The sequence below is a fragment of the Agelaius phoeniceus genome, chromosome 22 (genome assembly GCF_051311805.1).
Source record: "Agelaius phoeniceus isolate bAgePho1 chromosome 22, bAgePho1.hap1, whole genome shotgun sequence".
Classification (NCBI taxonomy): Eukaryota; Metazoa; Chordata; class Aves; order Passeriformes; family Icteridae; genus Agelaius; species Agelaius phoeniceus.
Window position 1 is genome coordinate 3,173,875 of NC_135286.1, and position 57,836 is coordinate 3,231,710.

A 57,836-nucleotide genomic window follows, 5' to 3' on the forward strand; every position below is an offset into this window, starting at 1 on the left:
AAAAACTAGTATTTGCATTGGTAGGATGGTTAGTATTTTTCTTGAACTGTTTTTAAAGCTCAAAACCCTTGGTCAGAGTTGGTTTTGTGTTGAATTATTTAATCAAAGCAAGCCCTGAATTACTTGTGAATTAGAACTACCCAGAGAGGAGAAGCTTTTAAAATAAGTGGTTTCTGGAGAGTAATGTCATCAAATAAATCTACTTCCTGGTAGACTTGCAATTTTTTAAAATAAAATTTAACCTTGATATGTTTATCTAATGAGAATCATTAATTCTGCCTTTATTTGAATGTTGCCTGTCCAGTGATGTCCTCGCTCTTTACTGTGCTCCTGCAGCTTTCCATACACTCCATTTTCTCTCCCCTCCCCACCCATTTGGAGGTTGCAGGGACATGGGGAATGTTGTCCAGTGAATGTTGGGGAGCAGTGCAAAGCTTTGCTCAGTGGGGACGTGGAGGTGAGGATTAAATGTCACAGATAAGTTCAGAAAGCAGTTTGCCAGCAGCAGGGGTGGCAATGTCTGGGGACAGAATCGTGTGGCCACCTGGGTGTGGAAAGAGGAACAATCCCCCATCCTCTGGCACCAGTTGTAGACACTGCACTGTGCAGAAGTAAGCACATGTGTGTGCTTAGATGCCAGTTTGGGCTTTAAGCTGCTAAAAAAAGCTGATTTTCAGACCAAAATGGAAGAGCTTTTCCAACAGGTTCTATTTGAAGCTGTTTTGAGACACTGGCAAGTTGTCCAGCCAGGAGCTCTGGAACCAGCTGGCTCTGAAGCAGGTTCCCTTCCTGACCTGGGGGAAATGATTCTGCCTCATTTTTCATCTAGAAAATGCTTGTGATGATTCACATCGCCTTAGGAGAGTGAGTTACCGGGTGATCTGAGGGTGAACCATGTCGTGACAGTGGTAACCTCGTGACACAAACCCATGCACTTCTTGCACATTTGTATCTTCCAGTGATTCCAGTTGTTTGGAGCCCATCCCTGCTGGGAGCTGGAGCTCTTCCCTCCCATCCCATTGCAGCTCTGCCCGAGGCTGAAGCCCCTTGGGGTCAGTCTCCTGTGTTTGCCATCTTGCTTTCTTTAAACCAACCCATTTGTTGTGAAACAGATGCTCAGAGGGCAAGTTTATTTAAATGAAAGGGGTTTTTTTCATTGCTGAGAATTACACAGGTCTTTCAAATGCATTTGGCAGTTGGAAAATTAATGCTACAACGCTATCTAGCAACACAAAAATATGGCTGTATGTTGAGTTTAGGGCCATGCTTGCCCATAAATCATAGATCCACAACCCATTTCAGTACAGGTGTGCAAAAGTTAGCTTTTAAAATAGTTACTAATAAACTTTCATTTTGCTTACACTTGCAAATCTCTTAAATATCTTCAAAACCAGTTTCTTTGATAGAAAATACGTGTCTTGGTAGGTAGTGTCCACTCAGATGTAATAGCAAAGTGGTGCCCACTGGAGCAATGCTGAATTTAAAGAACTTCTGGAAGTTTTGGAACCTGATGGTGTGCCAGCGAAGTGAAAACTTGAGTATTGCTCCTGAAGTAGTGAGGATAATTGAACACCAACAAAACTTGGTGAGAGGAAGAATGCCAGAGATGGAGTTTAGCTTCTGGCAGCTTTGCAGTGCAGAATGGCTTCTTCTGGGTACTCGCTTTTGTGCATCACTTCTCTCCTGTGGCTGTAGTGTTTACTTTTTTTTGAACTTGATTTCTGTTTTTCAGTGAAATCTTCTCATTTTTGCAGTTTTTCAGTGTTGAATCTCTCCTTGAGACAACTACACGTTGTTTTCCTGTAGAAAAACCTGCTTCTAGCTCATTGTGTTTGGTGTCTGTTTGCAGGCAGGTGTGAAAAGTGAGCTGCAGCACAGCAGTGGGGCGGGCAGAGCGAGTTTTGGGTCAGAAATGTTGGTTTTACAGGCACTGGTGCACAGATCAGCGTTCCAGGGGAGCAATGACACTTTGGACTCACAGGGTACAAACCCTCCTTCCTGTTATTGTCTCTTCCCTTGATATGAGCAGTTCAGCTCCCCAGGTAGCCTCATGGTGGATAAATGGTGCTTGGTGGGGAAAAAGTGGGCTGTTCACCTGGCTGGAGGAGTGTGATCATGGACAAGGACATTGTCTGTCAGCAGGTGTTACTCCAGAGCTTTCACAGTAATTGGTAGCATTTGGTTACAAGCTAATATTAAAGGATTTTGGGAAGAAGGTGGCTCAGGTGGCATCGTGTGTGCTCACTGGCCAGTGAGCTCTGTTAGTTTTGGAGACTGCTGGAAGCAATGTCACACATAGAAATTTTGCATATTTAATACCATGGGTTTATATTGTTCAATAAAAGAAAAAGTCATGCTGTTTGGGATTCCTTTTCTGAATAAAATTCTAATAAACCAGTCTGGTGGATTGATCCTGTCCCATGTGTCTGCTCTTTCTCATATGCTGGTAACTGCTCCCCTGTTTTGGTGTCCCATTGCTTTGGCAGGAGCGTGAATGTGTTCCCACCGTAAAGGTCCTGGGGGCTTTCGAAGCAAAAGGGAAATGTTTCAAGAGTAAAGTAGAGCTGTGACTTGAGACGTTGCACAAATAGATTGTAGATGGATGGCAAACAAACTGGTAAAAGCCTTTATTTTTACTTAACCATCTTGACCATGTGTGCCTCTTTGTACCGTGGGCTGCAGCTGTGCGGGGTGGGAGGGAACGTGTTGGTGTTTGAGATGTACTTGCTAAGCAGAAGCCGTGTCCTCTGCCCCTTCTCCCTTTCTGGACAAATTGTTCTTGCCAAAATTTTCTACCTGTTGCAAGAGTTGCTTTCCTTCCAGCACAGTAAAATGTCGACTTCTTTCACTGTTCCTTCCCTCTCGTAGGCATCTGTAACCTCTGTACGACTGTGTATAGGACACAGCAGTCATCGATCTCTGCTGGCTATAGATACCATCAACTTGAGTGTATTGTAAACGAACTGTATTCATTTGAAAAATAAATTTTTTTTGAAATGCACGTGTGTGAGGCTTTATTTATACTTGCATCATTTGGATTTAATCCCAAAGAACGGAGCTGATATTGGTTTGGGTGGGGGTTGTGGAGGGAGGCACCAGGCATAGCCAAGGAGAGAAAACTATTTACTTTCGGTCCTTTTTTTTGTATTTTAATGTATTATTTTAAAATTTTAAAGTTTAAAAAAATAATTTTAAAAATGCAAGAGCTTGTTGAAGTGCCCATAGTCATCCTGGGGCAGGATGGCTGCTGTGGAAATGGGAAACGGCTCTAGAAGTGGACACCCCCGGCTCCCTCCTGCTTTATGGGGCATTTTTTTTTAACAGTATTATTTGTCGCTGATTTGGGCGCTGCTTTGCTGCGGTTTGCGGTGTCCCTGTCACCGATACCGCCCAGGAGCCGCCGCCGGGGCCGCCCCGCAACGGCCCCGCGCGAGCCCGGGGCGAGAGCGGGGAACGGTGAGGGGAGGAGAGGGGGGAATCGGCCGGGAACGGTGAGGGGAGAGGGCGGAATCGGCCGGGAACGGTGAGGGGAGAGAGGGGGATCGGCCGGGAACGGTGAGGGGAGAGAGGGGGAATCGGCCGGGAACGGTGAGGGGAGGATCGGCCGGGAACGGTGAAGGGAGTGGGGGGTTCGGCCGGGAACGGTGAGGGGAGAGAGGGGAATCGGCCGGTAACGGTGAGGGGAGAGGGGGGGATCGGCCGGGAACGGTGAGGGGACAGCGAGGTTCGGCCGGGAACGGTGAGGGGAGAGGGGAAATCGGCCGGTAACGGTGAGAGAGCGGCCCGGCCCGGCCCTGCGGCGGGACGGGAGCATGGTCGGGCCGGAGGAGCTCAGTGCCCTCATAGCAGCCGGGGTGAGGCCCCTTGCGAGCCGGCGGCTGAGCCCTTTCCCTCTTTCTCCCTTTCCTGTCTTTCCCCTCCACCTACGGCCGGGCCCCTGTGTCCCGCGGCCCTTTGTGCTCTCTCTCCTTCCCTTCAGGAACTCCTGGGTCAGCCTTGGGGTCGGTGCTCGAGGGGCTCCGGCGCAGCGCTCTGTTCCCGGGGGGGCTGGGGCAGACATGGGATAGATGTCCCGCTGCCAAGGGATTCTGCCCCAGAACTGCCCCCGACCGTAGATTTGGGCACCTGCAGCCCCCTCGGGAGCTCCTCGGACCTTGTGGAATGAGGTCTGCAGTTTCTGCCCGTTGTGCAGGGTGTGCTGGCTAAAAAAGGAGACTAAAAACTCTGCTATTCCTTGAAAGCCTTGGAGTCCCGGGGGTCCAGCCCTGGGCTAAGCCTTCAGCAGTAGCACAACAGAATCAGTCGCATCCTCAGCCGTTTTTGTCCAAGCTCAGTAAATATCAGTAAATGGTGCTGTGTCCTTGCAGTTACATTCCTAGGGAGGGACAGATGGGACAGGGCTTTTCCCCCTGGCCTGGGGCAGAGGATAGCTCCCATCTCCTGCCCTTGTGCTCCCCCATTTTAAGGACATGTATCTGCATTAGGCCAGGCGCCAAGTTGCAGCTTGCTGCTGCCTTTCTCCTGAAGAGCTCTGTAGTTTTTGGCTGCAGCTCCATTTCAGGTGTATTTCCATGAATAAACACACAAATCTTCCGCTCCCTTTCAGTCACCTGTTCAGCAAGATGGCCTCGCTGAGTGTAAAGCCAGGCCAGCGCTTCACCTTGCCGGACTGGAAGAACAACTCCCTCCTCATCTCGGCGGACGCCGAACAGCAGCGTTTTAATTCCCATCACATCCGGCAGGAAGGACGAGTTCTCCGCAATGACACCGGCAACCAGGTGAGCTCTCTGCCAGGAGGGCTGCTCACAGCTTTGTCAGGATAGTGGGCTGAGGAGCTGGGGAGCGTGTCTAGATTTGGGTGTATGGATGGGGAAATAAAAGGCTTTACCTGTACATTTACTCCCTGTAAACCCACCTGCAATGATGTATCTGTACTGACACTAAATCCCCGCGTGTGTTTCTCACATTCACTGCCACTGATGTTGTTCTCTGTGCTCTCCATTTGTGTAAATGACTGTGAATCCAAATGGCAACGTGTTGTATTCCTGTGAGAGGCTCAGTCAGTCCTGAAAACAGGGAAAGGCTTCAGCAAGATTCACAACTACAATTTTAAAATGAGTAACGGCATTTCTCTCTAATTGCAGGCAAAATGGGATGAGCACAACAGCCGAACCCACCTAAAGGATCGTATCACCACCGTGGACAAATGGAGAGAGGCCCTGGCCAAATGCCTCAAAGACCTAGACTCGGAAATTGATGCCTTAAGCAAAGTATGTTGGGAAGGCAGATGGCTGGAAATGAACTTTCACTCTCAACATGGGATGTGAAATAATTGAGACTTGTCTTGTGCAATGGGCAAGCTCTATATATATTTATGTCTATTTTATACTGAGATCCATACTTGATGGAATGACTTCCCGGAAAACAAACCACTGTGTTCTTGGCTGGGCCAAGCCATACCATGCAGCTGTGTATTACACGCTCCTGTTTGGATTTCTGGGTGGATTTTGTTGTTTGGACTTTTTATAAAGATCTGAAGGATAATAAGAAATATGTTAACACCATCCTCCAAAAATGTTTGGGTTTATATAGGGAATAGTGGTGGGAGATCTCTGATACCGTGAGTTTTAAACCCAGAAGCTGATGCTGCTTCTGGAATTGTTAACCCCTAGCAAGATGTGATTCCCAATGCAAGTGGCAGGTGTAGAGGACTAAGGTGTTTGGCTCTGGCAATTTTTGTTCCAGACTTGATAAAAGTTTCAGAACTGCAAAGACAATGAGAGTCCCTCTTAATGATGGTATGGGTGGGTTCCCCTTCCTTTCTCTCTCCCATGTCTAAAAGATCCCCCACAGACCTGATTGATTGCTTCTTCCAGGTGAAGGAAGCAGCAGAAAATGCCATCCAGGCAAAGAACTTGTGTTTGGATGTTGCCATTGAGTGCCTGACATTCCGTGAGAGCCGTCGTGACATCGATGTGGTGAGGGATCCTGTGGAAGAGGAATTACACAAAGAGGTGAAGGTGATTGAGAAAACCAAGAAAGAGCTGCAGCAGCGAGTGGATGATGCCTTCAGACAGCTCTGGTGAGGAGTTAGAGCTGTTGGTTGATGACTCTGCTCTCCTTGCTTGGTCCCAGATACTTAATGTGCCTCTAATGCCATGCTGAGATGAGCAGGGAACCACACAGAACCCCTGGGGATTTTCAGGGTCAGGGATTTGGCAGGGAAGGGTGTGTCAAAGGCAACTTCACAAGCACCATTTGGAAATTTTGTCCCAGACCTCTTGTGCCACCTGCCTTGGTTTAGGAATCAGTGGCCACGAGGTGTCAAAGCTCCCATGCCCTGATACTCTGTGGGAATCCTTCACAGCTCCATTCTCCAGGGTGATACCAGGCAGTGCTGGGCAGGTCAGGCCCAGTTCCCAGGAAGGGTGGGAGCTCATCATTCATTTCACTAAGATGACTGATGTGTGTTGAAGGCTTTGGGAGTTGTGAGCTGCCCCTGCCCTGGGCCTGCTCCCTGCTGACCCCAGCCTGGCTCTCCACAGCCTCTTAAAGGAAGCTCGTCAGCAGCTGAGCTGCGACCACCGGCACAAGGTGGAAGCGTTGGAGCTCGATCGGCAGTGCATGTCCTTCAACCCCACCTCTGGCAACATCTCCTTCAAGGTCAACCCAACACGGATCCCAGATGGGTAAGGAAAGACTCTGTCCTTGTGTGATCAAATCTGCCCCGAGCCCTGGGTTGCCTTTTCTTTCCATGCTGTGTCCAGGCTTGATGGGTAGGTACAGTTTTGGAGAGAGCTCAGAACAGAAATTGGCTGTGGCATGGGGAAGCCACAGGTTTTTGGGAGATACCTAAATTGTCACCACAAACCCAGTGCCCTGCCTCCCTCCTGCCTGGCTGTAAGTGACACTCAGCAGTGTGGTGTCACCTCTGGCACAGCTCAGGGGGACCTGCTGCACATTTTCACTTGCCTGGCATTCCTTTCCATGGCTTGGATGTGTCCCTGGTGGAGCAGATGTTGGGCCTGGTGGGGTTTAGTCTCTGAGGAGATCAGGGAAGATGTGACCTCCAGCTTTCCAGAATCATTTTGTGCTGCCACCCTGGCCTCAAGCAGGTGGTTCCTTTAAAATGTCTTGCAATTTATTTTCGTAACTGATTTGTTCACAGAACAACTGCACTTAGTGAGTGGGAGCTGAACAGCCGGTGCAACAAGGAGCGTGCTGAGGCAGAAATGAGAGCCTCAGTTGATCTCCGAGGAGCAATCACACTTACCATTGCCCAGGTAAACTGCTCCCTTGGCCTGGAATCTGTGGTGCCATTCTGGATCTGGTGTGGGAGAGTGGCAGGCATGTCTCTGGATCTGTCTGGGAGCAGCTGCCCTCCTGGTTTAAGTAGGAGCTTGGTTATGCTGCAGAGCTTGCAGCAGTCACTGGAGGCATGTCCCTGTCCATCTATCCCCACCTTCTGGCTACTGGGGAAGTGTGACATGCACACGTGGCAGCAGCCAAACCTGGTTGGTTTTGCTCCTGGGTTTGTCCCAACCTTCCAGGCACAGCTTGGGGGTGACACAGACACCTTGCAGCCATGTGTGACTGGGGCTGTTCTCTCCTCAGACAAACAATGAGCTGGATGCTCAGCGTATAGCTACAGAGTTTGCACTGAGGAAGAGGATGAGAGACATGGAAGCAGCCCTTAGTGAGCTGAGATGGCAGGAGAAGAATGTAAGTGTTGTTTCTTTGGTCATGGACTACAACCCTGGCTGGAAACAGAGTCCCAAAGGCTCTTGGTTACATGGAAAGTGACTCAGCCTGAGTGTAGTTTCCACATGTTTGCTGTTCAGTGGCACACATGATCCCAGCAATATCCCACCACTCACAGGTGCTTCTCTGGCACTGCTTGGCCGCACTGCCAGGTTTCAGCCTCTTTATTGTACCCCTTGTCTCAGCAGCACCATCCTGGTCCATGTAAAAGCAGAGGATTCAGTCCTCAGAAGCCCTTGAGTAAAATCTATCCCCAGCACAGCAAAATTCCCAGAGACACGGGGCCAGTTTCCCAGTCTGCATCCCGGGCTGTCCCTCATGACACATGTCTGTCCTCAGACCTTGGAGGAGATTGCTGAGATGGAGGAGGAGATCCGACAGCTGGAGGAAGATATCAAGAAGAGAACCCTGGATCTGAAAGTGGCTCACACGCGCCTGGAGACGCGCACGTACCGGCCCCACATCGAGCTGTGCCGGGACCAGGTACCCCAGCTGCCATGGTCCCCGCAGGGAGCTGAGGGGAAGGGGGCTCTGGAAAACATGGATGAGTGGTGGAGCAGCTGAGAAATTCATCCTACAGTGACATAGCAGAGCAAGGGAATAATGGCAGAGCTGGGGGAGAGGGGAAGGAGGGAACTGTGGCCTTTGTCAAAGCCCTCTTAAGTGCTGTCCCCTCCTCCCTGCAGGCTCAGTTTGGACTGACAGACGAGGTCCAGCAGCTGGAGGGGATGATCCGTGCACTCCAGCAGAAGAGGACAGAGTCACAGTGAGTGTCCTGCTGTCCAGGAACAGCAGTGCCCAGCACTGCCCTGAGGGGATGTGGCTCTGAGTGTCTCTGCTCTGGGCATACCTCCAGCACCTGCCTTTTGGGACTTGGGCTCATGAAGGGCAGCAGTGTTTGGGCTTGGTGGATGTGGGGTACAGAGGGGCTGTGCTGGGAGGGGAATGGGGCTCCCACAGCCCCTGCTTGACTCTGAATTCATCCAGGCCCTGACTGTTCCAAAAGGGACAAAAGAAGAGTGACAAGGAAGGAACAGAAGTGCTGCTGTGGGCTGGCAGCTCCCCGGGTGCACATCTCTTGCTGCCCTCCCAGAGCAGTGTGTGGGCTGGCTATTCACTGCCCCAAACAATGAGTATCTGATGAGTTCACTCCTTGTACAGGGCCAAATGCTGCCACAAAGTGGGAAGTTGGGTGCTTCCTGTCCAGTTTAAAATCATGGAATATCCTGAGTTGGGAGAGACATGAAAGAGTCACTGAGACCAACTCCTGGCCCTGCATGGGACACCCAACAATCCCCCCCTGTGCTTGAGAGCATTTTCCAAATGTTCCTTGAGCTGTGGCAGGGTTAGGGCTGGGACCATTCCCTGGGGAGTCTGTTCCCATTTGATCTCAACTCCTGTCCCTTCTGCTCATTCCCAGGGATGCCTTGGACGCTCTTTACAGACAACTCCACCGCATTCAGACCGATATTGGCTACAAAACCAATTCTCTGCAGCTAGACAACAAGTGCATGGACACCCGGAGAAAACTCGTGGTCCCTGTGGAGAAGTTTGACCCAGAGGTCGACGCTGTCAGCCGCACCAGGAACCTGCCGAGGGAAAGTCAGCTGGAGCTGGCTTAGCGCGCCGGGAATTGTGCAAGCGCGGGGGGAATGGAAAACTCCCGGTGATTCAGTTCCGCAGCGAGGAAAAGCGACATCTGCGTCGTGTTTGGGGAGAATGGAATTCTTCTCCTAGTTTGTTTTATAACTGTCTGGCCCTTGGATGATGTTTACAGCCTCCCGCGCTCCGAGGAGATTTATAAACAATAAAGGGCCTGTCCCCAGTTGTCATCCGCGGCGATTAAATCCAGCTGGATTCCAGGAGGGATTTGAGGGAGCAGGCGGGTGTGCTGTCGGCACCTCGGTCCTCCGGGCCGCCAGGGGGCGCCACTGTGCGCGGCAGCGACTTCGGCCCACGCTGCCCCCTGGCTGCCCGGGGGAAGAGGGCGCCGCGCGCAGCAAGATGGCGGCTGCGGGTCCGGCCTCAGGCGCCGGGCGGCTCCCGGCTCGTCCCCGGCCCGGCCTCGCTCGGTTCCGGGGCTGCTTGGCCGGGGCGTTGTTAGGGGATTGCCTGGGAGCTGTTTTCGAAGGCAGGAGCGTCGTGAAGCTGCCGGAACTGCTGAGTTTCCTCAAAGGGCTGGAACCGGCGCCGCCTGAGGAGGGAGGGGAGGCGGCGGGGAGCGCACGTGGAGGTGCGTGGGGGGGAGCGCGGCGGGGAGCGGGGGATGTCCCCCGGTGCCCCCTTCACACACCCCGCTGTGCACGGCACTCCGCACCCCAGAGATTCGGGTTAGACCCCAGCACTCCCCAGGACTGGCCTTTGGGGTCCAGTTTGTGTTCCACTCCCTCAGCACCCTCAGGACTGGGCTTTGAGGTGCCCAACCTGCAGAATCCCCAACCCCTCAGCTCCCCCGAATTGTGGGTGCCCCCAGTGCTTACCCCTCACCTGGTGTGGGGCATCTCTGCTGTGACTGCCCTGGCTGTTCCCTGCCCTGCTCTGTCCTGTGCCCATTCCTGATTCCCTAGGGATTCCTTAGGGACACGGCTGATGCAGAAGGCCCCGTGGTTTGCTCTGCTCGGCCCGAGCTGCTCCTGTTCCAGGGAGCTGAGGTGGAGTGTGCTGGGGTGGCAGTGTGAATGGGTGTGGCAGTGCTGGGCTGTCAGCAGGGAGCAGAGGTACCAAAACTTGAGGAGGAGAAGAGTGAGAGAAGCACAGAGTTTTTATTTAACTCGTAGAAAATTATTGCAGCCTTACAGTGCCTGAGGGGAGTCTGCAGGAAAGATGGATGCTATTGACAAACCTTGGAGTGACACGGGGAATGGCCACCCATTGCCAGAGAGCAGGGTTAGATGGGATGTTGGGAAGGAATTGTTCCCCATGAGGGTGGGGAGGCCCTAGCACAGGTTGCCTGGAGAAGCTGTGGCTGCTCCATCCCTGGAAGTGTCCAAGGCCAGGTTGGACAAGGCTTGGAGCAACCTGGGATAGTGGAAGATGTCCCTGCCCACGGCAGGGAGTGGAACAGGATGGGTTTTAAGGTTCCTTCAAACCTAAACTATCCTGGAAATCTGTGATTCTGTGTTGGCCTGGCTCTTGTCCATATATACCTCTGGATGTCATACATCTTCTCCTGGCTCTTACTAATCTTGCAGTATATTCTTTGTCATTATAGCTGTGGATGCAGCTCCCTGGCTGTGTGTCCTGACTCTGACAACCACAGCAGTGTCAACCTCAGAGTGCCAGGGAACTTAAATTCCAGACAGGTTTGGGTTGGAAGGGCACCTTAAAAATCACCCAGTGCTACCCTCTGCCATGGCAGGGACACCTTCCACTATCCCAGGTTGCTCCAAGCCCTGTCCAGCCTGGCCTGGGACACTTCGGGGATCCATGGGCAGCCACAGCTGTCCCTGGCAACTTGTGGCAGTCAGGCCCTGGAGATGAGGGTGGTGCTGGCAGAGGGCAGGAACAGTTTGTCCCTGGCTGCTGGTGTGACTCTTTGCCCTCCCGTTGCAGAGTCGCTGCCCTACACGGACGACACGGCCATGAGCAGGTCGGTGGTGCAGTCACTGCTGGCCAAGCAGGAGTTTGATGAGGTTGACATGGCCAAGAGGTGAGCATGAGGCTTCCTGAAGGTGTAACCATCACTGTGACTGTCTGTGGAAGGGGGGACAGGGGCTGAGGCAGACTAATGCTAATTACTAATTTTTGGAGGGGAAAAAGTTAGGAAATAGGTGGTTAATCCTTTACTTTGTTAATCCTTTTGCTTTGCCATATCTTGGACCATGCAGCAGGATCAGCTGCAGTGTGGAGTCTGAAGCTGCCTTGACAGGGCAGCACTGCTGTGTATCAGCCTTGTGTGTGTTCACCTTTGGGGAGAAGAATGCCTGGAGACTCCAGAAACATTTTGTTTCATGTTTATTTGTTGCTATTTATGTTTGCACTGCCCTTAATTTAGTGAGGGAATAGGAGTGAGCTCAGCTTGACTCTGTTTATGATCCGTTTCCCTGTTGAATCCCTGGCCCTGAGAGCATTTGGTTCCACTTAAGGGAAAGCATTTCTTTGTTTAGAAAACTCTTCCATTGAACTTGAACAAAAGACTTTCCTTGTGGTTGTGACCCACGGAAATGTTTCTAGTTTGCTTCTATTTTGAGGCAGAGCTGAGAGGGAAACAAGTGGGTTATGGAAGGTGATGTTTATACATCCTTCTTTCACACTGTTCTTTGGGAATTGTTTCCTGCAGAACTGTATCTCTGAGCCCTGACTGTCCTTGATTTAGGTGTGTGTTATTAATTCACTTTAGCAAGAGCCTTCATCCAATCACAAACCCCAGTAACAGACCAAACCCCTGGGGTGTTTTCCCCCCTGCCCACACCAGGTTTGCTGAGGAGTACAAGAAGGAACCCAACAGGGGCTATGGGATGGCCGTGGTCAATGTCTTCAAGAAGCTCCTGAGCCCCAAGTGCAGCGACGTGTTTGAGCCCGCGAGAGCTCAGTTCAATGGGAAGGGCTCCTACGGGAACGGCGGCGCCATGAGGGTGGCCGGCATCCCCCTCGTCTACTCCGACATCCAGGATGTCAAGAAGGTAACGGAACATTCTGGGCTTCTCTGGGTGTCCCTGCTGCCAGGGGAGCGTCCCAGGAAGCTTTGCTGACACCGGCGTTTCTGTGGCAGTTTGCGAAGCTGAGCGCGGAGCTGACCCACGCCAACTCCCTGGGCTACAACGGGGCCATCCTGCAGGCCCTGGCTGTGCACCTGGCACTGCAGGAAGGGCTCAGCAGGGAAACCTTCCTGGAGCAGCTCATCAGCCACATGGAGCACGTGGAGGCAGATGACAAGTCTCTCAGTGATGCCCGAGCGTGAGTAGCTTGGGGAAAGCCCCAACCCTGCTTTGGTGGTTTGTTCTGGCTCTTCACATTCTCTCCTCTTCACTGCTCTCTCTGTTTGCAGGCTGGGATTTGAGGATTTACCATTTTCCAGGCGTCTCAAGAAAATCAAGGAATTTTTGGAGCTCAGCAGTGTTCCCAAAGCAGATGTATTGTTTGAGTTGGGTGAGTACCTTTCTTAGTACAAGCATTAGGAAAGCTGGAAGCAAGACTAACTTAGCAAGCCTGGTAAATGTATGTCCCCCTAGATTCCTCTTCAGCCTGTCAGGCACAGACTATGCTGGAAAAGCAGCCTGTGCTCACCAGTCAGGAATTGTGAGTCTCAACCCAGTGATTTCCTCTGTGTATTGATAGGAAAAAAATTTCTTGCTAAGAGAAATTTACCTTGCATAATATTTCTTAATATTCCAAGACTCTTAAGGGCTATTGAGCCATCATGTTGAGTGGGAATGAGTAGATGTGTATGGCCAGGCTATACTGGGGTAACTGGGAATTGCTCTGCAGATGTGAGTGGTACTGGGGAACTGGGGGGTTTCTGAGGGACAAACTTTTGCACCTTTTCCTGGTAAAATCCATGATACTGTTATGGAAAGTCACCAGTAGGAAGGGAAAAGGCAGGGAGGCCAGAGGGTGCTGACGGGGTGTGTTCCAGGCAATGGCATCGCTGCGCTGCGCTCCGTCCCCACTGCCATTTACTCCTTCCTGCGCTGCATGGACGCTGATCCTGACATTCCTGAGCACTACAACGCCCTGCAGAGAACCATCATCTACTGCATCTCCCTGGGGGGGGACACGGACACCATCGCCACCATGGCGGGGGCCATCGCCGGCGCCTACTACGGGGAGGAGCAGGTGCCCCCGAGCTGGGAGCAGAGCTGTGAGGCTTTCCAGGAGACCCAGAGGATGGCCAAGAGCCTCTATGAACTCTACTGCCAGCGGCTCTGAGCTCCAGGACAGCCCCAGGGCTTTCCTGAAGGCAAAGGGATGGTCAGCTCTGCTTCCCCGGTCAGACCCAGCCGTGGATCCGCGCCATCTGCCGACGCCAGCGAGCCTCACCTGGGAAGGGGGAGCCTGCTGCTGTCAGCTGGGAGCTGGGAGCAGGAGCCAGCCTGGAGAAGAGGGGACATCCCCTCCAGTCAAGGGTCAGCTGGGAAGTGGCTGCACTTGGACAGTGGCTGCAGCTCCCTGAGTGTACACAAGTGTCTCATTTTCCATGGATTTCTGCTGCTTGCTTTGTCCACCATTGTGCCATTTGTCATTGCAGTTACTGGTGGGTGTCTGAATCCATGGACTTTCTCCCTGTTTTCATCTGCTCCTGTGTCCATGGGCTGTGTTTTGGTGGTCAGTGGCTTGTCCAGTCTCCACACCCCTGGTACAGCAGCAGGTCATTGTCAGCTGGCCAGATTAGGGATGTCACAGGAGTCACCAGAGTGTCACCTGTGCTGAGTTAGGATAATGGAGTGCAAATTTCTGGGGACATTTGTTGCCTTAAAGGCAGAATGAGAAGGGCCAGAGAAGGGATTTCTTTGCATTGCTGATGGCTCTGTGAGAGACCTTTGATGCCTGCAGACAATCCCAGCTGGCTCATTGTCCCTGCTGGGAGAGGGTGTCACTAATTGCTGCTCCTCCTGTGTCCTTGGCCCTGTGATCCAACAGGCACCTGCTGTACTTTGTGCCCCTTGCACAGCTGCTGTCACACTGCTGCAGCCACTCTGGCTGCTCCTGTGTTCCTAATCTATGTATTCTGTATTTTTAAAGTCCTGTATATGCCCAGAGCACCAAGTGAGATTCCTGTTTAAATCACAGAATACCCCAAATTGAAAGGGACCCACAAGGATCATGAGAGTCCAGCTCCTGTGGAGTGCAGATCTGGGAGTGGAAGTAGTACAGGGGTAGAATGCCTGGTTCTGCTGCAGTCAGTCACAAAAGTGACTTGAGCAGGATGCAGGAGTTAATTTATCACAGTCTCAGCCTTTGTACTTGGTAAAATTTGCCCCAGAATTAAAGGGAAAGGTGGGTTAATTGGGGACATCAATATTGAAAAGAAGCTGGTGCTGGTGGCCAAGAACATTCTAGCACAGCTGTGTTCCAGAACTTCACATTTAAAACCTTTTCCTAGTGGAGCTGGTCAAAAAGGGAAAAACAGCTTGGGAATGGCACATCTAGAAAGGGTTGGAAGCTTTTTAATAATTGAAAACAAAAAGTCATCACATGGAAATGTTTATAAGCTTAAATGTGACAGTGTAACTCTTGTTATTTCTCCAGCATGTCTTGTGACACTGGGAAGTGGCTGTGGTGCTCCCCAGTGGTGTCAGCACGTGGTGGCTGTGTCAGGCTGCATGCACATGTGGGAATCTGGCTGCCACAGGTCCTTCCAGTTTTCCCCGTTGTCTGCTTCCTTCAAGTGCCAGTCTTTTGTGTGATGCTATAATGGGTTTTCCTTGTATAAATGGATTCTTGTCCTGGGAACGTGTGGAATTTTGGTCTGTTGTATATTTTTGTATTGTGCTGCAGATCTGAGCTGTAAAATACCAGGTTTTCCACATTATTCTGCCAGAGGACCAACCAGATTCATTTAATTATTTAAAAGAAGATATTTTTCTTTTAAAGCAGCTTTATAATTTTAAATGTTTGGAACTCCTGACAAGCAAAGAGCTCCTGTTTAAAGACCGGAGCTCTTTGGGCCTGAATTTAGATGTGTACTAAACCCTTCACTTTCCTTGGAAAGAAGTAAAATCCCTCAGTTATCTTTGTTAAGTAGCCAGTGCTCTCTGTTTTCACTCAAGTCATGAAGTTGTGCATCCTCAGTGCCAAGAGGACCAGGAGTGGTTCTTGGTACAAGGGTGAGTTGACACTGGGCATTGCAGGGAGGGCCTTTGGAAAGGCCCCTTTTCCTTCTCAGCCTGTGGAAGGAGTTCAGGTGCTGGAATCCAGCACGTGAGGATGGTGCAGAGAGCAGGGAATTCACTGGGAGCCTCGTGCATGGCAGCAGGAGGATGGCTTCTCCTTGGAATGGGCTGGGTGGCAGCCAGGCTTCCCTGGAAATGTTTCACCCCTTAAGGTGAGATCAGGTGGGAAAACACATTTTCTTCTCTTTGGACTGTGAACCTGTGAAGGTGCAAGTGATTCACCAGTCCTGAGTGTTCCTGACTCTCTCAGGATTGAGGCTGGCTATGCACAAGGTGTGTGATGTAGAATAAAAAAATAATGGAAAAAAAACCACACAGAAGGGAAAGGGAATCCCTAAGACTTCATCTTGAATCCCTGAAATTAATAATCACCAGGCTGGAAGGATCTGGGTTTCAGCCTTTTCTAAAACTGAATTTCTGGAGGCAGGAGTCTTTTCCTTAATCACAAGAAACATGCAGTAACTTTTTGCATAAGGATATCAGTTAGGGAATCTGCTGGGAATGAGCAAGATCTCTTACAATAGAGTGTAAGAGAACTGTATGAGGCAGAGCAAGACCCAGGACAAAGCACAGGTGAGCCCACCTCTATACAATAAGTTTTATTGATGTTTGTCAATACAATCAAGTACTGCAGTTTTAGTTGTGAAGAGCAGGTCAGTTTTGGGTCACAAAGAGTGCATTTTAAACCAACTTTTACTAGGACAGTGCATGTAGTAAGTATTTACAAAACTAAAAACCTCTATATACTAGGTTAGAAATGAAGATACTAGAGGCAAATTTAAAAAAAAAATAGTAAGAATTTGTATATAAAAATGCACATTGTAATGCAGTTTTCAGCATTAAAAATAGACATACCTCATCCAACCCAACCTTTTTTATTCTTGTGATTGAAACCAAAATCCCACGCGCTCACACACACGACAGAAAATAATCCTTTCTGCTGGCTAATATGTACTCAATATTCCAGAAAAAAAAAAATCCTTCTGGAGAGTGAACAGCCTCCCTCATCCTGTGCATCGTTTTTTTTTTTTTAGCCTAACTATGTGCGTGTAATATCTTTGCTTTCCATTAGTGTGTAAATGTAAGAGGTTAAATAGCTGCTAGGGGTGATTATGGGTTTGCTCTGCACGTGATAGGAAAGTGGAATTACAAAACTGTATCTACAGCACAAACTTAATCTGGGGGTGGCTACGGTGAGGAGTTTGGTCGTTGCTTTTTGCCAGCTCGAACGAGAAGTTTGGAATGAAGCAGAACAGAACAAGAAGAGATGGGCTGTAGATTAGGCACAGTATAAATAAGTTGCTTTGAGGAGCAGGATGAAGCTCCCACCAGGCGTGGCAGCTCCTGGCCCTGCACGAGGCTGGACCAGCTCAAATCCCTCTATTCTCCAGAGAAAAGGAGCCAAATCCCCTCCCAGCATCCTCTCCTACCAAACCTGGGTCTGGAAAAATCATCTGAGCTTCCACTTTTTATTTAAGGGACTGTTCCTGCTGGGATATAACCTGTTAGGATCACAACCCAAATGGTCCTGACCATGCCCTCAGGAGTTAAAAACGTCCAGTGGGATCAGACAGCTTCCAGCTTGGAGGTTCATCTCTGCATGAAACTTGCAGCTTTAAGGAGAGAAATTCACAGGGAAAAGATCCCAGGGAGGGGACACACAGCCCCAACAGGCAGTGCCCACAGCACTGGCCGTCCAACTGCAAATTTCCTTCTTGTGTTTCTTAATTTCAGGGTAGGTGAGTTTTTAAAAGGAAGGCCTGAATGGCAAGAGGCAGAAACACAGGACAGGCTTGAGGAGAAAACAAACAAGCAAAACAGAAATAGGAAAAGAAAAGTTGTTTAAATATCTCATCGAGTCCATCTGGAAAACAAGCCCAGTCCCAGTCTTGCTACGTTTCTTTGGCCATCAAACAGGCTTTGGGAAAATGCAAAGGTCAGAGCTGGTGACCAAATTGTTGCTGTTTCTCAGGGATGTGCCTTTGCAGAAGGACATGCAGTGGGATATGCACATGGATTGACTTCAGCAGCATGCTCCTGGCCTGGGATGAGCAGCATCCCTGTCCTGGAAGTGGCAGTGACTGTTCTACTGTGAGAAAACCTGCAAAGCCACAGGATCTGTGTGGGGCAGTGCCATCGTGCCTGGCCCAGAGCCCTGCAGCTCATGCTCAGGTCAGAAATGCTCCAAGCATTAGAGAGACAAAGTGGTAACAACAGGCAAATGTTGATTTCTTTAACCTAAGTCACAGAGTGGCCCCTGGGCTGGTGCCCTGTCACAGGTATTGCACTACACTTGTAAGTGATGTTCTTCAATGGGTCATAGCACCGTGGTGAAATCACTGTGTGGAAAGTTAGAACCAGCACTGTTTTTTCTTAATTCCAAGATCCCCAGAGGAAGGGGGGACACCAATGCAAGAGTTCACACATCCCAAAATAGTGAGACAGGAAAAGCAAGTTGTCCATCAGTGGCACTTCCTTATGTCACACCAGCTGGCAGCACCGTGAGCTAGGCTTGCACTGCCATCCTTGTGTGGGCAGAGATGCTCCTGAGGCCAAGCAAGTCTTTGGGCTGCAGAGACAGACGGGACAGGACCAGCCCTTGGACTTCCCAGCAGGTGAAAGGAGAGAGCAGATCGTTGTTCATCACGGGGTCCCAGCTTCCCTCACTGCCTTTGGAACCGGTCATGGCATCCTCCCAGGTACCAGTGCCTGGATGATTTTATTCCTAAAGGTGCTGGGGGGGGAGGGTTAAAAATAATATTTACTTCTTAGAAGAAGGTGCTTATGCAAAGTGTTCCACTCTTTAGGATTATAAATCCAACCACACTGAATCTGGAGTGAATCGGAGAGACTGCCCCAAAGCACAGTCTGGAAAAACAGGCGTCAGCAAGCCTGGAACTTGGGCATCTGATGGTTTGGAAGGAAATTTCTCAATCCAGCGTGGATCCCTGCTGCTCTATGGGTTTGTGTAAGTGCCTGGGACCCTGCGTTGGTTACCAACACATTAGCCATGACACAGCTGGATTTATTTATCTAGCATTCCAAATGGGAAATGAGGGCACTTGATACAGGCCATGGGGGTCTGGTCTTCCTCTCTGGATGGCCAGATCCTTGCCATCCCAAGTGTGTTCCTGTGTTTGATGTCCAGTCACTGGGGTACTTATTCCAAATATGCTTTGTTGAAGAAGTCACTCCCCTCCCTCCCTTCTCCCTCCCCCAAAAAAAGAAAGATAGATGGATAGATGTCTCCTTCCCGATTACCCTCTTGACTCATGGATCAAACAGTGTGAAGCAAGGTCCCATGACAATGTCTTGCGCGTTCTTCCCAGTGATTTTTCTTTTTTGTATTAATTTTAAAACACTTTTTTATAAAAAAAAAAAAAGAAGTTTATGGCTAAAGTGGGTGAAAAGGAAACGTGCCCAACAGCTGTTATGTGGGGCAGAGCAGGAACCCGGAGAAGGAGGAGTGGATGTATTCCGTGGAGTACAGCCCATTGGCCTGGTCCGAGGGCATCTGTACCCAGACCTGGTCGTTCTCCTTGAGTTCAAGCACGGCACTGCCCGAGGCCTGGTCCAGGTACCCCTTTTTGTACTCATCGTAGGTGTAGGTGGCCGGCACGTTGTTCTTATACAGAGCCACCCAAACGTTGGTCCCTTTGACGTGCACGTGGTAGGCAAAGTAGTAGATTCCGGATACGGGGCAGGTGAAGATCCCGGTGACCGGGTTGTAGCCGTTGTGCCCGTTGTACAAGGTCCGGTCAAACTTGACGGGCATGCCGGATGCGGGGAAGGGGGAGGTGAGGATGGCAGTGAAGGCCGGCGCGATGCGGGCAGCGAGCTCTCCTCGGCCGTACTGTGGCTTGCCCGGCTTCCCGTTGCCCAGCACAGCCCCCTCCACGCCACCGTCCGGCAGGTGCAGCCCCGCGATGCCCGTCTCGTCCAGCACTCCTGGCGCTCCTGGTGGCCCAGGTGGCCCCGGTGGCCCTGGTGGCCCATTCAACCCTGGTGTTCCTGGCATTCCGGGGGGGCCGATGGGTCCGGCCAGGCCAGGCTCGCCGGTCTTCCCCTCGCCGGGAATGCCAGGGAGCCCAGGCTCCCCTTTCAGGCCTGGTAACCCCTGAGGCCCCATGGGGCCAGCAGGTCCTTGCAATCCCGGGATGCCGGAGGGGCCCCTCAGCCCCGGCTGCCCTGGGATCCCACCGTCCCCTTTGGGCCCGGGGCCGCCCGTTAATCCAGGCACCCCCGGAAGGCCGATGAACCCCGGTTCACCTTTGGGGCCCGTTGGGCCGGGAGGTCCCAGTGACCCGGGCAGGCCTCTTTCTCCCGGCACCCCCGGCTTCCCCGCGAAGCCGTTCGGGCCCTGGTCGCCGCGTATCCCCGGCATTCCCGGGGGCCCGCTCGGCCCCACGTCCCCCTTGGGGCCGGGCAGCCCGTGCTTGCCCGGCAGCCCCATGGACCCCGGCGGGCCCGGCGGGCCGATGATGCCGGCAGGGCCTGGCTCGCCCGGCTCGCCATCAACGCCGGGCTCCCCCTTATCGCCGATGGCTCCCTGTGCCCCGGGCTGCCCGCGGTCTCCTTTCAGGCCGGGCATGCCCGGCTTCCCATAGCCCGTGGGGCCTGGCAGGCCAGGGAGGCCGCGGATCCCGGGCTCTCCCTTCGGTCCCATGGGGCCCTGTATCCCCGGCACCCCCGCGACGCCCGGGACACCGATCCCGTCGATCCCGGGGGGTCCCCGCGGCCCCACAGGGCCGGGCTCCCCGGTGACACCCGGCCCGCCCGGGGGACCCATGTCGCCCTTGTCCCCGGGCGCTCCGGGCAGCCCATCGAGGCCAGGCTTCCCAATGCCGGCGGGCCCAGGGGGCCCCGCAGGGCCGGGAGGGCCCCCGTTGCCCCGGGGCCCCGGTAAGCCTGGCTTCCCCACGCCGTTTTCACCCTTCATCCCTCGTTCTCCGCGGGGCCCCGGCTCTCCTTTCGGGCCAGGCTCTCCCCGAAACCCGGGCAGGCCAGGGCCGCCCTGGGGACCCGGCTTCCCATTGACAGAGAGGCCGGCTGGCCCGGGCAGCCCCGGCGGGCCGGGCAGTCCCCTCGGCCCTTGCTCCCCACGCATGCCGGGCTCGCCCTTGGCTCCGGGCATCCCTTTCATACCCGCCTTCCCGGGGAGTCCTGGGATGCCCGGTTTCCCAATGCCCGAGAAGCCCGGCGGCCCAGCAGGCCCAGGCTGGCCGTGCATTCCCGGCTTCCCCGTGCCCGGTTTTCCTGGGTAGCCGGGGGGCCCGGGAGGTCCACGAGGGCCAGGCTTCCCTGGCGGTCCTGGCTCGCCTTTGAGGTCCATGGGCAGCAGAGGTGGCATGTCTGTGGAGAGAGGAGACACAGAGTGTCACTAGAGCTGGCCTGGGCAAGGAGTGTCCTTGGGATGTTGGAACCAGGGTCTCTGAGTGGCCTGGGCTGGGCTTGAACGGGGACCCTTCCACTGAAACATGGCCACAGCAGCTTCCTGGGCCCCCACATCATCAGCAGGGCTGTCCTGAGGGGAGGCCAAAGCCCAGAGTTCTCTCATTGCAGCTTCACATCCCTCCATGATGTCAGGTGCCACCATGGAAGGTGCCAGTGCTTGTGTCAGCTCTGGCAGGGCTATTTTGTGATGAGTTACTGCAGGGTGGTTTTGGAGCTGGATTCAAACCTCCTGCTGCCTTGCTTCCCAGCGGCCTCGAAAGCACCGTGGGATTCAGTTGTTCCTGCCTGGGTTCAGCTGAGAGGATGGCGACAGAGCGAGCCAAGACTGGGGATAATCCCTCACCCCGTCCCGCGAGTCCAGGGCCTTGGGAGACCTTTAATCCTTTTGGATTAAAAAGAAAACTCTTGGACATGTACTCCAGAGCCTGAGGAGGTGATGGATGTATGGGTTAGGCCATGCCTACAGTGCTTGCTGGCACAGCTCCCGAGTCCAGCAAGGCAGAGAAAAACCAAAAAGCAAAAAAGCTCTGGGGATGGAGCAGAAGCCAAGAGCTGGGAGGGAAATGCAGCCTCAGCTCCGTCCAAATGAGTCAGCCCAGCTGGGAATAGGCCGCAACCACTTGACATTTCAAGAATTTATTGAGGTCTTTTGCAAACGGATATAAGAAAGAAACTAATGGGCTGAGAGACTCCAAAGGCAAGGAGAGGCAGATGACATGCCCACCACAGCTCAGCATGGAAAGCACAGACGTGAGCATAAATAACTCCTCGAGGCTGGCCCAGGCAGGGTGTCACCTCCCACGTGACACCAGGAAAGGGTGAGAAAGAATAAATCTGACAAACTCTTTTTTTGGGCAGTTTGAAATGAAGGAAATACTCGACAGTCACATGTACACGTGATGATGGTGAGAAATGCAAAAGGCAGAGGAAAGGGCTATGACATTTTGGGTGAATGTAAATCAAATCTGCCCGAGGGAGATCATTCCAGTTGGGAAGAGTTCTATATGGACAAGTTCCTGGGATAGGGATGGATCCTGCCTGGGGTGGGAGCAGGATACAAGGTCTGCCAGTCTGGCCCTCTCGGTGAGCCAAGCTGGGCTTTGGGAGCATGGACACACGTGGTGCTGGGATCTGCCAGCACGGAGATTTCCTCAGTCAACGGGAAAAGCTTATGGGAGATTTGAGACACGTGAAAAGAATAACTGTGGCAGCAGCAGGCACAGCTCCCGGAGCATCAGAGGTGGCTTTGCCTGCCCTGAACACAGCAATTAGCTCTGGCCCTTCCCAGCCTGGTGCTGCTGTGTTTTCCTTGGGTAATAGAAACACTTTTAGAGCTTATCTATAAATCAAAGCCTGGCCCACGTCCCCAGCTGTAGCTGTGGTCACTTGGCTCTCTTGATGAAGGAAATACTTGTCTGTCATGACATTGCCACTGGATTTCTGCAAACTTCTGCTCCTCACCCAGGAAAACGGTGTGGAAAAGAGGGCAAGGGAGCTGTGCAGTGCTGCACTATTTCTGGGGTTTGAATTCTGGAAAAAAATTCTCCAGTAAATTATTTCAATGTGTTTTCTCCCCCTACTTTTTCTTTTTAATTTTTTATTTTCCTGCAATGGTTTGAAACGAATTCGTTTTCTAGGTCATTTTGCATGGAATCAGAACAAGGATCTACAGCTGAGCCCACGAAGGAAGGAAAAAGCACACACACACTCTCTCACACAAGGCAGTGGAGAGAAACGCCAGGCGGGAGCTGCCAGCTTGCAGGCGGCCAAAAAAGCAGACGGGAAAACCAAACCGGGGCCGTCAGCGCAGAGAAACTGGGACACTGCAGCCCCACTGGTGTCCGATTTCAAAAGCCCATGTCTTACCACAGACACATGTCTCGGAGCTCTGCACTTCACAGCACCAGCGAGGGGTTCTGTGCTCCCCTCAATGCATGAACTGAGCTGCTGTGAATGCTAACAGAGCCAGCTGGGGCAGCAGGAGGGGAACAGGGCAGGAATGACCCCTGGGAGCTCCCACCGCAGAGCATCCCAGCTCCTGAGGAGCATGGACGTGGCCAGGTGGCTGCTGCAGCCCCTCCGGAGCTGTGTTCATCCCGTTAAGGACCCGTCCTGCCTGGAGAGGGGAACCAACAGCACAGCCTGGCCAGCAGAGGAACAATCCAGCAGGATGGGAAGTGGTTCCCAGCCATGAGCAGCCAGCAGTGGGTCTGGCCAGCACGGCCAGATGACACTGCAGGAAGGAGAGGTTGGCTGCTCTGTGGCGGAGCCCGGCCGAGCTTGTTCCAGAGCTGCTGCCAAGCTCTGTCTCGTGAGAGAGTTTCACAGGCTCACAGGGATGTTGTGTGGGATCAGTGTTTTAGCACCTCTCATGCTGTCTCCCAGCAGTGGGTGCCCCAGCACAGCACTCGTTCGTGGGTTTACCTGGCTGCAGGGCCATCGACATGGTTGAAATTAAGCCAAAATAAACCCCCAATGTGCAAATCTCTGCTTCAATGTTCTGAGCATTTCAGCATTTAGCAGCATCTCCTCCCCTGAGCTCCCTCTGTGCTCTGGGGCACCTATTTTTGGGTGAGAAAAGGTGTCTGGCACCCTGAAGAAACCTGTCACTCACCAGATGGCACCTGGAGGCAGGAGGGAACCCCCCAGCTCCGGGGCCAGGCTGGGGGGGCCCTGCAGAGCTCCCCCCGGGCCGGGGTAACCCGCAGGGGCACGGCACAGCCCTGCGCCGTCGCGGCCAGTCAGCTGAGCTCCCCAAGCAGGGCAGAAGGCCAGCAGGGATTTTCCTTGCCAAATTAGAGGTTAAGCAGAGATGGGAGCTCGGTGGGATCCAGGAGGCACCGGCTTCCCCAGCTGCCTCTGTGCGGCCCCACAGCCGGTGGCTCGGGCTGCAGCTGTCCCTGCGTCCCTCTCTCCTGTCCCCCACCTGTCCTCTCCTTCCCAAGGGTTTTAGAGGAGTAATGTCCAAGGGACTTCTGTGCTCGGTCCTGCCTCAGCGTCCCTTCTGCCTGGTCTAACCTGGCAGAGCTTGTCTATACCTCTCCTTGCCCCAGCCTGGCGCACTCTGCTCTCCCCACCATAGGCAGCGTTGCTCAGAGGCAATGCAAGTCACTCCCGTGCATAGGAAGAAGGGAAAAAAGAAGGGAGAACAGCAGGGAGAGATTTGAATCCAGTCCCACCAGCAGCTGAAGTGTTCCTGTGCTACGCTGGAAGGTTTTGGCTCTGGCTGGGATTCAGGGAGCAGCTTTACAACAGCTGGGAAGGGGGCAGGGAGGGGGGCCTTGTAGCACACTTCAGCTCCAGGTTTTGCTGTGTGTTTTCTGACACATGTGCTGGGCTGAACTCCTGATAAGCCATTCAGCCCTCCAGTAAATCAGCCACCGGTGGCCCAGCCTTCTCTGGTTTCTCCTCCCAGAGCCAAGACTTCAGCTCCTGGGAGGGTCCAGGTCCATGACAACCCCTAGGGAGGCTCCAGTGGCTCTCCCCAAGGGCCAAGCACCGACCTGGCAGGCCTGGATACCTGAGCCCAGCAGGGCCCCATCCCGTGGGGGTGCCAGCACTGGGCTGGGTGCAGGAAGGGCAGCTGGGGACAGGGGATTATGGAAGGCTGAGGGTGCTGGAGCCCCGGCTGTGCAGAGCAATGACCCTGGTGCCTCTGCCCCTCTGGGTGCACATCACTCAGTGGGGAGTGATTCAACACGTCTGGAGTTTCTGGTTGCTGCTCTCTGAGAGAGGAAATGTCTCTCTTCTGCTCTTCCCTTGCCAGGCTGGGTCTCAGCTCCAGCCTTGGCACTCTTTCCTTTCCCAGCTGGTGCAAAATGCAGACAGGGAAACGGAATAGGTGGAGGAGTGGAAAAAGCCTTGCCAGAACAGCTCAGGTTTAACAGCAGGGAAAGGCAGAGACAGCAAGTGCTGGGGCTTCTGTGCCTCCTGCTGCTGGGGATGGGCAGGAGGGCAGGAGCCAGAGGCTGGAGGGTCCCCTGTGTCCCCTGGCTCCCAGACCAAGGTGCCCTCCCAGCCCCAGCAAAGGGCTTCACTTCCCTGCTGAGCTGTGTCCACCCTGTCACTGGGTTAAAGACCCAAATGATCCGGCCATGCTTGGCCAAGTGTTTTGGACAGCAGCACCCTTGGCTGTGCCAGGCAGCTTCCAGGAGCCTGAAGGGTGGAGGGTGACAAGTGCCCCGTGGCTGTGAGGTGCCACATCCCCTTCCCACTGCCCCGTGTCCTTACACAGTGCCACAGAGTGCATCCCTTACCCAGGTACTGCCCTTTGCCTTCACGGAACGGGGGTCCCAGGGGTCCCTTCACCATGGGCTGCATGTACTTGACTTGAGCGTAGCCCCCCACGCCGCCTCCCGCCGCCGAGCCGGGGCCCATCACCATCACCAGCGTGCCCAGCATCACCGGCAGCACCACGACGTCCGGCAGCATCCTGCTCCCACGGCTCCTGCAGACAAAGCAACAGTGACATTGGGTACACACACCCCTCACCAGGACCAGCTGGGAGTCCAGGAATGATCCCCATGGGAACAGGACTCCCTTGAATCTGCCTTTTTGTGGGGCAGGTATCCTGAACACGTTGCCCCTCCTGACACAGCAGAGCTGGGAGATGCACGGTAAATACAGTTTATAGAATAGAATCCCAGAATCACTGAGGTTGGAAAGGACCTCCAAAACCATTGAGCCCAACCTGTGACTGATCCCCACTTGTCACTAGCCCAGAGCACTGAGTGCCACATCCAGTTGTTCCTCAGACACCTCCAGGACTCCACCACTTCCCTGGGCAGCCCCTTCCAATGCCTGACAGCCCGTTCCACAGAGAAATTCTTTCTGATGTCCAACCTGAACCTCCCCTGGCACAGCTTGAGGCTCTTCCCTCATCTTGCACTGTAACCAGCCATAGGGGTGCCCAGTGGAGTCTTACAGAGGCTGCCCTGAGTTTCTGTGGTAACTCTCACATCCCTTATGCATATCTAGCAAATATAAGAGGAGGGAAAAAGGCAGATGAGACCTGCAAACCCACTGAGCCCAGCATTGCTGTCACATCCCTCAAGTGAGCAGGGGCTCCTCTCACTTGGGACCCTGTGGGAAGCACAAGCTGCCACTGCCAAGCCCTGCCTTCCCTGGGGGCAGGGAAGGGTGCTGAGCCTCCCGAGTGGGTGCTGAACCTCTCAAATGGGTGCTGATCCTCCTGAGTGGGTGCTGAGCGTCCCAAATGGGTGCTGGGCCAAACCCACAACATGGGAACCAGAAATTTGCTGCGTTTGTGGCTCAACTGCGGCGCTTCGCGGGCAGCACCAGGAACTCGCGCAAAGGACGAGGGATGGGAGCAGCAGCCTCAGCCTTAAGTGCCTGTTTATTTAAAATAAACCCTCTTTATAAATATTCTCTTCCTCCAGCAACTCTCCCTGTCAGCTCCACGTGTGGAGCTGCAAACATATTGATTTGCAAAGAACATTTATTTTCGGAAGCTTAAACAACACGTGACGCCAAAGAGCTTTTTGCTGCTTTTCCTCCTTCTCACAATAATTGACCTGTGGTGGTTATTAATGAGAATTAAGCTCCTGGCCTGTCCTGCCAGGGAGCAGGGGCAGGGCTGCTGCATGCTGGGATTTCATCGGAATTTCCTGAATCGCTTTTGCTGAAGCAGCAGTGGAAAAAAAAAAAAAAAAAAAAGCTGCAGCCTAGAGAAAAAACAACCCAAATTAAAACAAAATTAAAGCAAATTAAGTCAAGGGAGCAGGGAGCCCTGGCATGGGATTGTTCCTGATGCCACAAGGGCTTGGCAGGTTTTTGGAGTCTCCAGGGACGAGGCAGCCTTGACAGCTGCTCTTGTGCCTGGAAAATGGTCTGGGAGTCAGCTGAGGGCTGGAGGGGACAGGGATGGCCCTGCCATTAGCAGCACGATGGACCCTGTGAGGATGCAGGTGGCTGTGGCAGATGCTGGAAGGGGAACTCTGCTCTGCCCATCCCACCAGAACCACAGGCCCGGAGCGGTGCCATTCCCACTGAGACACCAAAGCTGTGGCTGTGGGTTGGGTGGCACTGCCAGGGACAGGGGTGACAGCCACCCCCAGCCTCCTTGGCAGCACGGCCAGGGCCTCGCCGGCATTATTGTTTTTCTGTCTTCAGGGTCGAGGAGAGGAACGCTTCTTTTTATGAAGCATTATTTTACAAGGATTTGTTTAAGGGGAAAAGAATCCCATTCTAAGGGATTGCAGCTGTAAAAATACAGTTTCTGTTAAATAAAAGAGGAGAACAAACCCCTGAATCAGCTATTTACTTGTTTTCCTTACCTGGTATGACCCCTGTGCCTCCATCTCACCTCCCTCCCTTCCTAGCTCTCTCCTCTCCCACCTGGATTCACCCCTGCTCCTCCCGTTTTCTCGGGATGCTGCCATGGGAGCAGCACCCTGGGGTGGTTCAGCCCCTTGCTCCTGGGCATTGCATCCTCCTGCTGTGAGACCTCAGCCTTTGGAGAGATGTGGGATGCAGGGAAAATGGAGCCAGAGGGAAGGGAGAGGGAGGACAAGGGAATCTGACACAGTTTCATTGTATATTGGATATGAAACTGAGTTCCCTGCTCTGTGTCCTCTGTCACCCTCTTGATTCAGCCAGGTCATTCCAACTGCCCCAGTCTCTGCAGAGCAGCAGGGGAAGCCTGGCCTGAGCCCCCAGGTACGTGTCCCTCAACAAAAGGGGTCTCTGGTGCTGAGCTGTCCCCCCCAGGCCGTGCCCGGCACTGGGGCAGGAGGCCTCCTGCTACCCGCGCTCTCCAGGCAGTGATTTAATAACAATAAAATGGAAACATCTGGAGTCTCATATGATGGATAAAGTGTGCACAACGTGCTTGTGGAGAGGCTCTTTCATGCTTGAAATCTCCTGTGTTATGAACTGATAATTAATCACACGGAGCAGCCACACGATGCTCCCATCTCGCCTGGCAGGTCATGAATGGTGGCAGATCCATCATGTGTATAGGGTGGCTACAGACAGACAGACAGACAAGGGTCACCTGCCCATCCTCCTGGGGGTCCCCTGCCTGTCCTACCGGGGTCTGGGGTCAAGAACCTGCTCTTGTATGGTCAACAGAAATCCCATGAGATTCATTTTTTTTCCCACTTGGAGCAGGGGAGACGCTTTGGGGGTCCTGTGCTCCCGGCTCACTCCACTCTGCCTGGGCACTGCAGCCACCATACTGGGCACTGTCCAGCCAGGCTGCTGTCCTCCAGAGGCAGCTCCAGCCCCCCAGCACACTCCAGTACAACCAAAACCATCCCTTGACGCAAAGCCAAGCCCAGCAGGAGCTGCTGAGCCAGGAGGGTTCATACAGGGGCAGCACTTGAGGGGTCCCTGCTGTTCTCTGGGGATGCTGGAGCAGGATGGGGCCCAGCAATCCTCCACACTGCTCAGCTCTGGGGGGAGCAGGGCCCCGACCCAGCACCGAGACCCCTGGCACGACTTCAGAGCCGCGGCCGCCACGCTGACGGTGCGAGTGTCGGCTCCCCTGGCAGGCGGCGAGCAGACGTGTTAAAAACCTTTGGCACGCCATGAAAGCGCTGGGAACGGGGAAAAAATCTCACACTTAAACCATGAGAAAAGACAAGAAATGTCACCTTGTTCTTGCAGGAAAACAACCAGCCCGTGCTGCCTCCGTCGCTCCGCAACTGCTCGTGGCTTGTGCTGGGCAGCCCGGTGAGCTCCCAGCTTGTTCCTGGAGTGCTCCTGGCCATTGCCAGTGGAAGGGGGCTGCTGGCCCCCACACTGTCCCACTCTCCCCACAGAGCCCATGTCAGCACTCCCATGCCTGTGCACTGGGCAATGTTCCTGTGAACACCATGGCCCCGCTTCCCCACGGACACGGCCAGGGCTGTTGGCTGAGCTGCAGCTGATTTATGGCCCCTGTTACTTAAATATTAATGAAGGGCCTGGCCGGCCCCGCGCTTGCTCCCTTTGAGGCTAATTATTTTTTAAGTCAATATATGTGATCCACGGGGGATCTGCCATTGTGACTGAAGGTCGGCACAACGGGGAACTTGTTTATAGCCGGCAGTCAAAGCGTGGTCAGTTTGGGGCACAGCATGTGCTCTCTGGCACTCCCCCCAGCTCCATCCCCACATCCATCCCAGGGCCACGCCAGCCCCACAGAGGGGCTCAGGGATGAGGCAGGATGGGGAATTTGATGCACTTCAACTGCATGCCCAGGTGAGGCCCCATCCCATCCCCATGCCCATTGCTGTCTGCATCCTCTTCCTCATGCCCAAACTGTCCCCATTCTGTGCTCTGGGATCACAAGGCACAGCCACCACCTCTGGAAGGTGTGGCAGAAGCTGTCCCCAGGCTGGGGGGGAGCCGTGGGAAGCTCCTTGCCCTCGCCCAGGGCTGGGGGGATGCAGGGAAAGGGAAGCACCGGGAGCAGCCGGCGCGTGTGGGTGGGCTGGAGCACGGCTTGGCCGCCGCCGTGTCCCATCGAGCCGCTCCATCCTCCGGTCATTTACAATAAAAAATAAAGCAGGGAGGATTTCCAAGCCCAACACGGGGCTGGCCCGGCTCCAGCGGGAGGTCGATGATTTGCTTTGCGCTACACATGCTTTAAAAATAATAATAAACCCAGTCAAAAACGAAAAGTGAGCTATGAAGAGGGAGAACAGCACGTTGTTTCCGCAGGCTGGGCTGCGAAAGCCAAAGGCATCAGGGAGCAGCTCGGCTGAGCAGCGCCGGAGCGTGGGGGAGACTTGGCACCAGCCTGTCCTTGACTGCATGACACCTGATCCCATCCAAGGCTGCTGTACGCGCTGCCGGACCCGGAGCCCGAGCCGGAGCCTCGCCCGCCAGCAGCCCAGGGAACAAGAAAACATTTTCCTTGATGAAGAAAAAACACCCCACCCCATCTGCAGGGACCTGCTCCTGCACACAGTGCCCAAGCCTGGCCCTGGACGGAGCGGGATAGGCATGGCATGGCATGGCATGGCATGGCATGGCATGGCATGGCATGGCATGGCATGGCATGGCATGGCATGGCATGGCATGGCATGGCATGGCATGGCATGGCATGGCATGGTGTGTACAGCATGGTACAGCATGGTACGGCATGGTACGGCACGGTATGGCATGGTATGGCCCGACACAGCTTAGCAGATCATGGCATGGCATGGCACAGCACAGCATGGCCATGGTGCCCCCTGCCCACGGCTCACTCTGCTCAGGTCCTGCAGTGATGCCAGCACCAGGGGCGGTGGCACCGCTTGATCCCGCGGCCGCCGGGTCAGGGCTCAGCTCGAGCGGATTAGTGACCCCGGGCGTGTGTGCCGGGAGCGCAGCCGCAGGTCACGGCTCAGGGCTTAATCCCTCACCTCCAGCTGTCAAAACTCCTCTGCAGCAGCCCTGGAGGGTGTGCGTGGGGCTGAGGGCATCCCTGCGGATGGGCAGGCACCCAAGAGCCAGACGGGCACCCCCGGGTCTGGGTGGAAGCCCCTGGCTCGGAGCTGCAGCAACACCAGGTCCTGCCTGGGGCAAGGCTCAGCCTGGCTCACGGCATCCCTGTCGCAGACATCTTTTATGAAAAATCTTCTCTTTAGGATTGTTCCTCCTGAGAAGCTGAGAGGCCTCAGGAACAAAATGGAACCAATGGTTATCTGCTGCTGTGGAATGCAACAGGTGCATCTGGGATTGGTCTCATGTGGTTGTTTCTAATTAATGGCCAATCACAGCCCAGCTGGCTCAGACAGAGAGTCCGAGCCACAAGCCTTTGTTATCATTCCTTCCTATTCTATTCTTAACCAACCTTCTGTTGAAATCCTGTCTTCTATTCTTTTAGTATAGTTTTAATATAATATATATCATAAAATAATAAATCAGCCTTCTGAAACATGGAGTCAGATCCTCGTCTCTTCCCTCATCCTCAGGCCCCTGTGAGCACGGTCACACTGGGGTGCTGCAGTTCCCTCACTGATTACAGCTGGGAAGTCACCCACAGAGGTGGGTGAGACCCAAGGGACGTGTCCCCCCTTGCTCTGGCCCCAGTGGAGTTTCTGCACCCCAAATCCCCAGTCCCACCCCCCCACCAGCCTCCCCTCCACTGAAATACCAGAGCTGCAGCATTAATAGCAGGGTTCCCTGCCAGGTGCATAGTTTGACCAGTCGAATCACACATGCCAAACCACAGGTATTTTATGAGACGTTTCCTGTTATGAAGACATTTTTGTGGGGATTCATTTTTTTCCTCCTTTCTTCTTCCCCTCTCCTCCTCCTCCTCCTCTTCCCAGTGGGATGGTGGCCTGCCCAGGGGCAGCTGTGACGCTGTCCCTGAGGGCTGGAGGAGCAGAGCAGGAGCCAAGTGCCAGAGCTGGGCTGCAGGAGGGATGAGGGTGCTGAGGGTGTTGGAGGGTTCCATCCCCCTGGCTGGAACCCCTTTCCAGGGGGCTGTGCAGGGTCCAAACTGCTCTGTGAGCCCAGGCTCATGCCATGACCAAGCACAGACACTTGTGCCTGGCTCCTGGTGTGGGATGTGGAGCATTTGCCCAGACACCACCTGAAGGACAGGGGCTGAGAGCCCCAGGGAGCTGCTGGAGCTTTGGGCATCGCTCTCCAAGGACCCTGTGCTGGCTGGGCCAGCCCTGCTCCAGGGACAGGTAGGTCCTGGTGGGAGCAGTGGGAAGCAGTTGGAGTTTTCCCGAGGTCTGCAGGTCAGACCCACCTTGCTCCTGTGCAGAAATAACATTTCCTAAGGCAAGGGGTGTTTTGCAAAGAAATCTGCTAAGCCTGGAGGGACCCGCAGGGAGCAATTCCCATCCCAGGGAATTTGCAGGCAAGTGGCCATCAACCACAGACATTTAAACTTCCAGCCTCGTGCTAGGGTCACTGGATTCATTGTAATGAGCCTTCTGGGGCAGGGTGCTCAGGGCAACTCCCTTGGGGGGCTGCAGGCTTGGACATGTGGGGCAGCAGCGCTGTGGCTGTTCCAGCCCTGCCCACCTATCCCATGGAAGGGGACCCTGCTCAGGGAATGCAGTGGGAGCCCCTAACAGCACCTGGGGAGCCCTCAGTGGCTCTGGATGCAACGAGGAGCCTCAGCAGCAGCACCTGTTCTCCCAGGGAAAAGAGGTGCTGGCCTTGCACCATGGTAAATCCGAGCTCCAGAGCAGTGGGACAGCATGGAGCCAGCAGCTCCCAGTGCCCCAGGACAGCTGGTGCTACTGGTCAGTCCCTGGCACAGCATCCCCACCACGGTGTCCCCACCCTGTGGTTTTCCCACCTGAGCTCTCCACTCCTCCCTCAGCACCTGCCCAGGTAGGACAGCAGATGTGTGAATTGCTGTGAGAACATCTCCTCCTGTCTGAAACACCAGGAACATCCCCCATCCCTGCCCAGCTGCTCAGACAGGAACCTGCCTCGCAGTGTTTAGCCTAACAGCAATTTTATTTTAACGTCAGAGTTTGGAATTCTGTCTCCTTGGTTTTGCTGGGTCCTTTGATCTCCATTTCCTCTCCTTTTCCAGCATTTTAGCCACCCCCAGGTGAGCCTGGCTGCTGCCAGCCCTGCTGCCTGTGCCTGCCCGCCCATCAGCGCTCCCGCACGTCCTCCCCGCGGTTATCCTCCACAAAACCCCTGTGACAAATCACCCGGCGGCACCCGCTTCACCTCGGAGCTGCATCTCCTTGCGGGGGACTCCAGAGCTCGGCTACTGAGCCCCAACAGGGCAAGACCCTGCTTGGGGCACCCCTGGCTGCACCTGCCCGTCCCCAAGCACTGCAAACCCTCCCGGTGTGGCCATTCCGGGGCTGCCACCGCTCCCTGTCCCACTGGGTCGGTCCTTGGGGACAGCGGCGTGGCCGCAGGTGACAGGACCTGCCCGAAGCGATGCTGGGGTGTCCCAGCCTGGGGTCAGCCCAGGCAGGTGCCCTGTGGCCGAGGATGGTCCATGTCCCCCCCGTCCCCCCGCCGCCGCGTCACCGAGCCGGCCCCTGCGCCTCTCCTGGGGTTAACGGGGGAAAAAAATATTGTTTATGCTTCTCTAATATCGGCCTTCTGTTTTGCATTTGCCGTTTCTTCAAAGATAGGGAGCCGCCTCTGCCAAGATTCCAGAGGAGATATCCTCAGCAATGCCGACCGCGCTCCCCACCGCACTCAAAGAAAACAAATGTCAGGCCAAGGATTGATATGAAATAGTTTAAAAATGAGAAAAAGCTGCCTTACAGCTAGGTTTACATTAAAATAAATTTCAGGAGCGGGAGCCTCGGCTGCGTCCCTCCCTGGCGGGCGGCGCTGGGGGATGGGGTTACCTGCCGGGGCGGTGCCTCGGTCCTGCCTGCCTTCCCCTCGGCAAATCGCGGCCCCGCGCCACCATCGGCTTCCCCATCCCCTCGCCATGCCTTCACCATGCCCCTCTCTTCACCATTTCTATACCCATCCCCATCCCATCCCCATCCCCATCCCCATCCCCATCCCTTCCCCATCCCCATCCCCATCCCCATCCCCATCCCTTCCCCATCCCCATCCCCATCCCCATCCCCATCCCCATCCCATCCCATCCCATCCCCACCCCTATTCCCATCCTATCCCCATCCCCATCCCATCCCCATCCCCATCCCCATCCCCATCCCCATCCCCATCCCTATCCCCATCCCCATCCCATCCCATCCCCACCCCTATTCCCATCCTATCCCCATCCCCATCCCCATCCCTATCCCCATCCCCATCCCATCCCCATCCCCATCCCTATTCCCATCCTATCCCCATCCCCTGCTGCCCCCAAGGCCATGCACCATAAAGGAGCACTCCTGGCACAGCAGCCATGTGCAGCTGCTTCCCCATTTCCACACCCAGGGAAGGGGATGGAGTGCACGTTTCAGGCAGTATTTATGTTATTTAATTTAATTTAATTTCTGTGAGCTGATGCGAGACCCCAGCCAGCCCGAGGTGTTCAGTGGAAACTCTGACAAGACACTCCTGTATCCCACGCTCCTGTCTGGCACAGCCTCGTGCTCCTGCCTGGATTTCAGATTTCCCCTGTGCCCTGTAATCCCCATTTTTGGGGGTATCCTCTCTGCCAGGCTGTGCTCCTGGAGTCCCACAGCACCATGGGGCTCCACGCCCCCATCCCAATGGACAAACCCCACGTGCCTTTCCATTGGGACAGCTGTGGGTTGTGCAAAATCAAGCTGATTTTTTCCCAGAATTTTGTTTGGAAATAATTTGCCTGACGCTGTCACAAGATGTTTCACCATTGCTGAATCAGCTGCTTTGATTTTTCAATTTGAAATTTCTACTTTTTTTTTTTTTTTTTTAAAGTTTCCACATTTCCTTTGTCTCAGAATTGACAGTCTCACAGGGAATTCCAGTGGCCCTGCTTTCCTGAGGATTACACCAAACCCCCATGCCACAGGAGCCTGTGCAGGGGCAGCAGAGTCCCACAGGACAGCACCACTCCTGGACAGCTGGGTGACATGTCCTGGGGACCATCAGGTGCCACTCAGTGTCCCCACATTCACCATCCTTGTCATTAACCCTCTTTCACGTAGTGCCAATGTGCCACAACCCAAAGCCACACTCTCCTTTCCAGGCTGCAAATTTCCAGTTCAATCAAGTTTCCCATTGAATTTGCTCCAAAGGGTTCCAGACCACCCCCCTTACCTGGACCCCCACACCCAAAATTGTGTTCATCTCCCACTGCTCTTCTCCTCCCAATGTGACACCATCAGACAGCTCTGCCCTGCCCAGGGCACACAGCACCTGCAGAGCAACCAGCCCTGGACAGGGCAGCCCAGAGGGAAGTGGTATGGATTTCATGTGTCCCAGATCATCCCAGAGGAAAATCCACCTCTGGATGCAGGATGGAGAAAGGAGAAGCTGGGACAGTGCTGGGAGCTGGCTAAGAAAGGCCCAGAGGAGCCAGTGACCTTCACAGCTCCAGAGCATCTGCCCTGGGCATCGCTGTTACCATTGACCCTTTGCCAAGCAAAACTGGGGCCTTGGAGCTCCAGCATCAGTGGAAAGCAGTGCAGAATATCTGGAATATTTTCTTAGTAGGATTCATTTGTTTCTGTTAGAGACGCTGGCCCTGGATGGACACACAACCAGTGGCTGTCTCTGTGTCCCAGGGGACTGAGAATGGGATGGAGTCCAGTCCCTCAGGGTCACTCCCTGATTTTGCACCCCTGTGCTCCCATCTGCTCCATTCAAATGTTCCCATTTGGAAGCACCGGGGCACAAAGCCGGACCCTGAACCCGGGGACAGGGAGACGCTTATTACAAAACCTTTTGTTTGGGCTTGGAGCAGGAAAAGCACTCGGCTCCCTGCAAGTTCTGCCCCAGGCTGTGTCATGTGGGAACCTCCCTCAGTCCCCGCTCGGGACCCACTGCCCACAGCGTCTCCTCCTGCCAGGACCCCCTGCCTTGTCAAGGGGGCACCCCCTTGTTTGGGCACAGGTGCCAGGAGGCTGCCAAGGTGCTCAGGAGGGGGCTGGCACAGTTACTGCACCCCAAGGACCCCAATCATCTCCCCATGTTAGTTGCAGGCCCAGATTCTGGGGACAGACCCAGAGCTGGGAAAAGATCCAAAACTGGGTATCAGACCTGATGCAGGGATCAGACCCAACCTGGGGCATGCTGCTGCCTTCTAGGAAGTGGCAGACATGTGGCAGCCCCAGTTTGGGCAGGCACTGGGCATCTGCTGCAGGTGCCATACTGCCCTGGCATTTCTGAGCAATTAAATATGGAAAGAAAATTAAATTATTGCATTCAGCCCATTTTTCTAGCGGACAATCATAAAAAAAAACAACCCAAAAAACAAAAGAGAAAAGAAGCCTAAGGAACCCTTCAGCCTGGAGCTGGTGTGGGAAGAGCACAGGAAAAGCTCTGGAGGCAGGGATGGCAGGAGACAATGCCAGGGGAGGGTGAGGTGACAGCCCCCTCCGTGCCTCGAGTGGCTGCAGAACCCACCTGGGACGGGACAGGCAGCGCCAGCCTCAGCCCTGCTGCAGAAACCGGGGATGAGCAGAGCTGGCTGTGACTGCAGGGGTGTCTCAGAGAGCCCTGGGGCTCCACAGGATCCCCCCCAGCCCAGCTGCCCTGGCCGGGCTCAGCCAGCGCCCGGCACGCCCGCGGCAGCTCCCGGGAGCCTCCCTGCACAAGCCCACGGACATTTTCCACCGCTTTTACAGCAAGAGCATTAAAATGCTGTTTTCCGAAGGCTCGGCACGCTGAAATGTCAGGCCCTGAGTGGAATGGCGGGGGCGTGGTGGGAGGAGGGCTGTGGTCGGGGCTGGGTGCCAGGAACCCCCATCTGTGCTGGCCTTTGCCCCAAAGGGGGCACACCAGGGGCTGTGGTCGGGGCTGGGTGCCAGGAACCCCCATCTGTGCCGGCCTTTGCCCCAAAGGGGGCACCGGGGGCTGCGGCCGCCTCCATCCCCGGTGAGCGGCGAGCGGAGGCGGCGGCTCGGGGAGCCCTGCACGGGTCCTGCCCCTGCTCTTGGCTCCCGGCGCTGTCTCCTGCCCACTGCCGGGCTCCTTTTGTTGGGAAGTCAGGGCTGCCCCTTCCCACGGCCCCCGCTGGGTTCTGCCAGGGCCGGACCATGGCCATGATGAGCCAATGGAAAGGAAATTCCGTGCCAGGCCGGCCTCGGGCCCCTGCTGCCCGCACCAGCCCAGCGCCGCGGTGCCAGCACGAAGTGGTGAGGTTCACTCTCCTCCTGGTTCTTCAACAACCAGAGATGGCCAAGGGGCTACTTGGTGGCAGCCAATGCCCCCTCTGTGCATGCCCCAGGGATGCTCCCGCACCCAGCCCCTGAGCCAAACTCATCTCCAGGCACGGCTGTGTCCGCTCCTCCTCGCTATGGGGCCGGCGAGGGAGCAGAGCCCAGCCAGGTCTGGGGAACATGTCCTTTTAGGAGGTTGGTGGGAGCAGGGGTACATCCCAGCTGGCCAGGGCAGGGTGTCCAGCACTGCAGGAGGGGTGGGCGCAGTGGGGCTGGGAGGGGACACAGGGATCGTTGTGCAGGAGCGGCCAGGACGGGGTCGGGAAGCCGGGAGAGCCCCGGGTGTGTCCCGAACGCAGCAGCCACATGCTCTGTGTCAGGGCGGTGGGGATAATTCAGGAGCTTTCAGCACCACCCAGAGAGGTGTCCGACGCTTTTATTTATGAACCCACTGGCTCCTGCGCAGCTCCAGCCTCTCACATGCAGGAAAAAGCCCGTCGGAGCCAAGACAAACACAGCCAGCAGCATCCCTGCGGGAGGCAGCGCCGAGAGGGCCAAGGATGCTCCGGATGCTGCAGCGCCCGGCCCCGGCGGCCGGAGGTGGCCGTGCCCCGGCAGCACGGCCCCGGAGCCGGGCTCCAGCAGCACAGGCTGCCAGGGCATCCACACTGCTGCCCTCGGTGTGCTGGCTGTGCAGGGGATCCCAAATGCTGCCCCTGGTGCAGGGGGTGCTGCTCGTGGCCAAAGGCAGAGAGGGATGTGAATTCTCACAAGCATCAGGGTGAGGTCCAGCCCTGTGCAAGTGGCCAAAAGGGCTGCCCTGGATGGACTGCCCCAGCACTGGCTGCAGCCCCCAGCAGTGTGGCAACAACTGGGTTATTGTCAGTGTGTGCCAGGGACACGAGTGTGACGGGGAATTCAACAAACCCAGTGCTTTCTGCTGGTCCCAGCCCAGGCTAATCCCATAAGATGCTCTGTCAGCACAGTCAGCAAGGAGAGACAGCAGCTTCTGCCCCCTCATCTCCCCCAAGCACCATCCAGGGGCAAAGCAGTGCCCCAGTGCTCCCAGTGGGCCCAAGGTGGATGCAGACAAAGGCACAGCAAGCGCCAGCTCCAGCTCCAGCTGCTCTGGGGACTCAGCTAATGGGGTCCATTTGCTGGGTAGTTCTTGGAATAACAAATTGTATCATCCAAAAAAGCAAAACCACAAAAGGGGATCGGCTTGCAGCTCAGCTCACAAGAGCCCCTTGTCTGGAGGCCCCCTGCGCCCCCCAATCTCCCAGAGAAAACTCAATTTAACCAAAATAAACAGCAAACCCAGCCCTGGGCTCTCACACTCCACAAAAACTGGGGATCAACCCGACCCTGCAGCTGGCAAATGCCACCAGTTGGGCACCTGGCTGTGCCAGGCAGTGCTGGAGCTGCTGGCCACTCCTCTGGAATCCATCCAGCCAAAACTGAGCTCAGAGGGTCTCTGGCCATGGGGCAGACCCCAGTGCTGCTCCATCTCCCAGTCCATCCCAGTTACCCTCTCTCTCATGGAGGGAGAGGGCAGGGCTCCTGCAGGAACAGGGAAGACGAAGCCATGAGTTTCCTGCAGCAGGATAAAAGATGAGGATTGACACCTGCTAAACTCTCTAATCCCCCTACTCACCCCTGCCAGCTTCCTGGCAGGCTGGAGCCCACTGACCTGGCAGGAGGAGCAAACAAGGCTCCCAGCATGGCAGGGATGACCCCAGCCTGCAGCAGGATCAACTGGAGGGACCCACTGGCTCCTGGTTTCCAGCTCCCACAGGGATGTCCTGTGTCTCCCCTCATTGCCCCAGGGTCACCCAAGGTCACAAGCTCCTGTTTGCATCCTCAGAGGACAGAGTAGCTGAGATGCTCCCCTGGGTCCTGTCCTGGGAGGCTGCAAGAGGGGGAAGGCTGAAGGGAGGGGAGTTACTCCCCTTCCCAGTGGGTCAGGTCTCCAGAATAATGGGATTTTTGAGCTATTTCTCCTGTTGGGATTGGACACCAGGGACTAACCTGCCTCCCAAGCCAAGAGCCCTCCAGCAGCAGCCCTGCAGAGGTCCTGCCTTTGGCAAGGTGCCCCTGCCATGTCCCAGCAGTAGTGGACAGAGGTTTGTTTCTCCCACAGCTCTGATCTTCACACCTTCTCGTGCAGGGCAGGACCACCAGCTCCCAACCATTGTCCCCACACTGCTTCAGCCCCCAGCCACAGTCAGGTATCCCCAGCCCCAAAAATCACTTGAATTATTGACAATCTGAGCAGTTTGGTCAGATTTAGGACCAGGTTCCACCCCTGGACCAGCCAGGGGACTCAAGCAGATGGTCTGCAATGCAGGGACAGCACTGGGATGGGAATGGGAATGACCACAACCTTCACAGAGCTTTGGGGACAAAACACCTGGACTCCCACGTCCCCTGGGATCTCAGGATGGGATGGCACTGCTGCAGCTCCATGCCTGGCTCTTTCCAGACGGTCACTCCAGCATCTCTTCCCAGCTGGATGCCCCCAGGAGGCCGGGCCGTGGGCGACCCTGCCGCCGCCGTCACGGCCCATCTGCCGCGGGTAATTCCCGCCTGCCCGGCAGCGCTCTGGCTGCATTCCTGCCCTAAGTACCGCGGATTTGCTGTGCTTTATGAAAAACGAGAAGAATGTTTTAAATGAAATTAATTCTGACGAACCCAAGATTTCATAAAAGCACTGCCCGGGCATGGTTTGGCACAGGCCTGCTCTTGTTCGCTCCAGTGCTTCCCTGGGGGGAGGAAAATACCAGGCTTGGCATAAAATAATTACAGACTCCTCGTACAGCTCAATTTATGGCTGCTCGTGGAGCGCTGGGGTCTTGTCCTGGCCCGTAGCTGATGCTTGGCAATGACCACATCACGTGTGGTCTTTAATGAGTGGCTATGGGAGGTGTGATGGAACAAACCATCAGCACCAACTGTGCCAGGCTGTCGGGGCAGTGCCGGACACCTGAGTGTCCCACACCAGGCCTTGAGGGGTCACCTCACGCTGCCACATGAGCTGGCACTTGCCAGCACAGCACAGAGTTGGCAGGGACAGAGTCTGCTCGTGGTGTGGACGTGTCTGTGCCGGCGATGGGAAGGAGCAATTGGAGGATTGGGAAGCGGGCACGGAGCCACTGGAGCTCGGCACGGCCCCACCAGCTTCCTTCGGATGCAGACAGGGGAACTGCTGCGGCCCTGCCCGGCTCTCCCTTTCATCTCGACTTTAAAAAGCCATTAAATTGAAACCATAAAGGCACCCAGGCCCTGCAGCGACTCCGCTGTCCCGCTGGCCCCCGCGCCGGGGGATGCTCGGCAGGACGCGCGCAGCAGGAGCAGCTCGCAGGGTTTGACCTTGTTATTTATGTAACACAAAGCTCTTTTCCTCTGTTCCTGCACTGCCATGAGCCAGAGGCTGAGACCCCCACAATGTGACCCGCAGGGGTCTGTGGGCCCATGGCAATCACTGGGCTTTGGGGTCTTTGAGCAGCTGTGAGGGGTTGGCTGGGGTGCAACTGGGGAACAGGCTCCCCAGGGATGTGAGGGAGTCAGAATCCTTGGAAGTGTTCACAGCAAGGTTTAGTGGGCATGGGGTATTTGGTTGAAGGGTGGGCTTGATGATCTTGAAGGGCTTTTCCGACCTTAATGATTCTGTGTGCCTGGTTTGGGGTCTGCCCTTGACCCAAGCTGGCCACCCTGGGGCTGTGGGCTCTGCCCTCCAGGGTTATCAGCTCAGCCCTACAGAGCCCAAAGAATCTGAAATTAAAGGCAAAGCAAAGACAAAGGTATCGCCACTGTAATCCAAACCCAGGCCCAGGTCAGGATCTGCCTGTGGGTTGTGAGTGCCAGACTGGCAATATCAGGAAATATGAAGAAATAGCAATAAAAGTCGTCTTGTTCTTGTCCGCTGGCTCACAGTACAGGCAGCAGTGAGAAATACCTTTCTGCAGTCATTGACAATGCATGTTTGAGGGTGGAAATATGCTTCTCTGGCAAAAGCCCACATATTTAACCCCGGTGGGCACTGGCAGCTCACCCTGTGCGTCCAGAGCAGGGCATCAGGGAGGGCAGCGGAACTTCCCAGCCTGCCTGGGCACAGCAGCTCAGGAGATGCTGCTCTGGCTGCTGACAAGGAGCAGGATGCGAGGGTGATAAGTGTTGAGTGTTGAAATGAAAGCTACAGTGAGAGCAAAGGACCTGCTGCACTCTGTGCCGTGCCAAGCCTCCCACTGCCTTATCAGTGCTTCCCTGAGAACATGGCTGTGTTGTCCTGACATTAAATATTCTCCTTGGTGATCCATATCTCCTCCATTTCAGTCACAGCACCCGAATGCTCCAGCCCTGATGCACACCCTGGATTCACACTCCCAGCCCTGGAGCAAAGCCAAAATCTCCAAAGGAAAAATGCAGCCAGAGCTTCCAAGTTTCGTGGTGAAACCACATGATTTTGATGGGAAGCCATAAATCAGTCCCAGGCTCTCTCAGCCTCCGGTAACTTCTTAAAACAAACCTGGGCTGAATTCTGGGTCTTGTAATGAAATCTGAAAGCAGGTGAATTGGCCACAGGGTTTGTGCATCACCACAAGTGAGTGCATGGAGCAGCCTCAGATGCCCTGACTTCTCTGAGAGGGTTCAACCATCCCACAAATGATGGGGCACAACCAAAGCATCTTCCACCTCCTGCGGTATCCAAGGACAGGAGAGGCCTGAGTGCTGCCCAATCCCTGCAGCACTGCTGAGACCTTCCCAGCCCTGGGGGCATGGACACCACTCTGACAGCACAGGGAACACCCCAGCAATGAGATGGGCAGGACCTGCTGCCCTGCCCTGCCAGGAAAATGGGGAAAAGTGCAAATCCTCACGCGGCTGCAGGGATGGGGGCAGTTCCCTGAGGTGGTCTGGCCTCAAGGCCTTAGGTTTCGGCACAAAACAAAGTGAAGGCTCTTATTTGGCTAATGTGCCTCAGAAGAAAGGCTCTATCCTTGTTTGCTCCCACTGCTGCATTGTCTGTGGATAAAGCCAGGGATAGTTCTCATCTGATATGGCAATATCATCTCGCCCATCTGGACAGGGCTCTTAACAAGACCCTGCTTTAGAATTTAGATCCCTGGGAACTTGGAAGGCAGCAGTGAAACAAAACCCTCCACCAGAACAATAAAGAGGCTCTCAGCGACAGCCAGAGCTCTGTGGGGCAGGCACAGGAGCACTGCGAGGTCCCAGGGGTCCAGCATTGCCAGGCTGCTCCAGTGTGCAGCAGGTCTGCAGAAATCTGCTGGTTTGGGGCAGTTTCTGGGGCCACATCCTGCCTGGGGAAGGCAGAACTTGGGCTGGGAGTGCTGAAAGAAATAAGGACTCAGGTTTTTGGTGCAAAACAGCCAAGCTGGGCAAGGCATTGCATCGGCTGCTGCATCCACAGCAGGTGGACACTGAAGTCGTTGTCCTCCTCCCTGACTGCTCCCTGCCAAGCCCTGTCCTGGATGGAGGAGCCTGGAAGAGCCTCTGAGGACAAACATCTCCAGATGGGCCAGCAGGACAGGCTCGGCCCCAGGGAAGGTCACAGAGCCCAGACCTGGCTGCTCTGCAGATTTTGGCTGCTGTTTCTGCCTGTGAGCTGGAGCTTCACTCTGTGAACTCGGCTGACACTGGGGCCAGAGGCCATGGGAGCACTGGGCTGAGGGGACAGCAGACACCCTCACACTGCCACCTTTGGTCCTTTTTGGGACCCATCTCCCACCTGCAGCCCCCAGCCAAGCTTGGGAGCGCTGCAGGAGAGCCACAGCCATCAGGAGCTGTGGGGTCCCTGCTCCTGGGATGCTCCTGCAAGAACAGGGGAGAACAGGGCAGGACGTGGCTTTGGTGAAGAGTCCAGCTCCTGCATCTCTTTGGGGCGGCCAAGCAATGCCCAGGGGTGAGCCAGGCTTTCGGGGAGCAGAGCATCACAATCACATCCCACCAGGCAGGCCAGCCCTGCCCCCCCGGCCCCGTGCAGATGTTTCCCGGAGCGCTGCCATCCCCGCAGCCCTTCCCGGCCGGGATGGATCCCATTGCTTTGAAGTCTGCAGCCGATGTGCAGGGTTATGCAGCCAGAGCAGACAGCCCTGGGGAAGAGCCAGGCAGCCAGGGATGTGACTCAGGAGCGGCTCCGGTGACAGGGGGAAAAGGAAAAGCGGTTTATTATGTCTGTGCCGGCGTCCAAGTCGCCAACGCAGGGAAGCAGCTGAGCCCTGAGCAGGAGGGGAGAGCTGGGGGGACAGTGGTGTGGGGTGTCAGCCCTGCCTCACAGCCACCCTGAGGGTCCCAATCCCACTGGATTACTGCAGGACACAGCCAGGTTCCAGCAGCACCCTGCCCTGCTCCCCAAATGTCCCCAATGTGTCTTTTGCACAGGGAACCCCTGTGTGCACAAGAGGGAATGGGAATGTGTCAATGCCACCCCATCTTTGTTAAGTCAGTTAATTACTCTCTCTAATTAGCTGTGACAAAGTGCATGGGGGACTGGGGATGCTCGGAGTCTAGCCCATGCCAAACAGAGTCGATGGCCTGCACCCTCTCACAGAAGGAAAAACGTGGGATTGAGAAACTGAGGGAAGACAAATTCAATTTGGTGTCTTTTTATGCCTCCCTCTTCTGAACTATAAGATTTTATTGTCACAGATATTTTCTTCAGCGCAGAGGAATGGAAACTCTGCTCCTTCCTGGGCTGTGGACAAGATGAAATAGGAGACAATGACAGAGGGGTGTGTGGGGACAGACGGGACCAGCCCCACGCCCTCCCCACCGGGTTAATGCCTTTTGCAGGTGCCACTGCCCAAATCCCCTTGATCCTCTGTTGTAACAGAGTGTGAGGAGCCCGGCCATGGCACCCAGGGCCCGTGGAGGAGGTTTTGCCCCTCACATCACAGACCCAGGAGCAGACAGAGCATTAAAACCGGGCGGTTTCACCTCCACCTCCCCAGCAGAGGCTGCACCGCCCGCCGGCAGCCAAGCCTTGGATGCACCACGCAGCGCCGGCATCCCATGATGGATCAGCTCTGAAAACAACACCCTGCTAATCTGCCTCCCCAGCAGCCATAAAACTGTCTTCCCAGTTCCTTCGAGGAGGATTTACAGTGGTTCAAAGCATCCTGGAGCGGCCAGCAGAGGCAGGAGCTCCCCGCAGTTGCTGCCCCCACACCTGGGGCACCTTGTGGCATTGGGGTGATGCCCCCTCATCTTGGCCCCCAGCCACTCCATTTGATTCCCCCCACACTAACTCACCTCAGCAGGGACTTGGCAGCCCCCCAGAGCAGCACAGTGACTCCAGGGTCATGCCTGACCCCAGGAGCCCCTCACCAAGATCCCAGCACCCCTCAAAAAGGCCCCTCTGTGGGCTGTTCCTGTGCCCTGTGCTGAGGGCAAGCGGGGCAGGCTCTGCCCCGATGGGGACAGCTGGTCTGTAGCTATGGCCACAGCCTTGGTGACCGTCACTTGAGGGACAGCCCAGCCATGGGCTCACCAAGAGGTGGCTGCTCACCAGCCCTGGGGCTTTCTGGGCGTGTGACCCCAGGGAATCTGAGCCACAACCCCTGGGCACAGCCCATGCCAGGCCCCTCTGGCACCAGGAGATCTTCCAGCACTGGGCACAAGGAATGGGAGCACTTCCCCTGTGCTCCCCCTGCTCCGTATCCAAGTGGGAAACCAAAAACCCAACGCAAGGCGAGCTGTGCTGAGCCCCTGCCAAGAGCGACGGACAGAAATATCCTTGATTTCACCAAGGTGTGAATAACTTTTGACACTTCTAGGGCTTATTGCCTTAAAAAAATCCCCCCTCAGTCCCCATTCACACTCGGCAGGACTGTGTTTCATATGAATGGAATATATGAATCACTGCAAAGAATTTAAATGCTTCCCTGTACAAAGAAATGCTCCCTCCCCTCTGTGGCCGGGCTCTGCACAGCCTAAAACAAAGGCATGGCAGGAGACGGGACAAATCCCGATCACCAAACTGCTGCCTCCTTGGACAAGGGCAGCCTGGCCTCTCAGTTTGGCCCAGTGCAGTGGGGCAGAACCTCCACCACCTATTTCAACCCACAACCAACTGCCCTGGCCACAGCACTCGTGGTTTCCAAAATCCCAATGAGCGCCTGACAGCTGCTGGATTCACATCTCTGTGTGCTGTTTGCGTTTTGGCTCTGCTCCTGCTTCTAAACCCCAGTCTTCAGATTGGAACAGGCAAAGAAAATTGCTTTATTGCCATTCCTCTGCCCAGTCTGGGAGCTGGGACAATCCACTGCCCCGCTGCTGGGAGATGGGGTCAGCTGGGCTGACAGAATCCAGGCGAGTCTTCCTGCAAGAACCTCTCCCATTTTTTAGCACTTTGGGTTTTGCTGGTTCTTTTCCCTTTGGGCAACAGGGCAAGGAGGAAAAATGTAACTGGAAGCCTGGTGCAGCCACGCTGCGTTTCCAGCTGTGATGTTTCCCCTGGCATCGCTGCCTCGGCTCCACACACACGGTTGTGTCCAGAGCCCCAGAGGAGCGAGGAAAGCCAAGATGGGGCTTCAGGCACCTGGGTTACGTTGGTTCCTATAAGAGCAGGGACAGGACAGCCCCACCACAGCACTGCCCCTGCCCAGGGGGCTCCCAGCCACCAGCCCTGCTGCCAGGTCTGTGTCCTAAATTCGTAGGATCCGGCTCTGAAAGGAGCCGCTTTGTTTCCCAATATCCCTCGCAGACGGATCAAAACTGCATTTTTACAGAAGCAATAAAAATCCCAGGAATTCACCGGCCTTATGATTTATTAAACATGTTCCTTATAGCAAAGCTGCCCATAGATGAGAAATATCTCCGGTAGGTTATTGCCTGGCCTGGGGCTACCGTACAGGGGGGATCTTTCCTGGCTTATTGGGAATGGTCAAAGCTGGAGAACCTGGTAGCTCAGGAGCCAATTAACAGCAACACTCTTAAATAAAAAAAATAAGCACCTGGTGTTTCCCAAGGTTTTTGTGGAAGGCACCACAGTGCCAGTACCCGGTAATGGTGCTGGTACCCGGGTGCAGATGTTGGAGCTGCGGGAGGGGAAAAGACTCCAGGCAGGGCTGCAGCAGTGAGTGCCAGCAGTGGCTGTCCCAAAGGCCACGGCACTTTCCCCAAAAACACTTTTGTTCTCACAAACATTTCCTAACAGCAGAAAGAAAGGGCTGGGCACTGGGAGACGGCAGAGGCTCTGGGGAGGATTCGCTGGGAACGGGACGTGACCGAGAAGGGTCAGAGGAGGGAGAAAGGATGAGAAAAGGTAAAGTAGAGGAAAGCGGGCTCAGACCTGCCCGAAGAGGGATGGCTGGAGCGTTCCTCGGGGAAAAGGCACCAGAACAGCGGGACTCGTGACTGGGAAACCCACGGGATCAACTCCTGCCCGAGCCCGGCGCAACCCGCGGGATGCGCGGGCGAGCGGGACCAGGAGCGGGACCGGGAGCGGCGGAGCCCTGAGCCCATCCCGGCGGAGCGGCGCGGACCTTACCTCAGCTCCCGTCGGCGCGGCGGAGCGGAGCGGAGCGGCGGGCACGGGCGGCCGCTGGCGGGAGCGGCGGGCCGGGCCGGGCCGGGCCGGGCACCCCGCGGGGCGGAGCGGGGCGGGCGGGAGGGCGGAGCGGGGCCGGGGGCGCGGGGGGATGCGGAGCGGGACGGGGGATGCGGAGAGAGGGATGCGGAGCGGGATCAGGGGTGCGGGGGATGCAGAGCGGGACCAAAGGTGCGGGGGGTGCGGAGCGGGGCCGCGCCGGAGCGGGTGCTGCGATTTCTCTCTTTTCCCTCTTTTTTTCCTCTCTCCCCTCGGCGGTCCCAGCCCGGCCGTGCTGCTCGTTCCTCGGGCAGGAGGGAGACTGCGCGCACCGCACCCCGAGAGCGCGGCCCCTGCCCCCGCCCCAGCGGCCCCTCCTCGCCACCCCACCCGGGACAGGGGGCCCGTGGCACGGCCCCCAGACCCGCCTGCCTTCCCCCGAGCAGGGATGCCCTGTGCCCCGGGGATGCTGATGCCAGCACGAGCAGCCACAGGGTGGGAAAAGAGCCCCCTCCATGTGCAGAGCCCCCAGGACTGGGTGCTGCCCGCCCCTGGGATGGGGTGCAGTGGGCTCCAACCTTCTTTCCCCTTCTTGGCAGCCCAGGGCTGGAGCAGCCTTGCCCCCATGCCCACCCAATGTCCTTTTGTGGACACAGGGCCTCAGCAGGACATGATGCCCACTTCTGTGGTGGGGCAGCTCTGCCACCCTGAAAATCCCCTTACTCTGGGCACAACAGTTTGGAAATGTGGTGCCAGTGCAGCCGGGTGCTGCTGCTGCCTCGTGTCTTGGCACAGTTCTAAATCACACACCAGGACAGAGGTGCCCCAGCCCCAGGAGAACGGGGTGCCGGCACCTGCCTGTCCCGGGCACCGTGTGCTGCCCATTCCTGGGGCGGAGGAGCCGTGGGCATCCCGCTGGCAGCCGCGTGCCAGGCACAGCCGGGACAGCGCCGGGACACCGCGGGGACACCACGGGGACACAGCCGGGACACAGCCGGGACACAGCCGGGACACCGCGGGGACACCGCGGGGACACCGCGGGGACACAGCCGGGACACCGCAGGGACACCGCAGGGACACCGCGGGGACACCGCGGGGACACAGCCGGGACACCATGGGGACACCGCCGGCGCTGCCGCAGCTCCGGGGTGCGGGGGTGCAGGGCCCCGGTGTGCCCCGGGAGGCAGATTAGGGTTGCTCAGGCAACGGGCACGGAGAAAGCCCGTCGGGATGGAGGCCGCTGGGTGCACAAGGGTGTTTGTTTTCTGTATTAAGCGCCTGAGCAAGGGGGGCATCAGACAGCTAATCCCCCCTCAATGCCTTCCCCCGGAGAGCAGCCGCCGTGGGGCCGGACCCTGCTCCCAGGAATGCTGATGTGCTGTGCCCTGGATGGGGCTGGGGTCCCCTCCGTGCCCTGAGCAGGCAGGGCTGGGGGTCCATTCTTCACCACAGTCCCCACGGCAGGGTAAGCAGCTCAGGGCAGCCCCAGGGCTGAGCCCGGCTGAGCACACGGTGACTGCTCGGGGACCGCAGCCCCAGCGGGGTGGCTGCTGGCAGCAGCTGCTCTGCCACCATCTCAGCTCCTCGACCACAGTGTTCTGGCTCTCCTGCCCACGTCCTTGTCCCACCTGCAGCACCCGGGCACGGGGCAGAGCACGCAGGGGCCTCCGTTGGCACGGCAGCTCCCGCAGAAATGAACCAGCCTTGTTTAACCAGAGCTCTCACTGGCAAAGCATTTCCTCTGCTCAGAGGCTCATTTGCCAGCACAGACATTCCTCTGTCCCACAGAGCAAACCATGGGCTGCAGCCTCGCTCGGTGCCGGCCCCTGCTGCCTGTCATCGCTCCGGTGCTGGCTCCTTCCTCCCCAGGCCTGTCCCCTCCCCGGGATGGAGCCTGGGCTGCACCCTGGCCATGCCACCTTGGCTGTGCTGTGCCACTCTGGCTGCTGCTGGCCATGCACAGCCTTCTTCCTGCTGCCCAGCAATGGTCATTTTTGCTCTGGGGTCTTCTAATCCCTCACTGGGTTCTTTCTTTTCTTTTATATCTTGTGGAGTTACAGCTGCTTCTGACTGCAGCCCCCTGATGCTCTGGTTTGGGTGCTGGTGCACCTGCTGACTGGCAGAGAACAAGGAACTGAAGAGAACAAGGAACTGAAAAATACGTAGGACTTGAATAAACATTACCAAGCAACACCCGACCCTCAATATTCTTATACCTAAGGTAAAACCCAGCTCTGTACAAGCTGTTGGGGAAAAGTCTGTGAAATTAACTCTATTCCAGCCCAAAAGATATCCAGGTGTGAGCTCACATCTCACAGCCTGATGCTGCAGCAATCCCAAGCCGAGCAAGGAAAGAGAACAACTCACCCAGTGCCATAACTCTGAGTAACTCATCCAACTTAAAATGTATTTATTTATTTGAGCTAAACAACTGATGCCTCTCAGCACTGTGCTGAGCCACTGCTGATGTCTCTCCTTCCCAGCAGGAGAGGGAAGCCAGGCTTAGAGTGGGATTTAGTGGCTCTGCTGCCTGTATCTCCTGGCAGCTCTGCAGCCACTGCTGTGCCAGGGCTCCACGGTGTCCCCAGCCTTGTGCTGGCCCTGACAGGGCCACACGGAACCACTGAGAGCTCCGGTGCCACAGCACCCCTGGGCACTGCTGCACATCAGGGTGCCTCCCAAAATCCCCATCCCAGCCATGCAGCTGCTCTGCACAGGAGGAACAAGAGAGGGGGAGGAGACATAATTCAATCTGGGGCTGAAAAATGCCTTAACTCAATTTCGGTGGGTCACGGACATAATCGAATCAGCCCCGTGCGCTGGAATATCGTTTCCACGTTTCCACAAAGATGGATAATTGTGCTCAGAAAACCAGCCCTTGGTGCTCAGTGGGAAAATGTGCCATGGGGGTGGGTGGGAGGGGGCCAGGAGCTGGGCTGGCAGTGCCGAGCAGAGCTGGGCTGTGCTGCTGTGCCCACTCAGGGTGCTGGCATGGAGTGACAAGGACAGACAAAGCGCTGGGGACATCACCCTGCTGTGCCAGCAGTGACGTGCAGGTGAGAGGTGGCCCGGGCAGGAGGACACCAGGCAGGGAGTGGCAGTGTCAGCACAGAGCAGGGTGAGCCACGGCTCCGTGTGGAGCATGGTGCCAGATCCCAGCCTTCGGGAACATTCAGTGATGGATTAAATGCAATCTGACTACCACTGTGGGAGGTTGGAGAGAATTACTTCATACAAATGCACTTCGGAAAGTATTTAGAGTCAAATTTTCAAAAGCCCCTGAACGATTTAAGAGCCAAAATCCCATTTTCCAAAGTCACTTAAATGAGCAAGAAAAGATCAGTTAAGAAAACACGCGAGCAGACGGGGCCTGGACGGGCTGCGGTGGCCGCGGGGGCAGCACCACGCCACCATCAGCCACTGCGGCCCTCAGTGGGGACACACGAGGATGCATCAGCCTCAGAAAACATCCCTGTGTGTCTTCCCGAGGAATCAGCCCGGGATGGGTCCGATTGAAGGGAATTGTCCCGCTGGGGATAGGGACGGCGCCCGGCTCAGCCGCTCTGGGGACATCAGTGCCACCTCCGGCTGCCACCGCCGACCCCGCCGGGGCAGGAAGGGTCCCCGGCTGTAACGGGAGAAGGCAGGGCTGCAGCTGGGAACCGCAGGGCTCCTTCCCTTACCCCACAACCGCTGCAGCCTCCTAAAAGCATCTCCAGTTCCCCGCTCAGCATCCTAATGAACCGCAAGGGCAGCTGGGACCCTTTGAGGCAGCAACCATGGAGACTCAACCCCCCCAAAGAGCAAATCCCAAAGCAATTAGCTTTGCAAGGCTCGGCCGGGGCTGGTGGAGGTTCCACATTCCTCGGTGGCTGTAAAGCTCTTTACTGGGATTGTTTTCCTGCGTGAGCCCTGCCCCGGGTACACATGGTGGCTCCGGCTCCCAGCACCTTTGGTGCACACCATAAAAAAACACTCTCACGTTGCCTTTGCTGGGGCTGAATCCGAGCAAGTTTACACACTTCCCCCAGCAGAAAGCAAAAAAAAAAAAAAAAAAAAAAGGATCTGAGACAGAATTCTTGCTCCAGGATCCTTTACAATTCCTGGAGGACATTTTTGGAAAGGGAAGGGTTGTATTTACTTTGGCAGCTGACTCTGCTTCTATATACATATGCATGGAAAAACTGCACTCACCTACGGTTTCCAGGGCTCCCTTGTCTGCAGAGCACCAGCCCAGGTGGTAGCTGGCGGCCCCTGGACCTCTGTTTGGAAATGGCACGTGGAATTGGAAGCTGAAGTTTAAATCTCTCCCCAGGGCAGTCCTGGAGGCTGCTGGCACTTCCCAGGAGCGCTGGAGGGGATGCAGCAGCCCCGGAGCTCATCACAGCTCAACACAACCAGAGGCAGGACCGTCCCTGTGATGCCCCCACGTGCCCCCAACACCCCCCTCCCTGGGCATCTCTCTCCACCTGCACCTCCAGCCTCCCCGTGGCTGCTGTGATTAATTCACTGACAGTGGGGTTGGAATAAATCCACTCGTTGGCACGTTGTAAATTCATCACGTGCTGGGGACGCACATTCCAGCCCACCATAAACACCCCTGGCTATGAGCTAGTAAATCTGCCTCCAGAGCTGGGGGATGAATGGAGTCCCTGGGTCCTGGGGGCTGCTCCAGTGTGGAGCTGGGCTGACCCCACAGCACCCAGCTGTCTCTGAAAGGAGCTGCTTCAAGAAAGGAGCTGGCAGGAGCAGGCTCGCCCAGCTGCTGTCCCCCTCCCTGTGCCATTCCTGCACTGGTGGCTGGGGTGGGTGCTCCCCTGGCTACTGGGGACCCATCCCATGGCATGAGGGTCCTGCAGCCTGTCTGGGAGCTGCCCAGAGCACACAAAGGAGGTTTGCTGCCCTGCTGAAACGTCCAGGCAGTAAACCAGTTGTAAAACAGAAAAGAACAAAACCCCAAAACATTTTATTATCCACCAAACAGCTGCTGCTTCATTTTATGGGGGTCATTCTCTGAGGAGGTCAGGCTGGCAGAGCAGAGGCATCAGCTCAGGTCTTGGTGGGCTCCAGGCTCCTGACAGCCCCAGCCCAGCTCCTCCAGCCCCCATCCAGCCCCCAGCACCCGGCTGGCACCGGGGCCACAGTGGGCACTGGGGCAGGGAAGGGCACGCGTGGCTGCAGGGCTTTATCAGCTGCTCTATTTTTGGGGCTGTCAGCAGGTCACCCTGGGGAGGGGATCTGGGGGGCCCTGTTTGGTGGTGCTGCATCCTGAGGCAGCCTCAGATCCATCTGCAGGGCCAGGAGAGTGTGAGCAGTGCCAGGGCAGGGCAGGGAGCGGGCACCAGGGCTGGTTCCCATGGCCTTCCCCGGGAGAGGAAGCTGGGGCACAGCTCAGCATCCCTTTCCCAGAGGAAGCCAAGTGCTGGGATGTGGAACTGCCACAGGATGCAGGTGCCATCCTGGGGGGCTGGGGCTGCTGCAGCACAGAGCCTCCTGCTCCCCCTGGAGAGCTGAATGCAGGGCTGAGGGCCCCTGGGTTGGTGTCCCCATGGAGGGATGAGCATCACCAGGGACAGACAACCATGGGGACGTGCCACATGCTGCCCTGCTGCTCCTTTTTCTCGTTCTCCATCCCTTGTGCCCCCTTTGTCCATGCTGGGGTGAGCTGTGAGCTCCACATGGGCCCATCTTGGGGACCCTGGGATGTGGCTTGTGACAGCACCAGGGAGGGAGCCTGGGGGTCTGTGCCTGCCCCAGTGCAGCACCATGGCCCAAGAGCTCCCAGCAGCTCCAGCCTCTATGAAATAATTTGTTATTTTAGTTGTAAAATAGTAAGTGGCCCCTTTCCAGGAGGAGAAGGGAAAAGCCAAACGGCCCCACTCCTGCTAATGAGTGAAGCAGTCAGTCAGGACTGGCATGGGAGCAGGACCTGCCTGCCCTGGGCCCCTTGTGAGACCCCTGTGTCCCTTCTGACATCCCTGTGCCCTCTGACACTCCTGTGTTTCCTCTGACACCCTCATGCCCCCTCTGACACCCTTGTGCCCCCTCTGACACCTCTGTGCCCCCTATGAGACCCCTGTGCCCTCTCCATTGTCCTGGAAGGGCATAAGGGCTGGGCTAATGATTAATTACCAGGGCTGCCACCTCTCAGGGCCACGCTGTCACAGTGCTGCAGGCTGCAGGGACAGAGCCTCCCTCCCCATGGATTTCATCCCAGGTGCAGGGCATGCTCTGTTTCAGAGGTGACAGTGGACTCCAGCACAGCACCAGTGCCCGAGCCACTCCCCGTGGCTGTCACCAGGACGTCCCCAGGCACAGCAGTGAGGTGACAGCAGCACAGCTTAAGCCAACCAAAGCTGTCACAATCTCAAACCCTTCACGCCCCGTGTTGGGTGCTGGCACAAGTTTCCCCATCTGAGCTCCAGAGGGGATGGGAAGCCCCAGGAGGGAGGTGGGGATGGATGGGACTGTGTTGTTCCCTAAGCCAGGGGTGTCATTTGCTTCTTGGCATCTCCCCAGGGATGGGGACACCTGGAATGGCCCCTCCTGCCCCTGTGAGCAGCAGCCCTGGGGTGCAGCAGGGGCTCAGCAGGGCCCTGCTCAGGGATTTGAGCCCCCAGCAGAGGCAGTGCCTGCTCTGAGCACTGGGTGTGGACAAAGAACCCAACACCCTTTGGCCAGGGTCATTCCCAGGGGTCTTGAAGTGATGCTGGGGCAGCCCAGGCATCGCTCCCAGAGCCTGGCCCCAGGCATCACTCCCAGAGTCTGGCGTGGAGAGCTCCAGGGCTGCGCAGGCAGCGCCCCTCCCGCTGTCAGGTTATAGACTCGAGTCCTCAAAAATGCAAAAAATGCACCGGGAATCAAGGTTGGCCTGAAGAGTTTTGATCTCCCCGCAATTGCTGCGGCGTTGCTGTAAGTGCATCCAGATGGCTCAGACCACACAGGCGCGGCTCCCACCGCCACCGTCACCTTGGGCCACCCCGCCCCACCCCGCCTGTCCCCTCGGTCACCTCCGGGGCTGGCGGGATGTGACCAAGGGCAGCGCTCGGGGACACTTCGGGAAATGCATCCAAATAAACCCTCCGAACACCAAACAAAACAGGTTGGGGTATTTTGATTTCAGAGGTTAACAATATTAACAGTCTGAGCCTTTGTATGTATGAAGATTATTATTTTTTTAAGAAAGAAAGAAAAGAGAAAAAATTAATAGATATCCCTCCAGCTGAAAAATACTTTTGCAAATGGGAGCTAGGACAAGATATTTTTATAGTATCTCCTCATTAACTATAAATCCAATTTTGGTTATTTTTTCTTTCTTTTGTTAGGCATTATAATACACACTATTCTCTGTATAATATATATTATAATTCTCTATTCTCTATATAATTATAATTTATAACATATAAATTATTCTCTAAATAATTTCTCTATATAATATATAGAACATATAAATTATCTATATCATCTCTATTCTCTATATAATTCTCTATATAATAATGTCCCTGTTATAATACACACTATTCTCTATTTAATTTATGTCGATGAGGATGACATCACAGCATGATATTACTTTATCACTCCATTTCCCTTTGTTATGTTTTGTCACCTGCTCCCCTGCACCATCCCTTGTCCAGCAGTCGATGTTGCCCCACAGCAGCTCCCAAACACCGCCCCAAAACAGAGTTTGGGGACCTGGGGCAGCTTGAGCTGCACATTGTTAGGGTCAGCCCTAAGGGGTGGCAGTGGGGGATCTGTCCCCTAGGGTTGGTGGCTTGTCATGTGGCCACCAGGGTGGCAGTGACATCGCCCCAGTTTGCACCTCAGGTGAGGGATGTGACCTCCTGTTGGAACTCAGTGCATCCCTCTGGGTGTCCAGAGTGGCCAAGGACCCCGCTGGGGGGCTCAGAGACCCTGGCACACAGCCCAGAGCACCTGGGGATTTGATTTTGAGCCCTGCAGCAAGTTACCAGCTTTGTATGAGGACCTGAAAGCCACACAGGTTTGAATGGTGCAATAACAAAATGATCACAGGGTGAAAATGTAGATTTTAGGATTTTTGGTATGGGGGTTATGGGGACAAGATGGAGGGACCTGGGCGTGTCCAGCCTTTCTTCTTCTTCTTCTTCTCCATTTTCTGCAGTGATGTTGGCACTTTGGGGTTGGTTTAGAGTAGAAGTGCACTGTCTAACACAGGTGATGGGTATTGGGAATTAAGTGTAAATATGTTATATGTAGTTTGTAGTATAAAAGGACAACACCACCCTTGGGGCAGTCAGAGTGCCTGTGGCTGCCCTGCTGAGCAGACCTTGGCTGGGCAGAAAGAAAATTTTATAGATAAGAATTAATAAACAATCTCAAGACCAAAAAGTGAAGAGTCCAGACTCGTTCTTCAGTTGTGTGGGCTGAAGCAGAGACATCCTGCACATCTCAGGGCAGCAATTATCAATAGCAACCCGAGAACCTCCCGTTGTTGTGCTGAATGTCAGAGACCTGAGCACGCTGCAGGCAGCAGAGCAGCTGCTGGAGGTGATGCTGAGCTGTGGCTCAAAACCACTGGCTCTGTCCCCTTGGCTCCAGCACAGTCCCTGCATGGCCCTGAAGGGCTCCTCAGCGTGCCAGGTCCCTGCCTGGCTCTGTCACCTCACTGTTCCAGTGAGCATTGCTATTGCCAAAACTTCCAAGAGCAGGGAAGATGGTTGTGGTGGTTTACAGCAGGTGAGTGCTGTGCCTACAGCGGCTGGGGCAGGGCAGATCTGTGCTTATTTTGGTGTTTTTACTGCATCTCAGAGCTGAGGAGGGAGGGATGGAGGGATGGAAAGATAGATGAAGGCTGGCAGACACCCTGGCCTCGAGTTGCTCCCCAGAGATGCCTGGTCCCAGCTCAGTGCATCTGTTCTGGCCACATTGAGGGCATTGCTGCCCATCCTCCTCCTCCTGCTCCCCAAGATCTGGCGATCAGGTGATGCTAAATCAGACAAAGGCTCATTTTGACCCACCAATCACATTATTCATGCTCAGAGGCACAGTGGGAACAGGGCTGGCGAGACAGTGCAGGTGCTTGGCCTTGGCCAGGGGTGCTGGAGTGGGCAGAAGGGCACAGACAGGGCTGGGGGTCCCTCCTGCCCATATTGGGGCCCCCAGAGCACCCTGGTGCTGACTCCTGGTCTCATTCCTTTCAGGAGAGGGAATGTGTTTACACAGAGCTGGCTCCTTAGGGAACAAACCCGCAGTGGCTTTTGTCAAAAAGCATTTCTAGAGAGTTCAGAATTTCCTTTCCTGAAAGCCAGTTCCCAGGGAGGAAAACATGTTTTGACCAAAAACTGATGCCCAGTTCTGTGTGTTTAACTGAGAACAGAAGACACAGTGTCAGCAGTGAGAGTGCTTTGCCCAGCTCTGCTCCTCCAAGGTGCCCAGGGATGCCAGGTGACCTTGGTCAGGGGACAGGGACATAACAAAGGGAAATGGAGTGATAAAGCCCCAGCACGGGGCTCAGGTGGCACCTGGTGGGGAAGCTCCCAGCATCCAGCACGTTCCTGTCCCATCGCCTCCCATCACCTGGAGCAAGTCCTGGTGCCATCCCCGCTGGCCTCCTCGGCCCTGGGCTCAGCTGAGCACCTCAGGCCGGTGCTCCCCCTCCCCTGCACTGCCCACCAAACCGAGGAAGTCGCAACCGCAGAGCTCTTGAAAGCATTTTTTTGGTGGAGACCACCGGTACTGAGAGATTAAAATTGCTGTTGTTTCTTCCATTACTCAGCTTTCCTGAATTATGGGGTGTAATACTCAGGGAGTGGGAATAATTAGGGGAGAACAATGGCAGGCTTGAAGGCTTAACTACGCCTGTGTGGTACTGCCGGCCAGGCCAGCCTGCTGTCACATTTCTCTGGGCCTCCATTTTCCACAGCCCCTGCCAAGCCCTTTCCACTCCGGTACCCGCTCCGACTTCCTCATTCCTGGGGCTCTGCTCCCCGGAATGCCCCGGTTAACGCTCGGTTCCCCAGCTCCCAGCCAGCAGCACCCACAGCACGGGCTCTGTGCCCTGCCCAGACGGGATGCAGAGCCTGAGGGGTGCAGGAGTGTGGGACAGAGGGATGCTGAACCCTGGAGGGTGCAGGAGTGTGGGACAGGGGGATGCTGAACCCTGGGGGATGCAGGAGTGTGGGACAGAGGGATGCAGAGCCTGGGGGATGCAGGAGTGTGGGACAGGGGGATGCTGAACCCTGGAGTGAAGGGATATGGGAGCTCTGGGGGCGTCTGGGGGGCTGCAGGAGGCCAGGACAGCCCCATTGCCTTTGTGTCCCCTCCAGGCTCCTCACCACGAGGTGAGCAGAGGTCCCACCAGGTCACTCCAGTGTTCCATGCTCGAGGAAGCCACTGGATTTCTCCCCTTGGCAGGGAACACCCTCCAGCTCCTCGGTGGCATCTTGCTCAAGAGCCTTCCCAGCAATGGCTCCAGCCTGGGGAGCAGTGACAGCCCTGGCCCAGAGCTTGGGCAAGAGGCCACAGTGCTGCTCCCAGCCCCGGGCAGGCTCTGGCTCCAGCCGGGGCACGCGGGCAGCTGTGGGGGGCTCTGTGCCTGCCATGGGACAGGGACAAGGAGCCACAGCCCAGGGCACAGCCAGCCCAGTGCCTGGCAACTTCTCCCTGAGCTCTTGGATGTCAGCGCTAGCAGTAATTAAAATAAAATCAATATTTTTTTGCTGTAAAAAGAGACATTGTTCTGGCGAGCACTTTCCCCGAGTCAGCTCCTGTGTGTCTGTGGGATGGGCAGGGAGAAGCCAACGGGATCCTGGGGCTGCAAGGAACGTCTGGGGCTTTGCTCCATCCTGGGAGGGGATTGGTTTTAAATTTTCAAATTGTTTTCTCATTTCTCTATTAACTGGACTGTTTGGAAGTCTTGTCTGCAGCCATCTCTGGTCATCCAGGCATCTGGTTCAGCCCTGCTTGTGGTGAGCCACTTGCCATGGCAGGGACAGGATGGGGTTGGGGATGGGATCAGGGTTGGGGGCAGGATGGGATCAGGGACAGCCTGGCTCATTAGGTGTCCATTTTAATTAATGTTTTCTGGGCAGGTGGCTCCCCTTGAGCTTATGAGAAACCCACTCTGCTACCAGAACTCCTGATCTCTCAGGAGCTCCTGTTTTCTCTCACAAACAGCCTCAAGACTTCATTTTTCTGCTGAAAAACAGCCTGAGTGGAATCATATTTTAGCTATCGGACACTTGGAGGAAAATTTCCGTAGCTACCAATTGGGATTGTGCCTAGGGTGGGAATCCACTGATGCCTGAAATCAGTCATCTCACAACCCTGCAGCCAGAGTGACCACTTTGAGCTCTCCTGGGCTGCAGCAGCTGTGCCAGGATCTCCCTCAGAGCAGGATTCCTCTTGGAGCCCATCCTGTGACACCCAGAGGACCAATGATGATGATGATGATGATGATGATGGAGCCTGGGCTGACACCCCCACCCCACGGGGCTCTCCCTTCCACCCTTGAGAAGATGCATCAATCAATGTGAGTATTTTGCTGGACTGGAGGGGAATTTCTCC

General features: G+C 55.5%; 3 protein-coding genes across 4 annotated transcripts; 2 read left to right on the forward strand and 1 right to left on the reverse strand.

Annotated features, from left to right (window-relative positions):
• The first annotated feature begins 4,606 nt into the window (after positions 1-4,606).
• Positions 4,607-9,593, forward strand: TEKT2 (tektin 2). The gene is made up of 9 exons (XM_054648431.2): positions 4,607-4,778; positions 5,145-5,270; positions 5,877-6,082; positions 6,546-6,689; positions 7,169-7,283; positions 7,615-7,722; positions 8,101-8,244; positions 8,448-8,527; positions 9,182-9,593. Exons 1-9 carry the CDS (start codon positions 4,623-4,625, stop codon positions 9,381-9,383), a joined length of 1,281 nt encoding a protein of 426 aa, XP_054504406.1. The 5' UTR covers positions 4,607-4,622; the 3' UTR covers positions 9,384-9,593.
• A 129-nt stretch (positions 9,594-9,722) lies between these two features.
• On the forward strand, positions 9,723-15,444 carry ADPRS (ADP-ribosylserine hydrolase). Its single transcript, XM_054648343.2, has 6 exons — positions 9,723-9,994; positions 11,314-11,410; positions 12,176-12,383; positions 12,473-12,657; positions 12,749-12,849; positions 13,337-15,444. Exons 1-6 carry the CDS (start codon positions 9,766-9,768, stop codon positions 13,627-13,629), a joined length of 1,113 nt encoding a protein of 370 aa, XP_054504318.1. The 5' UTR covers positions 9,723-9,765; the 3' UTR covers positions 13,630-15,444.
• Positions 15,445-16,177: 733 nt separating this feature from the next.
• COL8A2 (collagen type VIII alpha 2 chain) lies at positions 16,178-46,611 on the reverse strand. 2 transcript variants are annotated; one of them, XM_054648402.2, is made up of 3 exons: positions 46,254-46,611; positions 25,304-25,494; positions 16,178-20,945 (listed from the first exon to the last, which is right to left on the reverse strand). In XM_054648402.2, exons 2-3 carry the CDS (start codon positions 25,476-25,478, stop codon positions 19,024-19,026), a joined length of 2,097 nt encoding a protein of 698 aa, XP_054504377.2. In that variant the 5' UTR covers positions 25,479-25,494; positions 46,254-46,611; the 3' UTR covers positions 16,178-19,023. The 2 variants fall into 2 exon arrangements, with proteins under 2 accessions (XP_054504377.2, XP_077045712.1); XM_077189597.1 differs by lacking the exon at positions 46,254-46,611 and adding an exon at positions 28,664-28,914.
• Positions 46,612-57,836: the final 11,225 nt, after the last annotated feature.

Bases quoted from the DNA above. Each gene is read 5' to 3' on its own strand.
- TEKT2 (XM_054648431.2), top strand. From the start codon at position 4,623: ATGGCCTCGCTGAGTGTAAAGCCAGGCCAGCGCTTCACCTTGCCGGAC. The intron at 4,779-5,144 runs GTGAGCTCTCTG...CTCTAATTGCAG, and splicing joins GCAATGACACCGGCAACCAG to GCAAAATGGGATGAGCACAA. The intron at 7,284-7,614 runs GTAAACTGCTCC...TTCTCTCCTCAG, and splicing joins TCACACTTACCATTGCCCAG to ACAAACAATGAGCTGGATGC.
- ADPRS (XM_054648343.2), top strand. From the start codon at position 9,766: ATGGCGGCTGCGGGTCCGGCCTCAGGCGCCGGGCGGCTCCCGGCTCGT. The intron at 12,384-12,472 runs GTAACGGAACAT...TTTCTGTGGCAG, and splicing joins ACATCCAGGATGTCAAGAAG to TTTGCGAAGCTGAGCGCGGA. The intron at 12,658-12,748 runs GTGAGTAGCTTG...CTCTGTTTGCAG, and splicing joins TCTCTCAGTGATGCCCGAGC to GCTGGGATTTGAGGATTTAC.
- COL8A2 (XM_054648402.2), bottom strand. From the start codon at position 25,478: ATGCTGCCGGACGTCGTGGTGCTGCCGGTGATGCTGGGCACGCTGGTG. The intron at 20,946-25,303 runs GTAAGGGATGCA...CTCTCTCCACAG, and splicing joins AGGCAAAGGGCAGTACCTGG to ACATGCCACCTCTGCTGCCC.